This window comes from Perognathus longimembris, chromosome 28, assembly GCF_023159225.1.
Source record: "Perognathus longimembris pacificus isolate PPM17 chromosome 28, ASM2315922v1, whole genome shotgun sequence".
Lineage (NCBI taxonomy): Eukaryota > Metazoa > Chordata > Mammalia > Rodentia > Heteromyidae > Perognathus > Perognathus longimembris.
This window is the reverse complement of record NC_063188.1, coordinates 71,020,586-71,092,674: the sequence shown is the minus strand read 5'-3', so window position 1 is coordinate 71,092,674 and position 72,089 is coordinate 71,020,586. Positions and strand designations below refer to the sequence as shown.

The 72,089-nt window shown below is 43.4% G+C and overlaps 1 protein-coding gene and 1 pseudogene across 2 annotated transcripts; one reads left to right on the top strand and one right to left on the bottom strand.

Annotated features, from left to right (window-relative positions):
- The first annotated feature begins 39,180 nt into the window (after positions 1–39,180).
- On the top strand, positions 39,181–41,404 carry LOC125342939 (N-myc proto-oncogene protein-like). Its single transcript, XM_048335284.1, has one exon. It carries the CDS (start codon positions 39,476–39,478, stop codon positions 40,895–40,897), a length of 1,422 nt encoding a protein of 473 aa, XP_048191241.1. The 5' UTR covers positions 39,181–39,475; the 3' UTR covers positions 40,898–41,404.
- Positions 41,405–59,159: 17,755 nt separating this feature from the next.
- LOC125342941 lies at positions 59,160–60,061 on the bottom strand (annotated as a pseudogene). The gene has a single exon (XR_007209280.1). The product of XR_007209280.1 is annotated as a Y-box-binding protein 1-like (transcript).
- Between the last annotated feature and the right edge of the window lie 12,028 nt (positions 60,062–72,089).

Here is a 72,089-nt window from a genome sequence, read left to right as displayed (position 1 = left end):
GAATGCCATCCTTGATTGCTGCCTCTCCACCACAATCTCCAAGCCTAGCCAAGTCTATGCACCATGACTTTCTGAGTAAGATCATTACATTTATCCCCTGCCGGCATAGTCCACTCTGTAGTCCCATCACTCCCATCTCTGGTTTCTTATAACCAATGTTAAGACATACAGCTGCTCTTCCAGCCAGCAATCATAACACCTTCGCACACAGTCGCTATTGTACAGGATGGAATCGCGCCATCTGCTGGTCAGAACATGTTATCCCACCTGAATTCTGTAGACACTACCTGCTGCTGTTCAGATAGTGTCCAGCCTTGCAGACCAGGCACGTGAGGCACTGCCTGCTCCAGATTCCTCCGCTATAGCAGAACCCTCCTCCTGTTGCACTCCAGACTCAATTTCTAGTCATTCTAATCCTCTGCCTATCAGGTGGCCCTTTCAACCCTCTCCCACCCCCCACTTCTCCAGCCTCAGATTGTGTTGCTTTTGTTTATTAGCATGTCCTTCCTCCTGCCTGGTTCCTATGAAAACTCCCAGCTTTCAAGCCAGGTAATGCAATGTCCATTTTATGTATGTCATGGCTGAATGGAAAAGCTTACCCAAAGGTTTCCATATTTTGCTGTATAGCTTCTGATGGAGAATCATTACAAATTCCCCAAATGGAAAAATTGGAATTTAGAGACTGAGCAAGGTTTTCTTAGAAAGGCTTACTTTCAGATTGACTCCAAAAAGGCAACTATGGAAGGTGACAAACTACTTTGCTTGCCTATAGAAACTATTTCATTGTACATATATTGCAAAGCATCATGTTATATACCTTACCTATATAAATATAAAAAGAATCATGACATCTACATAAAAATAAGGCACATGTGTTAAAGATTTTAAGGAATAGAATAATACTTGCATATAATATAGATATTCCCTTGTTTTATTTGGAGCCTTTGTTGCATTTGATTTGGAGTTTGGAATTGTGACCACAGGTTTTGTATCATGATGGGATCTGGGTTGAGGACCTACCTCACAGGGAAAGGGAAACAGCTAAAACATGTCACTTTGTGGTCCTGAAAAAATAAATTAAATTAACAGTATTTGAAATGCCTAAGTTCATGGGCTCCATTTTGATGAAATAAATATTCACTGTAAGGTGACTATAAGTTATAGTCTGAGATTTCTGTAATGACAATGTACTAACTGAGCTTCCCTCCCTTTGCAGGAGAGCTGATGTGCTTGCTGGTCCTTGTAATCATCCAGGAGGCCAACAACAGCTGTATTCTCAGTCAGGAACCCTCTAAGGGATTCTTCAGTGCTTTTAGTACAGTCCCTGCATTACCCTCAGTTGCCCGCAGACTCTGGAAGGTAATAGACAGATTCTTACATTTCTGGAGTGAGGTCAGATCCACAGATTGTTCTGCCTGTTATAGGGCAAACTGTGGAGATGAGACTCATTTACTATGGCCCATTCTATCTATCACTTTCTTAGATAATGTACCTTTTTTGGTTGTAGCCCAGATCTCTACAGACCCTGGCATCTTGCCATCCACACTGGTGTGTTGCTCCCCTTCGAGGCTCTTTCTGGAGCCTGGCTACTGTGGACCTGCTGTGTTGTTCACATGTGCAGTTTATATAACCAAAGACCCAAAGAAGTAAATATCCAAACCCTCATCTACGGACCAAGAAGCAAATTGAAAGAAGTTTGGTAGGTCTCTGATGCAGAAAAGGACACCCTGGTTTAACTCAGTCGGAAGCAACAGGCTCCATAGCAAGGAGCTCAGAGGAAGGAAGGTGAGTTTGTACAAAGCTCGTCTGTCATCCAGAAGGGAGCTTTCTCAGCTTAGATTGACAAGGTACTCTTGTCAAGATCTGTCTTTCAGACAGATATCGATAACTTTGTGGGTTTGGGACAAGAGAAAAAGAAGCATGGGGTGGCTTGGCACACAAAGGGTTATAAGATGGCCATTCCTGCTCTGTTCAAATCCATTTGAAACACAGGTGCCAGGAAGGAACTCACCTCCACCTGCCATCTTCCCCTAATGTGTGCAGTTTATAGAATAACAAAGACGGTCATGGACTTGTCTTGTCACTGGGCTGTGTAGCCCAGAAAGGAAACAAGTTGTTCTGTATCTCTTTGAATCTTTGTCACATGGTGCAGAATGTGTTGTGCCAGTCCTCAGAACATGATAAGAGGCAAGTGTGGGTGTCCTAGAAATGAGGTATCATTCTGGGGCAGTTTGCTATTCCTTTGCCCACAATATACATTTCTGTTATTTGATCTGTGTGCTTTGCTCCTATGGTTCAGCTGATAGAGTCTTAGACCTATCGGGTCCTTGGACACAGGTGGCATTTGGCTGCAGCCCTTTTTTCCCTGGCCCTGAACTCAGCAGTTAGAAGCTATATGTGTTGGCCAGACAGTTGTAACTCATGCCTGTAATCTTTTTTTTTTTTTTTTTGGCCAGTTCTGGGGCTTGGACTCAGGGCCTGAGCACTGTCCCTGGCTTCTTCTTGCTCAAGGCTAGCACTCTGCCACTTGAGCCACAGCGCCACTTCTGGCCATTTTCTGTATATGTGGTGCTGGGGAATCGAACCTAGGGCCTCTTGTATATGAGGCAAGCACTCTTGCCACTAGGCCATATCCCCAGCCCCATGCCTGTAATCTTAACTACTCTAAAGAAAGAAACAGGAAGAAACTGGATTTGAGGCTAGCCCAGGCAAAACATTCTCAAGACCACATTGCCACAGAAAAGCCTGGAATTAGTGTTGCATATCTGTCATCCCAACTACAATAGGAAACTTCAGTAAGAAGATTGTGCTCACCAGGGTGCTAGTGGCTCATGCCTATAATGCTAGCAACTCAGATGGCGAGATCTGAAGACTGCAATCCCAATCCAGCCTGGGCAGGAAAGTCCACAAGACTCCTATCTTCAATAAATTACTCAGAAAAAGCTGGAAGTGACGCTATGGCTCAAGTGGTAGAGTGCTAGCCTTGAGCAAAAGAAGCTCACAGACAGCGACCAGGCCTTGAGTTCAAGCCCCAGGACCAGCAAAAAGGAGGAGGGGGAGGAAGAAGAGGAGGAAGAAGAGGAGATGATTGAGTTCTAGGCCTGTAGGGGAAAAAAGTGAGACTCTATCTCAAAAATCACTAGAGCATAATAAAACCTTCTAAATGCTACTTGAAAAGGAAGGAATGATAATACAGTGGAGAGGATTTGTTTCAAGTGCTGCACTGTGTCCATGTTTGAAATACCAAAATGAGACGAGTGGGTACTAATTCAAAAATAAATTAGTAATACTAAAATAACAAGAACAAAAAGAATTGGAGATGTGGCTGAAGCAGCAGAATGTGTGCCTAGCCAGAATCTAGACCTGAGTTCAAACCCCAGTCTCATCCTCTCCCACCCCTCCAAAGATGTTTGTGATTGAGGAAAATGGCTAGATGCAGTGCTATGAAACCTCCTCAGATAAAGGCTAAAATAACCTTTAAAATGAAGTTAGACCCTGATGTGGTCGCATCAGGGCCCCTGGAAGCAGGTTATAAAATAGAATATAGAAAGCTATGGTACATATGGGCCTGGGTTCCTTTCTGGCTGTCACTGAGCCTTTAGAGGAAGACCACCATATCCTAAAAGATGGGCACATCCCATCTATCCCTGTGTCGCTTGTCAATAAGCGCTCCACAGTTGTAGCCAAGGAAGAACCTGTGACTTTCCAAGCAGTGGCAGGATTCTGACCCCAGAGGAGGCTCTGAGAGTAGCTGGGGAGAAAGGCATAGGTGAGGAAGCCCAACTCATGGGAATGCATGTGGACAAGTTCTCAGAAAGTCCCCTCAGGACAGCTACTCAATATGTGGTCTATAGTCGTTCAACCAGAACATCTGGACACTTTGTGTCTGACCTGGTGATGTGACAGTATCTCATTCTGGAGGTAAAACACCAAGTGGCTCAAGCCTGTCAAGCCCTGGGACACAGAACAAAGAAAAGACCTCACTCTTGGACCCAGAGATTTTTTTTTATTATGTCTATTTTGTTGCTAATATTGTCATTTTGGATTATAACAAAATTTGTTATGTGGTGGTGGTAGTGGTGCTAGTGGTATGTGTGTGTATGCCAGTCTTGTGGCTTGAACTCTGGGCCTGGACAGAATCCCTGTCCCTGAGCTGTTGTGCTCAAAGCTAGCACTCTACCACTTGAGCCATGGCTCCAATTCTGGCAGGTTTTGGTAGTTAATTGGAGGTAAGAGTCTCACTGACTTTCCTGCCCAGGCTGGCTTTGAACCACGATCCTCAGATCTCAGCCCCTGAGTAGCTAGGATTATAAGAGTGAGCCACCAGCACCTAACAAGACTATGATTTTCTAGTCATAGTGTTTGCTCATGTTCACCAGGCTTTGGGAAGTAGTCTAAAAATATTCATGTAAGTTGTTCAGCAATATAGAGGAAAAACACTTAGAAGTCTAATGCAAGTTAATGACCTTCCTAAATATGAAAAGATTGGTTGAATTCCAAAATGATATAACTACTAGTCATCAATCTGGAAAACACACATATAAAATAGACTTTAAGGAAGGGACTGGTGGCTCATGCCTGTAATACTAGCTACTTAGGAGGCTGAGATCTGAGGACTGCAGTTTGTTTGGTTTGTTTTTTGCCAGTCCTGGGGCTTGAAATCAGGGCCTGAGCACTATCCCTGGCTCCTTTTCACTCAAGGCTACCACTCTACTACTTGAGCCACAGTGCCACTTCTGGCTGGTGCTGAGGAATCGAACCCAGGGCTTCTTATATACGGGGCAAGCACTTTACAACTAGGCCATATTCCCAGCCCTGAGGACTGCAGTTTGAAGCCAATCAGGGCAGGAAAGCCCATGAAACTCATCTCCAGTTTTCTCCCCAAAAATGCTGGAGGCAGAACTGTAGCTCAAGAGGTAGAGCTTTAGCCTTGAGCAAAACAAGCTTAAGGACAACTCTTGGACCCTGAGTTTTAGCCTAGGATCAGCACACACACAAATAAAGTAGAAACTAGGCTCCTTTCAAATTTCATTGTTTAGTCATTCCAGGTTTCATTTGGTAAGGAAAAACTATTCTGTAAGAGCCAGAGATTCAATTTGACTGAATCTAAATACAGGTACTCATGGTTTCCATGCAGAAAAAAGCACCAAAGAAGTCTATTCACTTCTGTGTTTAGTAAAAAATGAAATTTCAATTCAGATGCGCAAATGTAATTCAAGAAGATATATTAAGGCAAATCTGCAAATATAGATATAGCTATAGATCTCTCTCTCTATATATATGTATATATATAGCCAGGTGCCAGTGGCTCATACCTGTCATCCTAACTATTCAGGAGGCTGAGATCTGAGGATCACAGTTTGAAGCCAGCTAGGACAGGAACATCCATTTAACCACTGAAAAGCCAAAAGTGGAGCTGTAGCTCAAGTGATAGAATGCTAGCCTTGATCAAGAAAGCTCAGGGACATGGGCTGGGGATATAGCCTAGCGGCAAGAGTGCCTGCCTCGGATACACGAGGCCCTAGGTTCGATTCCCCAGCACCACATATACAGAAAACGGCCAGAAACGGCGCTGTGGCTCAAGTGGCAGAGTGCTAGCCTTGAGCGGGAAGAAGCCAGGGACAGTGCTCAGGCCCTGAGTCCAAGGCCCAGGACAGGCAAAAAAAAAAAAAAAAAGAAAGAAATCTCAGGGACAGTGTCTAGGCCATGAGTTCAAGCCCTAGGACTGGCACATATACAAACAAACAAAAAACCCACAATATATTTATTTCTATCCAATGGAGTTAGCGAATGCAATAATCACCATTGAAAATGATGTTATACTATGTTATTTGAATATACTATTTAAGAGGAAGAATGAGTTTAGCTGTTAAGGGATTTGTTCAGAAGTCTACAAAACATGTTAGAGCTACTACCAGAATCTTGTACTGTCTATGACTGTTTCTTACAAACTGGTATTTTTAATGCATAAAGTATATTTGTTAAAATCTGGAATTAGCCGGGCACCGGTGGCTCATGCCTGTAATCCTAGCTACTCAAGAGGCTGAGATCTGTGGATTGTGGCTCAAAGTCAGACTGGGAAGAAAAGTCCCTGTGAGACTCCTATCTCCTATTAACCACTCAAAAACAGAAGTGGTACTGTGGCTCTAGTGGTAGAGCGCTAGCCTTAAGCACAAAGAGGCTCAGGGACAGCGACCGAGTTCAAGCCACACAAAAAGAAAGACAGAAAGTAGTTGAGAACATCCTACCTGCTGGGCAACTGAGAATTTCCACCTTTAAATGAGTAGCATCACTTGAGGCAAACTCTAACCACAAATCTCATACCGGGCTCATGCTTTACATTCAGATGGGAATGCCTAAGTCCCTTAAGGAGTGAGGAGTGTGATCCAAATCTACAACTCCTCTACTTTTACTGTTCAAGGCCTGGGTGATTGGTTTCTTCCCTTGGGAAGCCTGAGGATTTGGGCATGTAGGAGTTCCTAGAGACCCTAGAGGAATAAAGATGTATTTGCAGCTGGCATAGGAATACAAAGCCTTCATTCCCAGTTCAGTGCAGAGGAAGCAGGCAGAAATGCACAGAAGCCTGTTTCTCCATGGAAGAGCGATTGCTGCACATTTCCCTGGCTATTGCCTAAGGATAGGGCTAGGAAATAGCTTGCATCTTGGGTTTGTGGGCAGGTAATCAGTAGAACTTTAACAGTGTAAGTGGGCATATGGTCTTTCCCACCAACTCCACCTGCACTAACCTGGGTCACCACAAAGGGCATGTTTTCTGTCATGTGGAAGTCACATCTCAATTGTAAATATATACAAAAACATACACAGAGCCATATGCATATGAATGCAAACAAACTATGAAGTACGATATTGGCAGTGGTGTATTCCAATGGTGTAACTCCTTTGAAAAATTAACTTACCAATTAACCAAATGGAGGCCAAGAAGCTGAAACATTTTGTCATGGTCAATGAGGTTAAGGGGAGTAAAGACAAATGGATGGGGCTCACCTTAAGTAATACAGAAGTTTCTTGCTTAGCTCTTGACTTTAGTCACTGTTGAGTAATTGTTGCTGCTGATTTTTTTCGAACATATCTGGAATGTGTAATTTGGTGCAGATTTGCAAGCCAAGGAACTACATTTGCCAAGACAAGATTTTCAATTTATCACCTATTCCTTGTGGTAGAAAATGAACCTGGCAATTCAAAGAGAAATTAAGTCCAGAAATATGTGGGAAGAAAACACAGCAATACGTTTTGGAATTACGATCTCTCCTTTGTAGTAAAGAATACTTTTGAGCCAGGTGCTGGTGGCTCATACCTGTAATCCTAGCTACTCAGGAGGCTGAGATCTGAAGATCATAGATCAAAGCCAGCTCAGGTAGAAAAGTCCATAAGACTCTTATCTTCAATTAACCACCAGAAAACCGGAAGTGGCACTGTGGCTCAAAGAGGAAGAGCACTAGCCTTGAGCAAAAGGAGCCCAGGGACAGTACCCAAACAGGCCCCGAGTCCAAGCCTCATGATCAACAAAAAATATATTTTTGACAAGTACATTGGCAATTATCAGTTTTATTATTATTGGCTAGTAGTATAGTTAGAATTTAGGGCTTTGTGCTCGCTAGGCATGTTCTTGAGTATTGAGCCAGCCTTCCAGCCCTTCTTTACCCTGATGATTTTACTGTAGGGTTTCAAATTTTGTCAGGATTGGAACTTAGTCCACTTTCTGTGCACACATATGTATGAATTCAGGGGCTAGGCTCTGTACCTTAGCTTTGAACTCAGGGCCTAGGCTATCCCTTAGATTTATGTACTAAAGGCTGGTGATCTATAGCTTTGGCCACAGCTCCACTTCCAGTTCTCTGATAACTAAGTGTCCCAGGGACTATTCTGATCGCTGGCTCCATCATGCCAATCTATTTTTTGAGAAGGGGTCTTGAAAACTGGTATTGCCTTGGATGGCCTGGAACTATGAACATCTTTCCAATCTCATCCTCCTAACTATTATTTTTAATACGTTTCCAGAAGTAGATTTATTGATAAGTAAGAACAATTTTACCTTACTTAATGTGGATCAGTATCAATACTAACATTCCAAAAGAGGTCTTGGTTTTCTATGCCCACACCAGAATTCATTAATGCTTACTATAGTTATGTTATTATACTTCTCAGTATAAAGATATTGACACCCTTCTATTCCTGTCTCATACATTTTCAGGACTTTTTCTGGCCTGGAGATGTCAAATCCTGCTTTAGAAAGCCAACTGGCTCAACAGCATTGAGGATGTAGCTGGCCCTGAGAGAAAAAAATACTGACCTGTGCTGATAGTGTGCTTCTTTGGTAAATGCTTTCCTAGTCTCTTTCAGAACCTAGTGGAACCAGCCAGTGGATTGCCAGCCGAAACAAAATGCAAGACTAAAAAGAAAGATCACCCTCTCTGAATCTGTCAAAGGTAAAAGTCTTTAAAGTGGTACCTTGAAGTTTACCCCTCTCACAGTTGCTGGGGAGCAATCAAAATGAGGGAAATGGTCAGAACTTGAACAAATAATGTTGAGTGAGACAAGCCTAGAACACAGAAAACAAAGGGGCATGATCTCCCTGATATATGACTGTTAACAAAAGGAGACGGAGAGACAGTAGAGACCAAGTCTGTGAATACTGTATATGTTCTTGATACATTGTATATTGCATATATGTCTACCTGACCTAGACAAGGGATAGAAAAACAGGTCGTAAGATATCACAAGAAATGTACACACTGCCCTACTATGTAACTGCACCCTCTTTGCACAACACCTTGTAAAAAAATTTATGTTCAACTAATAAAAAAAAAAAGTCTTTAAAGTGGTACCTTGAAGTTTACCCCTCTCACAGTTGCTGGGGAGCAATCAAAATGAGGCTTGCTCTTACTGTGATGTCCTATTAGATACCACTTTAATTTTTATAATGTTTTTTAAATTTTTAATGCATTTCTTTATTGTCAAAGTGATGTACAGAGGGGGTTAAAGTTTCATACATAAGGCAGTGCGTACATTTCTTATCCAACTCCTCCCTCATTCCCCCCCCTTCTGCCCTCCCTAAAGAAGGTTTTTATCTGTCGCTTCTTGGGCTTGAACTATTTTGCCATGACACCCTTGGCCTGAGGCTGTGATAATCTTTAACTGCTACCAGAGGCAACCAATTACTTTAAGGGATTGCTGAGAGCTCCCTGCTTCCCTAGTTTTCTTGGCGTCCTCAACCTTAATGAGGTTGATTTGGTGCAAGCCCAGAGATGGCTTGGTGCTTGCATAAGGCCTTGGCAGCTTCATGAATTCCATATGCCGAGCCCTCATGGATGAGGGAGGGCTTCAGCACCTGTTGTAATGCATTATTAATGTCCATCACTGTAGCAGCAATGCCCTCCTCACTGTGGTAGTGGATGTATGTTGAAGCCTAATCTTGAGTTCTCCTAGGCTTCTTTCTCCACAGAACTTGAGGATAGTGTGAAAAAAACTAAAATTGCTGTATACATTATAACACTTCAAGATAAACCTACATGGGCCTCCAGATAAACCAAACAAGGATTCTTGCATATGTTGGTGCAAAAGTCACTGCTCTGACAATAATATTGCATAAACCAGGATTCAAGCAGCCTAAATAGCTGCTGAGTTAGAAATGAAATGGCTCCACCATTCCAAGGAATGTATCCTTCAGGGTCCCCAGTGTCTATAGTTCAGCAAAGAGAAATAATCCTGTTTCTAAGTAATCATTTTAATAATGCCAAATCTCCAGAGGGGGGGGAAAAACGAATATGGCGCGTGTGTGTGTGTGAATTGTCACACATTCTACACTTGTAGAAGGTGACATTTCAAATTGCAGGGAGGTTAAAGGCTGAAAACCCAGAGAAGAGGTGCTCTTGTAGCTCAATCTAAAAGGCTGTCTGCAGGCAGAATTTCATTTTCCTTTGTAAAGCACCTGCCTAGCAAGTGAGATCTTGTCGGTTCAAGCCCCTGTACTGAAGAGCGTAGAGAATAAAATTGTGACCATTATGCCCCTAACAGCTATTTTGCTTCTGTACCTTTGCTTGCTAACTCATGGGGAAGTGGAAAAATACCAGCAGTCTTCCTATAGCTACTCTGTAACCACACGCCCCCCCAACCCCCACCCCTCTGTGAACTCTGTACTACCCGAATCTGGGCACTGTCTGGCGCCGGGACATGATTAATTGTCCTTGCCCCGAGCCCACTCAAGGTTGGACATAACTAAGTGTCAGCTCTCAGACCCCGGCCTGGACCTGGGCACAGGAGGTAGGAACCAGCTGGCTCCAGGAATGTGACCACTCCTGGAGGCCCACCCCCAGGGTTAAGGCCATCTGACCCATGCTTCGGCGGGAAGACCCAGGCCAATCCTGAGGCGACCAGTAAACTAGGGCAAATGTCAACCAATCATGTACTTGTAACCAGGGGTCTTCCTCATCTTCCCTGTACTTGTCTATAAAAGCTGTGCTGGAATTGTGCTTGGGGCCTCTCAGCGTCACTGACAACGAGTGCGCAGGGGGGACCGGGTTCGAACTCGCAATAAAACGACCCTTGCGGTTTGGCTTTGACTCTGGACTCTGATGGTTGTCTTTGGAGGCCTTAAAATCTGGGCATTACAGTACCACTAGATTTTTTTAATTATTTGAATACATTTATATCACATTGTTGTACATTAGAACTGTAGGTTTAATTGTTCTATGTAATTCCTGCTTAGTCCACGTTGACCTACATTTCCCATTTCTGCAGTCTCTGCTCATAGTAGACACTATTCTATCCAGCCCGATTTTAAAGGACTACGAAATATTCCTCTGGGGCTGGGAATGTGGCTCAGTAGTAGAGTGCTTGCTTGCCTAGCATGCATGAAGCCCTGGGTTCCATTCCTCATCACCACATAAACAGAAAAGGCCAGAAGTGGCGCTGTGGCTCAAGTGGCAGAGTGCTAGCCTTGAACATAAAGAAGCCAGGGACAGTGCCCAGGCCCTGAGTTCAAGCCCCAGGACTGGCAAAAACAAGCAAAAAAAAAAAAGAAGTGTGTGTGTGTGTGTGTGTGTGTGTGTGTACCACAACTTCTTTATGAACTCATCTGTTGAGGGATATTTCATTCTCTGTGGCCCAGCAGGTCCCACAATTTTAGAGTCCTGTCAAGTGCTACCCCTAGGAGCCATGCCCCCTGTCTAGAAGTTGTAAAAGCTGAGGTACTGGATATGTGCACATTATCTACAGGACACTTTGACGATCCAGGTTGTTCTTTTTTTTAAATATCCGGAATATAGCTTTATTTCAGTTTATTATACAGCATTAGATTTGATAGAATAAATTATTTTGCTATCATCTGTAATACCATATTCTTTTTTTTTTTTTTTTTTTGGCCAGTCCTGGGCCTTGGACTCAGGGCCTGAGCACTGTCCCTGGCTTCTTCCCGCTCAAGGCTAGCACTCTGCCACTTGAGCCACAGCGCCGCTTCTGGCCGTTTTCTGTATATGTGGTGCTGGGGAATCGAACCTAGGGTCTCGTGTATCCGAGGCAGGCACTCTTGCCACTAGGCTATATCCCCAGCCCATACCATATTCTTTATATAATATATATATATATATATATATATTCCTTTTGTGTTTTCTTGTATTATCTTTAAGTGGCTTACCAAGGGGTTTCAATTCAACATGTCAGTTTATGAGCACAATATATCTTGGTCAATTTTATCCCTTTATTTCTAGCTCCCCTGACTGCATCTGTTACAACTTTACACATCCCCACAAGTTACCTGGCCTCCATTATGCTATGCAACTTTCATTTGTTATCTTGACCAGAAAAGGGATGAAGTCCAATCTATCAATAAATTAATAAATTGTAAAAAGAAAAATTAGGTCTGACTGGTTCTTAAATTTTTTCCAGCTATTATGTAATCTATTTTGTTGTGTTTTAAGCAAAAGCAAACAAACACAATCTGTACATACACGCAGAAAGAATTTAGACATTCAGAAATCAAGGTATTTAATGTTAAAATTCCCAAAATTAATGCTATGATCCTAATAGCATACTTTCAGGCTTATTTTTTTTAATAACTGATCACTGTCTACCAAAGCCTTCCGAAATCCAATTATCTAGTCTTATCTTCAAATTAGCTACTAGAAAACCAGAAGTGACCCTGTGGCTCAAAGTGGTAGAGCACTAGTCTTCAGCAAAAGACCGCTGATGAGAGAGAGAGAGAGAGAGAGAGAGAGAGAGAGAGAGAAAATCATGTGAAAACAAAACTTCCACATGCAACCATATAATTTGGTTGAGTACATTATAATTTTGGATAAAACAAAACTAAACAAAACCAAATTCAGTTCTGTAAGTTTGGATGATCATTAGACTAATGACACTTTTTTTCGGGGGGGGGGGGGTTCTGAGGATTGAACCCAGGGTGCCATGCTTGCTAGACAAGTACTATTATCACCCAGAATGGCATTTTTGGTGCCAATAACAGCTTGAGCTCAGCACATTGCACTCTTGCTCATCTTTTTTACTCACTGCTGGTGCTCTACTACTTAAGCCATGCCTCCAGTCCAGCTTTTTGTGCCAGTTAGCTAGAGATAAGTCCTGAGGACTTTTCTGTCTGGGCTAATTTCCAACTTCAATCTTCAAAGTCTCAGCGTACTGATTAGCTAGGATTACAGGCATGAGCCACTGGTACCTGGATATGACATACTTTTAATCATTACAATTATCAATAAATCAATAAATCAATCACCAATTGATTATGCCAGAAGTACACACTTCAAAGCATACACAATTTATGGAAAAAGCCATACTTAATTAAGGACATATTTTCTCATACTTAAAAATTCTCACAACTATCTGTAACACAGTTTAGAACCTTAATCAAAAGTAAAATATATCCTAGATTTCATAGTTTTCAGAAGTACAAACTAATTTGCAGAAAAACCCCCAGGCTGTCTTGGGCACATTATTTTTTGTTTTAGACAAAATTCCTATGAATATAAAGTAGTTATCGCTTTTTTCTAGTCTTGGGACTTGAACTTAGGGCCTAGGCACTGTCCCTGAGCTTCTTTTGCTCAAGGCTAGCACTCTACCACCTGAGCCACAACACCACCTCTGGCTCTTTCTATTTATGTGGTACTAAGGAATCAAACCAGAACTTCGTGCACGCTAGGCAAGCACTCTACCACTAAGCCACATTCCCAGCCCTGGAAGTAGTTATCTTGAAGTAGTTACACAAAGAAGTTTGAAATTAGCATATCGGTTTCTGAGTACAAAGCATCTTAATCAATGTTACCTTTTTTTTTGAGGGGGGGCGGGGGAGGTCCTGGAGCTTGAACTCTGGGCCTGGGTGCTGTCCCTGAGCTTTTGTGCTCAAGGAGAGCACTCTACCACTTGAGCCACAGCTCCACTTCTAGTTTTTTTGTGGTTAATTGGAGATAAGAGTCTCACACACTTTTCTGTCCAGCCTGGCTTTGAACCAGGACCTTCAGATCTCATCCTCCAGGGTAGCTAGGATTCAAGCCCTGAGCCAACAGCGCTTGGCAATGTAATCCTTTTTAATCATCCTTTCTCCCCACACCCCTATTAACTCCACCCATACCCAGAAATTACCTAGCTGCTATCCTGTAAGGGACTCACATTTAGCAACATTCATTTGGTACTTGGGCAAGAAAAAGTGTTGCGCCTTTGAAAATTAATGTTTGAGACTTTTTTTGAGACTGGAAGATGAGAGAGGACATAAAACAAGCGACAAGCAGGAGCCAAAGAAACACCAGATTATACACATTGGCAGACATTTGTCTTTGTTTTGTTTTGTGTTCAAACTCATGCTTGTCAATGGCAAGTGATTCAAACTGGACAGGTGAAAGCACCACCACACACAGCCTAGACCTGCCCACCTTGGGCTACTGCCCACAACAGCCATTAACTCTTATGGAGTCCCACCCTTGAAGTCACAGCAGAAGGCAGCAGGAAGTCCGTGTGTTACATCAAGAGGACTAGGCCATGGCCTAAGAATGGAGGATTTGGGGACAGTATGTGGTGGAGCAGTACATGCACTCTCTGCCAGTCTACCTCACAGATTGCCAGGACATGAAGTCAGAAGAGGAAACTCAGCACCTCCACCCCTACCCTCACCCCCAGGAGAGAGGCTCCAATGGCAGTGGTTCAGCTAAGAGGGCTCGGAGGCCTGCAGTTGTGATCACAGGGTGATGCTTCAGCAAGTCAGTGAGTGTGACACAGGAGAAGCAAGTCCACAGGTTGAGGTGACCTGGAGGAGCAAGTTCAGGGGACTGGAGCAAATCGCTAGAGGTAGAGTTGGGGTGAGGCAGCAAGCAGGTGTTTTACATCTCCAATCCCATGCTTGGGTTGACAGGCAATAGCAGACTTGGAAGAAAAGTTCAGGAGGCACCAAGGAAGTACACCAAGTGATTTCAGGGCACAGAAGCCCCAGACTCAGAACCTGCCAACCAACCGTAGCCCAAAAGCAGGTGCAGATTTCCAGTGTGGTTTGGCCATTTAGTTCTTGTTGCTGTGGATCCAAGGACGACACTGTGGAAGGCTTTCTTTTTGAGACTGGTTTTCGGGGGCTTTTTGCAAATACAGATGGCCATGTCCCAGTTCTGAGGGGAAAAAAAATGGCAGCATTACGCAGCACATATGATCAGCTCTGCAAGCCCACTTCCATTTGTTTTTTTGTTTGATTTTGTTTTTTTTTTTTTTTTTTTTGGCCAGTCCTGGGCCTTGGTCTCAGGGCCCGAGCACCGTCCCTGGCTTCTTCCCGCTCAAGGCTAGCACTCTGCCACTTGAGCCACAGCGCCGCTTCTGGCCGTTTTCTGTATATGTGGTGCTGGGGAATCGAACCTAGGGCCTCGTGTATCCGAGGCAGGCACTCTTGCCACGAGGCTATATCCCCAGCCCTTGATTTTGTTTTTAAGTGTACTGTCAAACCTCTGCCCAAGTCTGGGGATCTCTTTCTACCCAGAGGCCTCCTAAAAGTTCTCTTGCTAAATTCAGTTTGTTTTCTTGCAAACGACATGCTTTTATTCTTCTTTAAGACTGAGTAATAATCTCCCACATCTTTCAAGCATCTATGCTTCTCCAAACCCTATCTCATGACTACTTCATCAAACTCAGTATCATGTCTTAAAAGTCTGTACTTAATGTATACCATATATAAAATATGGTCAATGATACCATTGCCAATTATATGTTGCTTGAAGTTTTAGGAAGCAAGTAAGACTCTATTGTGTTACTTTTGGTGACCATAACTTCTCGAAGCAAAAGCCATTACAAACCTCATTTCATACCTATGTAACCTGTGGTAACCAAGGAGCAGCAAGTTGCCTGGTCTCAGGGCTTCTGGAAAAGGGCTTTCCTCCTCCTGAGAAACAATGATGTGATTGACACTCTAGAAAACTTCTTAAGCCAGGTGCTGATTGCACATGCTTGTAATCCTAGCTACTCCAGAAGCTGAGATCTGAGGATCACAGTTCAAAGCCAGCCCAGGCAGGAAGTCCAACAGACTCTCATATCCAATTAACCACCAGAAACCCAGAAGTGGAGCTGTGGCTTAAGTGGTAGAGTGCTAGCCTTGAACAAAAGGAGCTCAGGGACAGTGCCCAGGCCTCCTGAGTTCAATTCCCATGGCTGACAAAAAAATAAAATAAAAATTTAAAAAGAAGAAAAAAAAAACTTTCTAAAATAGTCAGTGTAGGTATCCATCAAAATACATTGAGGACAGGGGAAAAGGCATATGTTTATATAGTAGCATCAGGATACTAGGACAGAGTGTTTGAGACTTCCTGGGATAATCATCTGGAAGAAATGAGACGCTAGTTCATTTATTTAGGAAACACACATTGTTAATACAAGGTGAGATCCTGGCTTGTGTCTTTGCATTGTGTGTACAATGCAAAACCACTATAGCTCACGTCCTTAGAAACATCAAGATACTCTTCCTATCTGCATATGTGGTGATTAATCACAGTTTTTCTAGTTGACTTTACAACTTTTTGACTTATTTCTGAGACACAAATATTGGATGAACAGAAAGTTTACCTGACATATTTTCTTCTTTCTTTTTCTTTTCTTTCTATTTGTTGGACATAGGTTTGAACTCAGGGCCTGGGCACTGTCCTTGAGCTCTTTTCCTCAAGGCTAGAGCTCTACTATTCCGAGCCATAGTTCCACTTCCTGTTTTCTGGTGGTTAATTGGAGATAAGACTCTCAAGGATCTGCCTTCCCAGGCTTGCTTTGGATCCTGGTTCTCAGATCTCAACCTCCTAGGATTACAGGTGTGAGCCACCAGCACCTGGCTTAGCTGACATATTTTCTGTTTTTGTTGCCAGTCCTGGGGCTTGAACTCAGGGCCTGAGCACTGTCCCTGGCTTCTTTTCGCTCAAGGCTAGCACTTTACCTCTTGAGCCACCACACCACTTCTGGCTTTTTCTATATATGTGGTGCTTGGGGAATCAAACCCAGGGCTTCACGTATACGAGGCAAGGACTTTACCACTAGGCCATATTCCCAGCCCCTGACATATTTTCTGTATCAATTCATATGTAATACATACTGAAGAGTAACAATCCTCAGAGAACTCCCAGTCTGAGAGCAACCTATCACTCTGAATGTGACAACATGAATGAATGAAGGCTGGACCCATGGGAGGACTATAACACTGAGGCCACACACAACCCTGGTGATCAGGAAGAGCTTCTTCCTGAGCATGGTATGACATATTTTATAGCTTCTCTAACATACTTAGAGCTATCTTGATGTCAGATAATTTCCATATTTTGGGATATTTGCATACACATATATATCTATACATAGATACACATAAGTACATATAGATATATGTCATGAGTTACATTGGGAAGAGACCCCCAAATATAAGCACAGAATTAATTTGTTTCATATATACATTATGCCATAGCCTAGAAGTGATTCTACATTTTATAAAGGTATCTCCATTTATATGTGTATATGTGTACACACATGTGCATGAGCACACTCAAGTGTGAACCCAGGGTCACAGGCCTATTACAATCACCTGGTAGCACTCAGCTATTACCTCATCCTTACCTACATCCAAAAGAGGAGATGGGCTGTGGAATTTTTCACCAATGATGTCATGGTGGTGCTCAAAGAATTTTAGGTGTTGAACAACTTGGATTTTAGAGTTTCAGATTGGAGATGTTCAAGTGGTCTTATTATCCCTACATACAGTTGAGGAAATTGAGTATCAGAGATGGTCAACTGCTTACTGAATATACAAAGTTAATTCGCTTAAAAATTTTTATTATAAAGGTGACGTACAGAGAGGTTACAGTTACATAAATCAGGTAATGAGTACATTTCTTTTTCAACAGTGTCACCCCCTCCCTCATTTTCTCCCAGTTTTTTCCCTCCAGACTCCCTTCCTCACAAGTTATATAGTTCATTTCCAACATAGTGTCTAGTGCGTTTCACTGCTGAATTGGTTCACCCTTTGTCCCACCGTTTCTGTGATTCCCCGTTCCCACCCAAATCAGATTAATTTATATACAAGACAAAGGGTACAGAAATCAAAAACAGAAACAAAGGGGAAAAAACAGGAAAAAGAACCCCAACCAGTACAATAAAAAAGCTTGTTTCCATTTCTTGGGATTCATTTCTACAGGCATCATTTTATATGATCATATGAACATAATCCTCACCTAAGAATATCCTCCTTTGGTCTCACTGTGTGGATGTTCGGAGTCCTATTTAATTTATCACGTCCAAGTGCAATTTTTGTCTTTTACTATCGATTGGACAAAGTTCTTAACTGACCACTTCTCATCTAGGTCTCTTAAAATACAAAGGTCTTGAGTTGGGCACCAGTGGCGCAGGCCTATAAACCTAGCTTTAGGATCACGGTTCAAAGCCAGTCTGGGCAGGAAAGTCTGTTGAGACTCTTAGCTCCAATAAACTAAAAAAAGCTGGAAGTGGAGCCATGGCACAAGTGGTAGAGCACTAATTTTGACCAAAAAGAAGCTCTAGGACAGTGCCCAGGCCCTAACTTCAAACCCCAGGACCAGCCCCTGCCCCCAAAGTCTTTACACTATTCACTCTATGAGTCTCTCCTCTCACTGTTTCAATGGCATTGACCACCTTATGCTCCCCAGTGGTTCTCTTTACTTTTAAACTCTTACCATCTGATAAATAGTGTACAAACATCCTGTTTGAACATGACTATGACTTTCAGAAACTAAACATTCCTTGCAATGCACGACTGGTTGCCCAACATAGACCTGAAGCCCAAATTCATGAATTTATTTCCTATCTAAGTGTTTACTAAAGAAAGAAAATGAACCACTGAGGGTCAGTTTTAACTTAGCTATTTCACATAGCCCAAAGTATAATTTTCAATTTGACCAATGGCTAACTGAAAAAAAGAGCACATTTTATCTACAAAAATCATTCACAAAACATGTTCTTGGATTTTCTTTTTTTTTTTTTTTTTTGCCTGTCCTGGGGCTTGAACTCAGGGTCTAAGTACTGTCCCTGAGTCTCTTTGTGCTCAAGGCTAATGCTCTACCATTTGAGCCACAGCAACACTTCTGTCTCTTTCTGAGTAATTTATCAGAAATGAGACTTCCCTGCCTTAGTTGGCTTCAAACTGCAATCCTCAGATCTTAGTGTCTCCTGAGTAGCTAGGATTACAGGCCTGAGCCAGCAGTGGCTGGTTAAATTCTGCTTCTTAAAATATGGAAATTCCTTTTGTAGACTTTCTTTCTGTTGTGGGTATTGATAGGGTGGACCAGGTAAGGCCATTCATTTGTCTTCTGGGGTCAAAACTAATGAAGCAACCCTAACACACACAGGTCAACACACAAATAAGTATTGACCTATATAGGGGTTTGTCAGTCTAGAGAATCTGTATGGGGAATTCAGTGAAATTGGCAGAGAATTCAGTGAAAATCGGTGAGTAATCTAAAACCAAGTTTCTGATTTTACAGAGATCTGCAGGATCTGCTGGACTCTGACAAACAGGACAACCGCTGATGCCTCCTCCTCTGAGTACCCGATGCTGCAGCTTGCAGCTTGCATAGTTATTTGACTAAATAATTGCATGCTATCATCACAGAGCCTACTAAAAGCATATTTATTTTTAAGTCACATCCTGACCCCTCTGCCTCTCACAGGTCCCAGGAAGAGTTTCTCTGGTGTTCCCATTAAGGAAATGCCTTCCTTGAAAATACTTTACTGATATTTGTCTCCTATTAATTGGGTGGGAAATGAGGGTGGGGAGGGAGGTAAGATAAAGAAAATAGGTTATTTATGAACCTGTGGAGTAGGGATTTGAGCCCAATGATATCTCAGGTGCTGAAGTTTCCAGTTCTTTCTTTTTTTTAAAAATTGTCAGCCCTGGGGCTTGAATTCCGGTTCTGGGCGCTGAGCTCTTTTGCTCAAGGCTAGTACACTACCACTTTAAGCCACAACACCACTTCTGGCTTTTCTTTTCTGTTTGGTCCGAGAGTAGGACTCAAACCCAGTATCTGACACGTTTCCTCATTAGGTAGCACTATAACCACTGAGCTATGCCTTCAACCCCAGTAACATTGCATTGCCGCCTCTGAGGTTCAAACTCAGGACCTTCTGCTTATGAGACTGATATGTTACCTACTGTACTAAGAAGGCAACTTCTGTTTCATTTCTGTACTTAAAAACAGCATTTCCAGCTGGGCACTGGTAGCTCACACCTGTAATCCTAGCTACTCAGGAGGCTAAGATCTGAGGACTATAGTTCGAAGCCAGCCTGAGCAGGAAAGTCAGTGAGACTCTTATCTCTGATAAACTACCCCCCAAAAAAGCTAGAAGTTGCACTGTAGCTCAAGAGCTAGAGTGCTAACCTTGGGCACAAAGAAGCTCAGGGACAGTGCCCAAGCCCTAAGTTTAAGCCCCAGGACTGGCACACACATACACACACACGCACACACACACACACACACACACACACGAAAGAGAAATATGCCACATACAGACTGTCCCACTACAGAGTTGGGGCATCTGAGAAAAATGCAAGTCCTCTCAGAAAGTGCCCTTCACAGTAGGGCAGAATTCCAGTTCCAAAGGTGTACATTGCCTGCTCTAGGGAAGAAGATCCCTCAAAGTCTCACATCTTCTCCTCTCATTTGGCCTATTCTAAGGACTTTAACACTCACTTCCCTCTCTGGCAACCCACTCACTCACACCACTCTCATTGTCTATCTCTTACTACTTCTGCATATCACTCCAGTTGTGTTTAGGTCTGTCTGTCCCTCTGTTTCTCTGTGGCACCCACAAAATCTGGGTCTCTATCTCACACACACTTTTTTTTTTGCCAGTCATAGGGCTTGAACTCTGGTGCTGTCCCAGGGCTCTTTTTGCTCAAGTCTAGTGCTCTACCACTTGAGCCACAGCACCACTTCCTGCTTTTTCTGTGATTAATTGGAGAGAAGAGTCTCCTGGACTTTCCTGCTAGGGCTAGCTTCAAACCACCATCCTCAGATCTTAGCCTCCTGAGTAGCTAGGATTACAGGCGTGAGCCCAGATTCACACACATTCTTGATCTGGAACAGGTCTAGCTGTTTGGTCTCAAGGGGTGCAGCCTCCTCTGCTCAATTCCTGCAAACATAGCACTGTGGTGGGGACCCACGGGTTAGGATCACCAAGGGGAGGGGACCTCCAGAGAGGCTAGAGAGGCTGCCCTGGGAGGGTGAGTTCTGCAGGCCTCTCCTCCATCACGTGGGCCAGATATTTTACAGGAGAAGACCCTAGGTTTGCTGTCACTGCTGCCATGGAAGCCAGAGCCCAAGCAGAGCCGGTTTCTATACTAAGATGACAGGGCAGGTTTTGGCTCCACAGAGAGCTAGTCTCCGCCACTGTCTAGGCGCATTCCAATACCACAGCCTGGTGCAACCTCTCCAGTACTTGTGGCTACTCGGCCTGAAAAGAAATTCTACGCAGCAATGGTGACTTCACTGGTGGGACCCCTGGGAACTGACTAGGGATCACCAGAGGTCACTTGATTTGGTTTGGGCTGGTTCGTTCTGGCTTAAAATGTGCTCCAAAGACAGGTGCCTGCTTTTTTTAACAATGCATTTACATTTTGGGTTTGGTTTTGGTTTTGCACGGGCTTAAGATGCCCACCAGGACAAACAAAGAAAAAGAAGTTATGTGTATACATGCTGGGACCAAAACAGAGCCCCTAGATTTGGAGATCAGGGTCTCAGGGGAGCTGCCTTAGACTTTCAGTTTCATAAGGAGAAGGGGGTGGGAACTGTCATGGGTGGGCAGGTTTACAGAGAGGGGGATGTTTTGTAATCAGAACTCTGCAGAGCAGAGCTCAGAGAATGTTTATCTCTGCCCTGGGGTAGTTGAAAAGCAACTTCTCATTGAAAGAGCTGTCCTTGAAAAGGATAAAGCAGGAGTAGGAGGGCCTATCTTTCTCCAGTGTTCTGGGAATAACAATGAAGAATAGACCATTAGTAAACCTCTGACTGCTGTGGGGGAGGGTGGTTTCTGGTGGTCAGCCATTCCTTAGAACACAAAAGAGCCCCAGGATTTCTTTTCCACCATTTGTTTCAGAAAGACAGGTGAAATTTACCATTGTCTACAAGGCGGGAAGAAGCAGAACTTTTTATTTTTAATTTTCTTTCATTTCTGCCCAAGCCTATACTTAGGTTTAGAGAGACATTTTATGTTTACCCTGAATATAATTAACCTGGCAAAATAAACAATTATCCCAGAATAGCATGGACATCCTCATTTTACCATTGAGGTGACTTCTGTGCCAAAGATGGAGAGAGAAACCTGCATCTCTCACAAGCCAGGCAGTTACTCTACCACTGAGCTGCATTAACTGAGAGCTGGTGCTACAGGACTTGACTTGCAGGTGAGAGAGACGTTGGTTTTTATCTCCAGCAACACCAAAAGAAAAGAAAAATAATTGTGTCTACTGTCCTTTTTTTGTTTTTTGGTCAGTTATGGGACTGGAACTCAGGGCCTAGGCAGGGTCCCTCTTTTACTCAAGGCTAGTGCTTTGAGCCACTGCACCACTTCCAGTTTTTGAATGGTTAATTAGAGTCTCATGGGGACTTTTTGCCCCGGCTGGCTTTCAACCAAGATCTTCAGATCTCAGCCTCCTGAGTAGGATTACAGTGCCTGGCTTTCTTTTTTAATTTATTTTTTAATTAATTAAGTTATTTATTGCTCAAGGCTAGCACTCTACCACTTGAGCCACAGCTTCACTTCTGACTTTTTGGTAGTTAATTGATGGTACGAGTCTTGTGGACATTCCTGCCCAGGACTGGTGTTGAACTGAGAGCCTCAGATCTCAGCCTCCTGAATAGCTAGGATTATAGGCATGCACTGCTGATGCTTGCCTGTACTTTTTAGGGAAATATGGTAATTGAGCTATGGAAAGGTTAGGTAAATTCCACAAAGTTACACACACTGTAAGTAATAGATTTTTTTATTCAAATCCAAGTGTCATGGCTTCATTGTCTCCTTCCTGGGAAAGCACGTACTGCCACTTCCCACATCCACACATTTGGCTGTGTCCTCTCCAAACTACAAACATTCTGATTTAACTTACAGGGCTATTAGTCACATTGCACTCACCATGACTTCACAAAGAACATGGGGGCCCCTGGAGAAAGAAATGGACTATAGAAGGGAGTTTTGAGGGTATGAAGAGAGGAGAGTTTGTTCACTGAGATACAGACTGATGTCTTCTAATACTATACAAAAGAGATAATCAACACTAATTATGTTTTATTTATTTATAGCCAGGATTTTGCTATGTAGATCATATTGGCCTTGTTCTCCTCATACTCCTGCCTTTGCCTCTCCCTTATTCTGTTATTTATTCATTTCACCTTTGAAATACCATAGTACGTAGTGAAAATACCCATAGAGCAGATATCTAAAACCTAACAGATAGATGAGTAAAAGGAGACATTCCACTTTATCTGGGATGCCACTTCACACTGATGAGTGAAAAGAGATCATCTGAGACTAAACAAATGAAACATGTTAGTTGTCATTTCCTAAATATTATTATTATTGTTATTATTATTCTACAAGTGATTGGCATCTGAAGTACTGATGGCTCAGGTCAGCTCTCCGAAGTCAGTGGCTGAGTCCCACATTAGCCAGTGTTTCATATTTACTTCCTGAACTGAAGCCATCACACTGCCCTCACACTTGCTCAATAGGAGTGTTGAGTAGCTTTAGGCCTGCCAATGGGGCCTGTGGTTCTGTGGCTACTGCGCAGACGATGTCACATGAGATAAGGACAGGAGGGCAGATTAACATGTGAATCAGACAGCCTCATCAGGTTGTGGTTGTATTTCTTTGATCAGACTCTACTGATCACTTACTGGTTTTTCCCTACTCCTTCCTCCTGTGGGCTCTGCAGCCCCACACAGACTTCCCTGTAGCCTCTGAGACAGTCAGTCATTTTTCTCTGTCTATTTGTTCGAGTGGAAGCTCCTCCGCCTGACCCTGGTCTTCTGGACCTTGAATGTCCTTGCTGCCATTCAGCTCCCTCTCTCTCCACTGACTGCCCTGGCATTCTTGCAATGTCAGCAATGTCAGCGTGGCTGGACGTGAGATTCTTTTTCCTAGCTGTTGCCTCTGTCTGGAAAGCCACCTTGGCTTATGTTTATGTCAGAATGTCACCTCCAAGTAGCCCCTGTTGCTCACTTTCCTATTCTAACCTGCAGGAGGTCACCTAGTTCTTTCTAGTATTTCCTATGCCATTTCCATAACCTAAGTAGCTTCTTGCACGTTCACACTCTCACTCTCTCACCACACATCACAGTGCCATTCCCCTTCTGGCCTTTCGGCATGTCATTTGCCAAATTCTATGTTGAGGGTTTACCATCTGCCCCTTCCCCATCCAGATCTACATCCATAAAGGGATTTCTTCTTATTTGCTCACTGATGTATCTCTACACCTGGAACAGTGAGTGGCTCAGAGAAGACACCAGTAAGCTTTTGTGACACCACCTTCTGTGCATTGAAGCTGTGTCACTGTTACACAGCAGCTGCATCTAACTTTGGCAGGACAGCTGCCTGGCAGATGGGTCATCTAAGACATAAGGCCACCTAGCATTATTTCGAAACCCCACATTTAGTTTCAGCAGATATAAACTGATTCAATGTTTTGGCTTTACTTTGGAGTCTCGAGTTATTTCTTTTTCTTGGTCTTTTTGCAAGGATTTATTTCAATATAAAAAATAAAATATGAAACACTGGAAAGAAAGAAACATTTCCTGCTCCCCATGCAAGAAATGGGAGCTAAAGTTTCAACTCACTGCTTTTGGTGTGTGCCAGTACAAGGACTTGAACTCAGAGCCTAAGCACTGTCCCTTAGCTTTTTTGTTCAAGGTTAGCTAGCATTCTACCACTTGAGCCACAGCTCCTCGTCTTGCTTTTTGGTGGCTAATGGGAGATCAGAATCTGATAGACTGTCTTTGATCTGCGATCCTCAGATCTCAGCCTCCTAAGTAGGTAGGATTATAGGCATTTGACACCAATGCCTGGCCAAGTTATTCTTCATGTGTTAAGCTGAAAACAAATTGTGACAATTTCTGAAACATCAGGAGAGCAATGTGATTGATGAATGTGATTAAGCCACTGTGCTTAGATGGCCTGTATGCAGCTTCCTTATCATATCCTCATTGCTCAACCCTTTTCTGTTTCAGAAGAGAGAATTTCCACCTACCCCCCGTGTTTGGCTGACCCACCCCATGTATATTCATTGCCCATTGTGTGACACTCATCTCAGGATGTTTTCAAGGCCAGGTACTTAGCATAGGCTCCACACACAAACATTTGAATGGACATCATGAAATCTGGGCACCATTAGTTCATACCCGTAATCCTAGCTACTCAAAAGATTGAGATCTGAGGATGGTGAGTCAAATCCAGCCTAGGCAAAAAAGTCTGCAAGTCCCTTATCTCCAATTAACCACTACAAAGCTGGAAGTAGAGCTGTGGCTGAAGTGGTAGCATGCCAACCTTGAGCAAAATAGCTAAGAGACAGAGCCCAGTCCCTGAGTTCAAGCCTCAGTACTGCCACACACACAAAAGCACATTAAAATAACTCTTTTAGAAAGTCCTCCTCTGTGTTACGGAATTTGAAAAAAGGAAAAGTTAGAACTCTGCTGTCACCCTCCAAATGGGTTAAGGATCCCTTTCTTCTGCCTCAAAGGTGAAAAAAATTCCCTACTTCCTATCCCCAGCAGGAAGTTGAATTTCTGCAAGGTTCCCTGTCACCAAGAAGGACATTTCCACAGCATAAGGTTGACAAGGTGTGCTTGTCTGGCAGCTTTGCCTTGGGGACAGGTGAAAAATAGCATGGGGTTGCTTGGCATTAGACAAGGTGTTATAACATGGCAATTCCTGCTTCCTTCAAATCCACTAGAAACAGGTTCCAGGAAGAAGCTTACCTTTACCTTCGATCTGGCCCCAATTTGTGAGGTTTATGGAATAGCAAGAGCACTCATGAACCTGTCCTGTCATTGGACTGTCCTTGTCCACAAAGGAAACAGATTGTTCTCTCTCTCTCTCTGCCTCTTTGTTGCATGATGCAGAATGTATTGTACTGGTTCTCAGAACATGATAGGGAACAAGTGTGGGTGTCTTCGAGAGTGAGGTAACATTGAGGGGCAGTTTGTTGTTTCTTTGGCTCAACCCACCTTTCTGTTTGCTGCTTTGTACACTTGGCTCTGTTGGTTGAACTGACACAGTCTTGGCCTATTGTGTCCCCTGGGCACAGGTGACATTTGACTATAGCCCCTTCTGTTATCCAACCCTGAGTGACTCGTGCTTTCAGGAAATGTGTGTAATGGCCAGACACTGGTGACATGTTCCTGTAGTACTAGCCATGCCAGAGGTGGAGATTGGAAGAAAACGTTTTTGTTTTTCTTTTGCTGGTGATGGAGCTTGAACTCAGGGCCTCGGCTCTATCCCTGAACTTTTTTTTATGTATATAGAAATTTATTTTGTAATGGTTCTGGAGGCTAGGGTGCCACTTCCAGTTAATTGAAGATAAAAGTCTCACAGACTTTCCTGCCTGGGATGACTTTGATTCACGATCCTAAGATCTCAGCCTACTGAGTAACTAAGATTGATTATAGGTGTGAGCCATCAGTGCCTGATCAGAAATCTTTTAAATTTAGTAGTTGAATTATATTTACTAATGATTCAGAACGTTCCATTATTTAGTAATAGATGGATTTTTTTAGCTAGTTGTAGGGCTTGAACTCTAGGCCTTAGAATTGTCCCTGAGCTTTTTTGCTTAAAGCTAGCAGCATTCTACCTCTTTGATCCATAGCGCTGCTTCTTGTTTTCTGATGGTTAACTGGAGGTAAGAGCTTCATGGACATTCCTGTCCAGGTTGGCTTCAAATCATAATCCTTAGATTTCAGCCTTCTGAGTACCCATGATTAGAGGCATGAATCACTGATGCCCAGCTCTAATGGTCTTTTTTACTTTGGATTCTATCAACTGATATGTAAAGGCAGAGTTGACAGTTCTATTCTGTGGTCATTCATGAAGGTTGACCTGGGCAGGGCATGGAGTGTGCTTCCTTACTGCAGTATCAGCAGCCACAGAAAGTACAAACTAGCTTATTCCTGGTTTTATTTGAGGAATGAAAACCTATTGTGTAGAGCATGAGAATTCAGAATTTGAAAGAATCTCAGAGCAGACATTTATGACCTCTGTACAGAGAGCATTGAGCAATATGTTTCTTTCTGCATTTATTAAAAAGAAAATCTGTGATTCAAGTAAATATATTATGACAAACAAATCTGCAAAACAGAGTATCTTTTTGTTTGGATAGGCTCTACTTTAATTTTGCTCTTCCTGACTAAACAGTACCTTTACGTTACATTCAATGCAATAATTAGCATTGAAATGATTTTACATTATTTTATCTGAATATGCTATTTAAAATAACAGGAAACAGGGTGCTATTAGGTCACGCTTGTATTTCTAGCTCTTCAGAAGGCCGAGATCTGAGGCTTGCAGTTCAAAACCAGCCTGGGCAGGAAAGTCTTTGAGATATTTATCTCAAATTAGCTACCAAAATGCTGGAAGTGGAGCTGGGAATATGGCTTAGTGGTAGAATGTTTGCCTAGCATGCATGAAGCCCTGGGCTTGATTCCTCAGTGCCACATAAACAGAAAGAGCCAGGAGAAGCACTGTGGCTCAAGTGGTAGAGTGCTAGCCTTAAGCACAGAGAGGCTCAGGGACAAGTACCCAGACCCTGAGTTCAAGCCCTAGGACTGGCAAAAGCAAACAGACAAACAAAACAAAATGCTGGAAGTAGAACTGTGGCTTAAGTGGTAGAGTGCTAGCTTTGAGCATAAAAAGCTCAAGGACAGCATCTAGGTCCTGAGTTCAAGCCCCATGATTAGCACCAAACAAAGAAAGAAAGAATGGGAGAGAGAGAGATAGCATGGATTTGATAGATTAGAAATTTATCTAGATTTCTACAAAGTATGCTAGAGCTACTGTCTCAACCTATTTTCTACAAACTGGTATTTCCAATGCCTAGATTATTTATTTTAACAATCAGAAATTATCAAGAGATCTGAAATATGTTAGCTTTTGTTAGAAGGCATAATCAAAATTAAGAAAATGCTTTCATATTTTTGTTTCTATAGAGCTTCAATCCAATTGGTTTGTTTGTTTTATTATGGTATAACGAAACCATGTTTAGTTATGAAAGATTTTTTCAGGTATTCACCTTTGTCTTCTGGTAGAAAATTAACCTGGTAATTCAAAGAGAAATTCAGCTCAGACATGTGGGAGAAAAGTAGAGTAACAGATTCCAGAAAAGCTAGCTCTCCCTTACAGTAAAGAACATTTTTGGAGAAATACATTAACAATTCAATTATTATTATTATTGGCAAGTAATGTGGTTTGTACTTGCTAGGTACAGTCTGGCTATTGTGCCAACTCTCTACCTCTTCTTTACCCTGGTTATGTTAATGTAGGGTTTTGAGTTTTGCCAGGTTTGGACTGGACCTGGACCTTAGTCCTTCAATCTTATACTTCCTATCATAGCTGGGATAACTCGTACACTATGCTCAATAGTTTGAGAAGTGGTCTGGAAAACTAGTTTTGTCCTAGATGTCCTGCAACATTGATCTTCCTGATCTCAGCCTCCTAATTGTATTATTATTATTATTATTTTTTTTTTTTTTTGGCCAGTCCTGGGCCTTGGACTCAGGGCCTGAGCACTGTCCCTGGCTTCTTCCCGCTCAAGGCTAGCACTCTGCCACTTGAGCCACAGCGCCGCTTCTGGCCGTTTTCTGTATATGTGGTGCTGGGGAATCGAACCTAGGGCCTCGTGTATCCGAGGCAGGCACTCTTGCCACTAGGCTATATCCCCAGCCCCTGATTGTATTATTTTTAATATATTTTCAGAAGTAGATTTACTCTATTAACAAGTGTAGCCTGAGAATATGGCCTAGTGGTAGAGTGCTTGCCTAGCATGCACAAAGCCCTGAGTTCAATTCCTCAACACCACATAAACAGAAAAGGCCAGAAGTGGTGCTGAGGATCAGGAGGTAAAGTGCTAGCCTTGAGCAAAAGAGCCAGAGCCAGGGACAGTGTTCAGGCCCTGAGTGTAAGGCCCAAGACTGGCAACAACAACAACAACAAAAAACCACGCAACAAGTATAAGGCCAGGCGCCAGTGGCTCATACCTCTAATCCTAGCTACTTAAGGAGGCTGAGATCTGAGGGTTGAGGTTCGAAGGTAGCCGGGGGAGAAAAGTTCCCATGAGACTCCAATTAACCTCTTAAAACCTGAAGTGGCATGGTGGCTCAAAGTGGTAGAGCAGTGGCCTTGAGCAAAAAGCTCTAGGGACAGTGCCCAGGTCCTGAGTTTAAGTCCCATGACTGACAAAACAAAAACAAACAAACAAAAGCAAGTATGAACATTTTAACCTACCTTATGATGAATGTCAGGCTGGATAATATTCTTCTTGTATTGATACTGACATACCAGAAGTAGTCTTGGTTTTCCACACCCAAACAAGATATATATTTTTTCCTTAATTTATTTTGTCAGAAAAGAAAGTATAGCTGGCCTCGACAGAAATAAATATGCCCTGTAAGGATGTTACAGAAAAATAAAACCAAGCATAAGTAGGAATAAGCCGTGTTTATTTAGCTGGTAGGCCCCCAGCGGTGGAGTCACACAAAGCATTTATAGGGTGACCTTAGGAGGGTTGGGGTACCAGGACTGTGCTGGTTGCTGAAGAACTCAAACTAAAAGTGGTGCTCTTGGCCAGAGGCCTACCCCAGTAGAACCATAGATGATGGCTGGTATGCAAGAATTTTACAGCAATTGCATTGATTACAATTTGCTTACAGAGGAGGAAGAAAATGATTAATCTGCACCCCTGGCAGCTTGTGTTGTTAGTTACCATTTAGGGACTTTCCAACCAGAAGTCAATCTCTCTCTCCCCCTCCCTTTCTCCCTTCCTCTCTCTCTCCTTCTCCCTCTTCCTGTCCCTCTCCCTCTATCTCTCTCTCCCTTTCTCCTCCTCTCTCCCCCACCTCCGCAGTGTACCAGGCAGGGGGCTTGTCTCATTTCCGGTTTCTGTGTCTAGTGCCTGTCTAGTTCCTGAGCACTGGAAGTATGGCTCATGGTAGAGTGCCTGCCTAGCATGTGTTGAAATCTGGTTCCATTCTCAGCACACACACACACACACACACACACACACACACACACACACACACACACCCCAAAGAAAGAACAAGCTGAGTGTATATAAGTCAAATCATGTAGTATTTTGTCTGTATGTTTTTACTTCACTTACTATAAAGTTGACCAGATTCATCCACGTAGTCCAAAATGACAAGATCTATATTTTCAGAGGACTAAAAAATATTCCATTTGTGTGTGTATGTGTATGCCAAATTTCTTTATTGACTCATCTGTCAAGGGCTATTTCACTTACTGTGGCCCAAGAGGTCCTGTGACTGCAAAATCCTGTCAACTACTAGAGCTAGAAGCCAGTCTGTTGGTTAGAAATTGCAAACACAAACTGCATAGGAAAGAGTTGGAGACATTGTTTTTTAATATTGTGAGTATAGGTTCATTTGACTTTATTATGTACCATTTGATTCAACAAAGTGTATCATTTTGCAATAATGTCTAACACTATATTTCTTACATATGTGATTCCTATTTTTATTTTTATTGTTATTGTAAGGGTGATGTACAGAAGAATTACAGTTATATAAGTCAGGTAATGAGTATGTTTTTTGGACAACGTCACCCTCATTATTTTAGTTGTACAAAAGGGCTTCAATTCAACGTGTCATTTTTTCTGAACACAATAATCTTGATCAATGTCATCTCTATCTGCTTCCAACTATTCCAACACCACGATTCCATGAAGTGGTTTCTGTTGCAGTTTCTGCTAGATGGGCAAATGAAAAATGGCATACACTGAGCAGACATTTTTCTTTACCTCTTGTTTCTTTTAAAATTTGTGTTAATAAGTGACAGGTGAACCAAACTGAAAAACTGAAGGAAAACCAAATTCAGCAAAACTTGCCCAAATAGAGATCCTTGACCATCCCTGCCATCAACCCTTACTGAGTCCTGTCCTTGAAACCATAGCAAAACCAGCTGGAAATCCCTATCACATCAGGAGGACTAGGCCATGGCCTAAGATTGGAGAATGGACCCATAAAGTCCTTTGTCTCCCTAGGATTGTAGGAAGGGAAACTTATGAGATGGTTCTCCAAACAGGAGAAGTTATAATGGCAGCAATTCAGCCAAGAGGGCTCGGAAGTTTCCAGTTGTGATCATAGGGTGATGCCTTAGATGAAGGCAGTGAGTTTGACCCAGGAGGCTGAGCATGTCCAAAGGACAGGAACAATGGGAGAGGATCTGTGCTAGTCAGGCAGCAAGTATTGTTCAATCCCTACCCTAGGTCTACAGGCAATAAGCAGGCTTGGAAGAAAATCATGGGAGGCAACCAGAAAGGATACTGGCAGTGATCTCAGGTTTCTGATTCCCAACCCCAAACCTACCAACCCTAGCCAAGAACCATTTACAAATTTCTAAAGTGGTTCCCATGCTTAGTTCCTATGGCTGTGATTCTGATAGACTATGGAAGGCTTCTTTCCTAAACTTCTGGTCCTTTCAGAGGTATTTGAGGTGTTTTGTGTTTCTCTCCTTCACAAGTATCACCATCACAGTGAGAAAAGCACCTTTTCTATCAAAGCAGATTGTCTCCTTTCTGTCAATCTTGTAAGTAATATTTTTCTGAAAAGTTCCTGCTTTGATCTGGTGGCTTGGCCCTTGATTGCATTTTAGTTACATCCCTTTCCTGCTGCACTTTATTTATTTATTTATTTATTTATTTATTTATTTATTTATTTCCTGCTGCACTTTATTTATTTATTTATTTATTTATTTATTTATTGCCAGTCTTGGGGCTTGAACTCAGGGCCTGAGCACTGTCCCTGGATTTTTTTGCTCAAGGCTAGGACTCTACCACTTGAGCCACAGTGCTACTTCTGGCCGTTTTTCTGTATATGTGGTGCTGTGCTGGGGAATTGAACCCAGGGCTTCATGTGTATGAGGCAAGCACTCTTGCCAGTAGGCCATATCCCCAGCCCCCCTGCTGACCTTTAATTAAGACATCCTGTTAGTAAATCCTTGAGTTTCTGTTACATCCTGTTAAGATACTTCTTTTGTAGATTTTGAACCTGAGCTAAGCCCATCTGAACAGAGGGGCAAGGCATGCTAGGTTAGGTATCAAAAGAGAGCAGCCTGTGTCCTTTTTGTACTTGATTGCTGGCAGCCTTCTGCAGAAGTAAACTTTGCTTTGTTCAGCTCCTTTCAAGTTGGTGTCCTTATTCCTACATGACACCCCAAATATCCCTAGCCGTTTCTAACACCACCCTTCATCTTTAGGCTCAGGAAAGAAGGTAATGAAATAGCATGAAATTTCTACCACTGAGACTGGCTCCCTGACCTTTCTGGTCGTTAGATGGCAGCATTGAGCCATCCAGCCAACCTGTAAAAGCAGCTCATTCAAGGTGGAATACGACCTGATGAAGATGAGGAAGGGGTCTTCAATTCATGTCTTAGTATTGCTAGACACAGTAAATCAAGGTTTTTTTAAAAAAAATTTATAATTTACATAAAATAATCATAATTCACTTTGGACGACTGTTGATTTAGGATAGATTAGGGGAAAAGGCAAGGTAAACAGGAATTCAGAATCATATTTAATGAGGAGTTCTATTAGAAACAAAAGCATTGTCTTCTTTATTTTGACTCTGACTATCCTTCATCAGCAGCAGTATTAGTACAAGTAAAAGGGAAAGAACAAGAGCATCTTTCTCCATCTGACCTTGCCTGCTGGCCTAAAATAATTAGTGTGCTCTGAAAACTGAACAAGGACATTATAAAGAAAGCATATGGGGTTGGAGGTGTGGTTCAGGTGGTAGAGCGCCAGCCAATGAGCAAAGAGTCAGGTACTGAGTTGAAGTCCCAGTCTCTGACCGTAATACAAAGAGAAAGAAGAAGAATGGGGTTGGAGGCATGGCTCAGTTGGTAGAGTGCTAGCCAATGAGCAGAAGTGTCAGGTACCGAGTTCAAGTCCTAATCTCAGAACCTTAAAAGAAAGTTAGAGAGAGAGGAAGGAAGGAAGGAAGGAAAGAAGGAAGGAAGGAAGAAGCCAGGTGCTGGTGGCTCATGCCTGTAATCCTAGCTACTCAGGATGCTGAAATCTGAGGCTGAGATCTGAGGATTGCAGTTTAAAACCAGCCTGGGCAGTTAAGTCCATAAGACTCTTATCTCTAACTAATCACTAGAAAACCAGAAGTGGTGGTGTAGTTCAAAGTGGTAGAGAGCTCGCCTTGAGAGAAAATCTTCAGGGACGACACTCAGGCCCTGAGTTCAAGCCCCACAACTAATGAAAGAAAAAGAAAGGCAGGCAGGCAGGCAGGCAGGCAAGCAAGCAAGCATGCATTATCCTGCGAAAGCAAATACTGGGGGAAATGACTCCTCCTGGCACAAAGTATTTTTCTCAACGGTGGACATTTTGTCTTGAAAACTGTATGTCCAAATGCATCTTCTAAACATAATGCCCAAAGCTTAAGGAGCAGTTCAGTCTTAACAAGCCTGAGACCAAGTAATAAGAGTATAACACTGAGTGACTAAATATATCAGCTGTGAGAAAAATAAACACTCATCCTAGAATAACTTTAAGTCAAACTCTGCCTTTTATCATATATACCCCCGATGGCAAAGAACTCAGTGTATCTCCCTTTGAGCATCCATGTTCTGTTAGAGTATGATTAGTAAGGTTTCTAAACCTTTTCTCTTCCTAGGCAGAGAACTGTAAGGTTGTATTGACAAAGACAGTGGGATATAAACTGTTTTTTTTTTATATTTTCCCTTTGGAATATAGACCATTATTCATGTAAATAGTGAGCTGTGTATATAGCTTCCATTATCAGTATTTCCTTTTATCTGACTCGCAGTTTAGTAATGAAAATACAGTATGGAAAAGAAAGCTAAGAAGGAGGTTCAGATAAGCAAATTGCTTTGAAAAATTAAGCTAGTAGTTAGGCACCAATGGTTCATGCCTGTACTGCTGGCTACTCAGGAAGCCTAGAGTTCAAGGCTCAGTACAAATTGTTACACTGGCTCCTATATATTTCATTGATGTGGAGGTTCTTTTAAATAAGTAACTGGATTGGGAAATCAGGGGCTTATCAATGTCTCTCAATCTCTGTCAATCCAGTCATTCCTCAATAGCTATATGGGCAGTTGGCATCAGAGGCTTGTAAGCACTGTTGCCTACCTCGCACTGCTTGGTGGTTGAGGTCACTTCCGTATTGCTGCCTTGTTAAATGCAGCTCTCACACTTGCCTCTTACAAAGCAGCACACAGTGGAGGTGGTGGTCCCTTGGTAGAGCAGAGCAATGCAAGGCCTGAGGCACCATCCAGCCCAACAAAGATCCACAGGATGCTCACAGAACAAGAGACCACACCACCTCTGCCCCTCTAAATGATGCTATGTGCAAATCAGATATTGAGGTGGAGCTTTTAGCAACAAAATTTTCCATTTCATCAGGTATTTTGTGACAATCCTAGTGGGCCCATATCACACACAAACGTTTTCTGGGAGAACAGTGAATCCCCAAGGAAAAGGACAAAATTGGTTTCTCAGGTGTGTTTCATTGCACCTTTATAACAGGATTTATTTACTATTGAAGATTCTCTGCCAATAGAACTTAGTATTTTCCAAACTGGTTTACATCTAATGAGGCTTCTTTTCTTTTTTAACCACAAACAGCATTTTAAAGAAATAAAATAAAAATAAATTAGGAAATAGATTGCATATAGAGAGTACAACTTAGCTATATGAACACATATTTATTTACTAAACTGTATATATATGTATATGTACATACAAACAATCTGTAATTTTTAAAAGTCCAAGGTCAATATTTACAAGGTAATTAGGCAAAACATTAGGAAGAAATTTCTTTTGAACTATCATGGAAGTTGATGGATTAAGACTTGCTCACAATAAGTCCCTCCCACCCTGTACTGAATCTTGACTTTCTCCTTTGGCATTTTTGCTCAAGTGTGGTGCTCTACCACCTGAGCCACACCTTTACTTCCAGCTTTTTAATTTTTTTTCTTTTTTATCAGTCTTGGGGTTTGAACTCAGGGCCTGTGTGCTGTACGTGAACTCTTTTTGCTAAGGCTGGCACTCTACCACTTGGAGCCACAGCTCCACTTCTGGTTTTGGAATGGTTAATTGGAGATAGGAGTCTCGCAGTGACTTTTCTGCGTAGGCTGTTTTTGAACCTCGCTGTTCAGATCTCATCCTCATGAGTAGCTAGGATACAAGCATGAGCCACCAGTATCCAGGCACGTCCAGCCTTTTGAAGGTTTATTGGAGATAATATTGATAGGGACTTTCTGGCTAGGCTGACTTTGAACCCAGATACCCAGATCTCAGCTTCCTGAGTAGTTACGCTTATAGGTCTGAGCTGTGTGCACCTGGCAACAAGTTTCTTGTTATCTGTTGATCTGTACATAATTCACATAGTAGTTCCCAGTGAACAGTGAGTTGGTCAGCTCATGTAGGTATGTGGCCTTCAGTAAATAGAAATTGTGATTAGAGGCAGGGCTTTGTGGAACTCTTATAAATATTGACATTTCCTATTGTGTATTTCTGCAGTGTGAGTATACTCTTCACGTTTGGTGATATCTTAATGCCCAGTTTAGTTTTGGTCACCATTATTATTGTTGTTGTTATATATATATGTATCTGTACACACAACACATACATATGTATGTTGTTATTGTTGGGCATGGGGTTTGAACTCAGGGCTTGGATGCTGTCCCTGAGCTTTTATGTTCAAGTTTAGTGTTTTACCACTTTGAGCCACAGCCCTACTTCAGGTTTGGGGGTGGTTAATTGGAGATGTGTCTCATGGACTGGCTTCAAATCAGGATACTCAGATCTCAGCCTCCTGAGTAGCTAGGATTATAGGCATGAACCACCAGTGCCCAGCTTATTATTATTAATATATTTTAAATTTTTTTTAGTTTAACAGTTGCCTTAAAGCAGTTGCCTTATAACAAAGGAGTTTATGAATACAGTGCTTTGTGATCAATCTCACCCTTTTTAACATTCTTACCCATCCACCCACTCCACTCCTTCACTCACTTTTCTTAATTTTTAGGTTATGTATTGAATTTTTTGACATTTAACAAAGCAATTTATGTATACAATCTGTGTCATTCCTTCAATATCTTCGCCTGTTCAATCTACCCCTTCCATTATTTTTCTCAGTTCTGTGGCATAAACAATGCATTCTTCTCATTTTCCCTGCTCATTCTTCTACTCCTCTCTGCTTGCCCACATCCTTGCAAGTACCCATACCATTATTGAGATTTCTTTTGATGCTTCTTACAACTGTCACTCAGTTACAAGCAATCTATATGGTACTTTGTGCTTATACATTTTTACACCTATCCAAACAATACATTCTAGGATATTTGCTCTTACCTACTTCCCTTTACATACTTGGGGGAGTTCAATGCAGTAAATGCTGGGATTCAATATTGGCTCTTACTAGGTGATAATCTACTGAATTTCTTTTTTTCTCACAATTTCCCTTCTCTTTTATTTTCTTCAAGCTCTTTTAACACTAGTCTCCATATGAACTAATTACACAATACCCAATTAACAACAATGAGTGACCTTAGGATTGAGGTCAACTCTCCCTTGCATAGCAAAAGAGCCATTTCCATCTGAATTTTTAGTTGATTGTTCCATCCTGGGCTCTATTTTTTAGGATGAAAGCACAATCTTCATCCATTCTTCTTCTTGATAGATTATTAGATTTCCACTTTTCCTATGTCATTATTTTTTATGGTAGTGGGGCTTGAACTCTGTGCCTGGGCACTGTCCCTGGGCTAGGACTCTATCACTTTGAGCCACAGCATCACTTTCTGTTATCTGGTGGTCAATTGGAGATAAAAGTCTCACAGACTTTCCTGCCTGGGCTAGTGTTGAATTGTGCTCCTCAGCTCTCAGCCTCCTGAGTAGCTAGGATTGCAGGTGTGAGCCACCAGTACATGGCTCCTACATCATCGTTGCTAGAGGCATTTAATTGTTCCTGGCTTTAGGTTCATCAAGAACTCCTCCTTGGACCCTGATGGCATCTATGTATACCTGAAGGTCAAATCTCTAATCCTATGGTTTCACACGATCTGTCATGTCCCCATAAAGCTACATAAATGGTTGGGCGCAGATTGCTGATGCCTGTAATCTTAGCTACTCAGGAGGTTTCCGGTTTGAAGTCAGTGTGGGCAGAAAAGTCCATGAGATGCTTATCTTCAATAAACTACTCAGAAAAAGGCAGAAGTAGCACTATGGCTCTACCCTTGAGCAAAAGAAAATCACAGACAGCGTCCAGGCCCTGAGTTTAAGCCCCAGGACCAGCAAAACAAACAAAAACAAAAAAAAAACCCTATGTAAATGTGTTCAACAACCAAGACGCAGAATCAAAGTTTCTGAAATACTGAGATTTTAAACCAATTACCTTGAGAATTACAAATAGCAACAAAAAATGAAAACTGAGGTAAATAAACAATATATCTTACTTTTTAATATCACTAAGCATGATCATATATTTTTTTTTAAAAGATTCTACTCAGAAGCTTAAAAACCACTGCTGAGAAGCATTCAAGCAGCTGAGATAACTGGAGGGACAGGACATATTGTTCTTAGAAGACTGGGCAGTGAATATTATGTTGGTTCCTCTCAAATAATGTATTGATTCAATGCACAAATCAGAATCCCACTAGCCTTCAACTGAAACCACTTTGCACAACTACTTAAAGGTAATTTTTTGTTGTTGTTGGACATGGGGCTTGACCTCAGGGACTGGGTTCTGTCCCTGAGCTCTTTTTTGCTCAAGGCTAGCGCTGTACCACTTTGAGCCACCACTCCATTTCTGAGTTCAAGCCCTGTGACTGACCAAAACAAACAAACAAACAAAAAAACAACAACAAAAAACCAACCAATGAGCTTATTTAAAAACATATAGAAAGTAAAGGGAGCCAAATAGTCTAACAATTTCAAAAAGGTAAAATGTTTTGGATTACTCACACTACTTGATTTTTTTGTTCTTTTTTAAAAGTTGTCATTATTAAGGTGATGTACAGAGAGGATACCATTTTTGCAGTCAGATAATATGAGCACATTTCTTTTTTTTTTTCTTTCATTTTTTCCCCATCTTGGGGCTTGAGCTCAGAGCCTGAGCACTATCCCTGAACTTTTTTTGCTCAAAGTTAGAGCTCTACCACTTGAACCACTGTCCCACTTCCAGTTTTCTGGTGGTTAATTGGAGATAAAAACCTCGGGATTTTCCTGCACAGGCTGTCTTTGAACCATCCTCAGATCTCAGTCTCCAGAGTAGTTTAAGATCACAGGTGTGAGCCACCAGCACCTGCCATGAGCACATTTTCTTTTTGTGCAATGTTACCCCTTTCTTCACTCACCCAGTTTTTCCCTCTCATTCCCACCCACAAGTTGTATAGTTCATTTGCTACATGGTGTCTACTGAGTTCCCTATGCGCTATATTTGTTCACCCTTTGTTCCGCCATTTCTATGCCTTCCTTAGCCCCCTCAAAGACGGATAAACCAAGACAAAAATAAAGAAAACAACCCCACCCCAAAAACCCCAAGAAACAAACAAGCAAAAAAAAAAAGGGCAAAACAGACACCATCTTCACCAACAACCGTGGGTGTATGGGGGGGGGAACCTAGTTTCCATTTCCTGGAATTCATTTTGATAAATATTATTTTATATGATCAGAGGCATTGCACCGTTGCGTTCCAGCCCTAAGAGAATCCCCCTTTGGTCTCACTGTGTGTGAATACCTAGAGTTATGTACAATTTATAGTCCCGATGTATTTTTGCTCTAGCTTCTCCACATGAGAAAACGTGGCGTTTATCTCTCTTGGCTTGGCTTACCTCACTCAGCATGATTTGTTCTAGGTCCTTCCATTTCCCTGCAAATGATATAATATTCTTTCTAATAGCTCTGTAAAATTCTACTGTGCACAGATACCACTTTTTTTTCATCCACTTAGCTAATGTAGGGTATCTGAGCTGTTTCCATAACTTGGCTGTTGTGAATAGTGTTGTGAACATTGATGCGCAAGTCTCAGGATATCCTAGCTTGTAATCTTCTGGGTAGATGCCCAGGAGTGGTATGGCTGGGTAATAAGGACACACTACCCGATTTTAAGGCTTATTTTTACCACCATGGCCATCAGGAGAGCCTAGTACTGACAGAAGTGAGGGAATGAGAATTTAATCATAAATTCATACATTTTGAGTTTCCCATAAAGGTGCAAGGTGATTCCGTGGGAAATGATGGTGCTTGAACAATTAATTGCACAAGGACGGACAAATGAACAAACTCTTATTTTATTCTATGCATAAAAATATTTTTTCTTTCTTTTTTGTTATGATGAACTCGAACTCCGTACTTGACGCTTTGCTCATTGGCTCGCGCTCTGGAGCCACGCCTCCAGCCCCTCCTCTCTCCTTTTCTTTTATCGTGTTGGGCCGCGGGCTTTTATTCTTGGCTCGGGAGCTATCCTGGAGTTTTTGTGCTCTGGGAGTAGCGCTCCACTAGTTGAGCCACAGCTTCATTTCCAGCTCTTTAGTGGTTAATTGGAGATAAGAAACTCACCATTCTAGCCACAGCTCCACTTCCGGCGTTTCCTGGTTAATTGGAGAAAAAAAAGTCTCCTGGACTTTCCAGCCCTGGCTGGTTTGGAACCGGATTTTCACTTCTCCGCCTCCTGAGTAGCCAGGATTTTAGGCGTGAGTCTCGGGGGCTCCTGGCTTTCCCCAAAAGTCTTTTAAAATGCATCCTAGAAGTAAATGTCAGAGAGTCGCCGGCCGGGGGCGAGCCGATGCGGAGGTGCACTCCGTGCCCACCATGCCGGGAATATTCTGCAAGAACCCGGACCTGGAATTTGACTCTCTGCAGCCCTGCTTCTATCCGGATGAAGACAACCTCTACTTTGGGGCCCCGGGCTCGACTCCCCTGGGAGAGGACATTTGGAAGAAGTTTGAGCTGCTGCCCACGCCTCCGAGATCGCCCAGGCGCCCCGTCCTGGAGCCCAGCCCGGTGTTCTCGCACTGGACCAACGAGATGATGCTGGCGGAGGCCGATGTGTGGGACTACGCAGCCGAAGAAAATGCGTTCAGACTGGGGGTACTGGCCACTCTCACCCCCAACCCCGTCATCCTCCAGGACTGTATGTGGAGCGGCTTCTCGGCCCGCGAGAAGCTGGAGCGCGCGCTGAGCGAGAAACTGCAACATAATCGCGGGAACCCGAATGCCGGCCCCGCCACCCCGGCCTTGGGATCGGACTGCACCAGTTCTCTGGGCTGGGCGCCGGACGGGGCGGCTGGAGCTAGCTGTGCCGGGGCCGCTTTGCCCACCAACATCGCCCACTCTGCCGCCAAAAGCGCGGACCCCGCTGTGGCCTCTCCATTCTCGGGAACCCAGCGCAAGCCGGCTCTGACGCCCGTGCCCGCCGCTCGGCGCAAGGCTCCCAAGGCCAGCTCTACAGCATTCCCGGCCGCCCGGACCACTGCCGGTGTGTTCGCCCCTTCGAGCTCAGGGGGCCGCCCAGCTAGAGGTTGGGGCCACAAGGCCCTCAACACCTCTGGAGAGGATATTCCAAAGGGCTCAGATGATGGAGATGATGAGGCAGAAATCGACGTGGTGGTGATCACCAAGCAGAAGCGTTCCTCCAACAACAACAACAACAAGGCTGAGATCACCACCTTGAGCCCCAAGAACGCAGCCCTGGGCCCGGAGTCGGTGCAGTCCAGTGAGCTGATCCTGAAGGGCTGCTCCCCGATCCATCAGCTGCACAACTACGCGGCACCGCCGCCCGAAGGGGAAATCGAGGATGTGCCCTCTCCGAAAAAGATGAAGAACGAGGTATCCGCTCGGTCGCTCAAGAGCCTTAGTCCCGCAAAGGCTAAGAGCTGGAGCCCACGACCTTCGGACTCCGAAGACGAGCGTCGCCGCAACCACAACATTCTGGAGCGCAAACGTCGCAGTGACCTGCGGTCCAGCTTCCTCAAGCTGAGGGATCACATTCCCGAGCTGGCGGAGAAAGAGAGGGCCGCCAAGGTGCTCATCTTGAAGAAGGCCTCCGAATATATGCAGGAGCTTGAGGCCGAGGAGCAGAAGCTTCTTCAGGAAAAGGAGAGGCTGGAGGCCACAAAGCAGCAGTTGCTAAAAGAATTAAACACTTTAACTGGCTAAGCCTTTCCCAAATGGACAGTCACTGTAGTTTTGCACGTTTGTTGCTTTTTTCTTAAGTTCTACGTTGACTTTAAGAATATTAGTTCACTTTCCAATCGATTCTTCCTGTTTGGATCTGGACATGGGGCAGGACATATGTGGCATTCTGCCAGGATCTTGGAGAGGCTTGGTGGTGACGGTGACCCTTTGCAGCTTCCTCCATCTCAACTTCGGACATGGACAGCCCATGGACATGTGTGACAGTTGGGAGCCTCTGGGGCTGTGGAAGGCACCGTGTTGGTTTCCAAGTTTTCAAACACCTGCCATTCCTTCCTTTTCAATGGTGCTCAAGTTCCAGCAGATACTGCTGACCACTTGATGCCTCTGGGAGACAGTTTTGTACATACGGTTGACATACCCACCTTTTCTATCATCCTGTGTAATTAGAGGTAGCTTTTGCGGCCAGTATTAAAGTGGAAGTTCACACGTAAGTACTATAATGTCTCAAGGTTTGAGGAGCATGCTTGTATACACATATAGAGTTAATCTGTTATGTACTATACTACTTTTTACACTGCCTGTATACTTTAGTATAATGCTGATAGAACTAGATTTGATACTTACATTTTCATATGAAAATAGGTTGTGAAACTTCTTAGTAGATGTTACTATCACTTTTGGAACTAAAAAAGTTTTGTAAAGAAGTTTACTACATATATATGCCCTTTTTTACCTAGCCTGTTTTCTCACTGTTAATGTATTTGTTAAACTTGATGAATAGAACTAGGTATATGCAAAGTTCTGTGTATAATTTCTCCAAAACTATGTATTTAGTGCTATATCTTATAGCACCTTGTTTATCTTACAGCATTCATGTTTATGATAATAAATAGCAGTTCAATGATTTAAAAAAGTAAATGTAAGAGCTAAGGTTATAAAACTAAAAGTTATAAGTCTTTTGGAAGATAACTCAGGGGACTCTGCCCAGGAAGGCTCGACACCCTTTATTTTACTTCATTTTATTTTATTTAATTTTATTTGTGCCAATCTTGGAGCTAGAACTCAGGGCCTGGGCACTGTTCCTGATCTTTTGCATTCAAGGTTAGTGCTCTACCAGTTGAGCCACAGCTCCACTCCTGGCTTTTTGGATAGTTAATTGTAAATAAGAGTCTCACAGTCTTTCCTACAGGGGCTGGCTTTGAACTGAAATTCTTAGATCTCACTTTCCTGGGTAGCTAAGTGGCCGGCTCTATCTTCTTTATATTGAGACCAGTGAACTCTCCTGAGGGCCACACTCACCACTGGCTACCTCTTGGTTTAGAAGACCCAGTCAACTCCTGTCTTCGTTTCTGGAGAAGAGACTGATGCTTAAGAGGAGGGAGGGGCTGGGGGGAGTTATAAAGGGTTTTCATGTTCAAATTCCCTCTTTTTCTGTTGGGCTCATTGCTCTAACAGTGCCTGTCTGCTCTCAACATGGACCAAATGACCCATGGGCTAGGCTTGGTGTCATACACTTGTGACTCCAGCTGCTTGGGAAGTAGAGGTAGAAGAATGACAAGTTTGAGGCTATCCTGGCCAAAATTAGTGATTCTCCAATTCAAAAAATAAAAAAAGTCTAGAGGAGTTCCTCAAATGGTTGAGTGCATACTTTGTACACATGAGACCTTGGGTCTCCACTATCACAAATACAGATGCCCCATATTGGAATGAATATTCTTTTTCTTTTTTTTTTGCCCGTCCTGAGCCTTGGACTCAGGGCCTGAGCACTGTCCCTGGCTTCCTTTTGCTCAAGGCTAGCACTCAGCCACTTGAACCACAGCGCCACTTCTGGCCGATTTCTATATATGTGGTGTTGGGGAATCGAACCCAGGGCTTCATGTATATGAGGTAAGCACTCTTGCCACTATTCCCAGCCTGGAATGAGTATTCTTGAAAGGTTCATATTGTAAATGGTTATTTGCCGGTATGGCACTATTTTGAGATTTTGGAAGTTAAGAGGTTGGGGGGCGTTGGCAGGTACTTTCTACCTGTTATTTCCCACTGAAAAGTCCAGGATGATGAGGCACTATAAATTTCTCTCCTTAATTGCCTCAGCTTATACTGATGTGTAGCTGAGTAATACAGACAATTTGACACCAAAGACTGGGAAAGGCACTGTTGTCACTATGTATGTGGAAGTATGGAGGAGACCTTGGAGTTGATCATTGGGAAGAAGTTGGTGGACTTTGGAGAGGCAGGCTGAAGAAAGCCTAAAGTGTTTATGTGGAGCTTAGTGAGTGATTTTGATGGGATCTCAGAGGATACTCATGTTGATAAAGTGTGGGTAGGAAAGGTCATGCTGAGGAGGTTGCAAGTTCTCATGGAGACTACATTTGAGAACTGGACCAGCGATAACTATTTTGGGATGGCCTTGTGGGTATTGAAAGGTCATGCTGATGAGTTTGCAAGTTCACATGAAGACTTCATTTGATAAATGGACCTTAGGTAACTATTTTTTGGGGTGTCTTAAAAGCTTTTAGCTACATAGTGGCTAGGCTCTAAGTCTTTGGGAGGCTGAGTTTAAAAGTGATGGACTAGTTAGTTTACTTGCTAGAGCAGATTTCAAGGAAGGAAAAGAATTCAGGATGCAGAATGTATATTGCTGGTAGCTTTTCATCACGTTTACAGTAAGAATTAAGAGGAAAAAAGGAAAAGAGTTAAGGGATTTTGAAAATTTGCAACTTGGCCGGGAAAAGTGAACATGGACGTATGTAAAGACTGCCAAAGAAGAAGCAGCTATCAAAATTAGCTTTGCTTAAAAAAATATAAATCAAAGACATGTGCTTTGTATCAGAATAATAGGAAAGATTCCATTAGGGCCTCTCAAAAATCTAAATATCACCGTATCCATCAGACTCAAAAGTGCAGTAATACAGATTTATTCCAATGATGTTCCAGAGCAGAATCATTTCAGAAATGAGACAGTTGCCCTTCTCAGCGTTCATTTCTCTATGTGCAGCTGTCAGCAGACAGTGATGTGGACCTATGTAACTCTGGTTCTGTCAGCAGACATTAGTGCTATCCAAGTGAGGCTGGTTTTACAGAAATATACAAGAATTATGGACTCAGGGACGCTTCCACTGAGATGTTAAAGCAAACTTGGGGATTCCAGGCAGTGTACTTCAGGATTAGAGTCCCTGCAAGCAGTCTCTAGTGGAGCAATGTGTAGTGACACCATGGGAGTGAGGATGTGATGGAGACCAAAGGAAGGCAGTGATGCCAGCAACACATAGTACTTACAAGGGGAAGCTGGAGACAACAGCAGACAGCTCAAGACAGTGGTCATGTGGGATGTGACCAGCAATCCATAGAGTCATGGATTTCCAAGCCCTTGGGAACCTAGATTTGTCTACAGGATGATGGCTGTGGAGTGGGTAGGGTTTAATGTTTTTCCTGGGGGCTTTAGTCATGGTTTGGGCCAGTCATTTGTTTCTATTTCCCTCTTCTTCATCAAATTGGGAATGGATGCCATGTCACTGTCATGATTCTAAGAAATGTGATGTTCTTTTATTTATTTACAGTGGCTCACAGCTGAGCTTGCTTTAAATCTATAAGCTCAGATAACAATTTTCCTAACAGGTTACTTGGGCATCTGATGGGTCTTCCTGTGTTTTTTTTTTTTTTTTTTGCTGTGTGTGTGTGTGTGTGTGTGTGTGTGTGTGTGTGTGTGTGTGTGTGTATGGGTTGTGGGGCTTGAACTCAGGACCTGGGCACTGGGCCACAGTGCCACTTTCCTTTCTGGTAGTTAATTGGAGATAAAGAATCTCATGGACTTTGCTGCCCAAGCTGGCTTTGAACTGCGGTCCTCAGATCTCAGCCTCCCAAGTAGTTAGGATTACAAGAATGAGCCACCAGCACAGAGCTGATAGTTCTTCCTGAATAAAAGGAAAGTCACTTTGACTGCCCTGGCAGCACTGGCATGAAGAAGGCCTTACTCTGGCCCATAGCCAGAATGGCAAATGGAGGTGTTTATAAGGCATGGGCAGCTGACAGATGGGCTGAGGGTTGAGGACAGACAAACCCAGAACCTCTGTGGGATTAAGATGCAGCTCAAGGTAAGAAAGAGAAGGGAGAAATGGTGAGAAAGTCCCTTGCAAAGAACTGCTCAGGGTTTATGTGAACAAAAGTTCCCAAAGCCTCAGTTTTCTCATCTGGTAGCTAGTGATAGAAGTACAGTTTCCATTAGTTGAGTTGCTGTGCGAAAACATGGTTCATGTCAAATGGCCAGCCAAACACTAGTACAGAATCAGAATGCAGTAAATGCTTGCAGTAGATTTAGGCATATTTTCATATGTCAGGGTCCTCAAGAGGAACAAACCAATAGTGTTCATGTAAGTGTGTGTGGGAAGAGTAAGGGTTATTATTAGGAATTGGTTAGTATTATGAAGGCTGAGAGATCCTGCCAGTACCAGTGTTATAATTTAGTCTGAATCCAAAATCTTCGAAACCAGGCAAGTACATTTTTTTGCCAGTCCTGGGGCCTGAACTCTGGGCCTGGGTGCTGTCCTTGAGCTTCTTTTGATCAAGGCTAGCACTCTACCACTTGAGCCACAGCTCCACTTCTGGCTTTAATGAGAGTCTCATAGACTTTCCTGCTGGTCTGGCTTCAAATCTGGATCCTCAGATCTCAGTCTCCCGTGTAGCTAGGTGTGAGCCACTGGTGTCAGGTGCCTGGCTGACAAGTTAATCTTATAAGTCACAGAGTGTGTGAGTGGGAACCCTGAAGAAAGATCAGCACAGGGAGGCCCAGCCAGCTTCAGCAGCTTGCCCAGTAGGTGACACAGTGGCAGTTCTGTCTTGGACTCTCTGTGCTGTCCCTGTGAATCCCCTAATCAGTGTCAAGCTGTGGGACAAGGGACATGGTGATGATGAAGGGCTGACAGTAAGTCTGCTGGCTGAGAGTGGGCATGTGTTATAGGCAGAAAAATGGTCCCCAAGCAGGTCCACATCTCAATTCCCATACATTTTTGTTGCTTTTTCTGTCAGTTGTGGGTCTTGAACTCAAGGCCTGGGTGCTGTCTCTGAGCTCTTTTGCTGAAAGCTAGTGCTCTACCACTTTGGGCCATGGTGCCACTTCTGGTGGCTAATGCCTGTAATCCTAGCTATTCAGGAGGCTGAGATCTGAGGATCATGGTTTGAAGCCAGCCCAGGCAGAAAAGTTCCTGTGAGACTCATAGGTCCAATGAACTACCCAGAAAAGCTGGAAGTGGTGCTGTGGGTCAGCGGTAAAACACTAGCCTTGAGCACAGAGAGGTTCAGGGACAGAGCTGAGGCCATGAGTTCAAGCCCTAGGACCGGCAAAAACAAAAACAAGAGTCTTCCAGGCTACTGAGAGCCCTATGGAGGAGTCCCAGTTATCTTCCTCCTGCTTCTCAAGTTTTGACTTATGATATCACATTTGCCTGGGACTGTATAAAAAAACAATATATTTTTAGGGGATACTGGAGTTAAACTCAGAACCTTAAATTTACAAGGCAGGTGCTCTACTACTTGAGCCACGTGGCCATCCTATAAAAACACATTTCAGTGCTGATTAATAAATAGTACTTTCATGTAACAATCACTAAGTCCAGGGCCATATTTATGGCTTAAATTTGCAGACTACCTTCCTATAGAATGGAGTGTGTGTGTGTGTGTGTGTGTGTGTGTGTGTGTGTGTTGCTCATGCTGCTCCTGGGGTTTGAACTCGATGCCTATATGTTGTCCTTGAGTTTTTTGCTCAAGGTTAGCAGCTTTGCCAGTTGAGCCACAGCTCCACTTCTACCCTTTTGAATGTAAATTGGAGAATTAGAAATGCCATAATCAACATGGCTCCTGTGATTTCATTTCTAGTGCCTATAGTTCGCACTGACTGATGTGATAATTGGTGTGGATGGCTTCTTTCCTCTAGCTGAGAGGGTAAGCCCTGCCTCCTGGTGCAGCAGCAGGACACTCTGTCATATGAGCAGAAGAGGAGGCCTCAGCCACTTTGCTGAGTTTAAGGTCCTTCATCTGTAACACGGAGCTATTTTCATGTCGCTCACAGGTTGTGGGAAAAATAGAAAAAGAGGAAAAAGGGATACCTTTCAATGAGAGCTGTATATTAAAACCTGATGAGTTTCCATAATACAAGCATTCTTGACATGCAGGAAGAGCACACCAAGACTTTCCCTACCTCAGAACTCTTGTTTTTATGTCTGGAATGCTATTCTATCACATGACTTCATGTCCTGAACTCCTCCAGGCCTCTGAGCAGACACCAGATGTTCATGGCTTTCCCTGAACACCCTGAACAAAATAGCATCTTTCCATTTACCCCTATGACACTGGTTGTATTTTCTTTTTCTTTTTTTCATGACCCTAGCTGTATTTTCTCTTGTTCTTTCCCTTCCTCCCTCCCTCCCTCCCTCCCTCCCTCCCTCCCTCCCTCCCTCCCTCCCTCCTCCCTCTCTATTTCTCTGTCTTTCCCTTCCTTCCTTCCTTCCTTCCTTTTTCTTTCTCTTACTTTCTCCTTCCTTTTCCTCCTTCCTTGCTTCTTTTCCTTTCTTGCCTTTCTTTCTTGCTCTATGTTGACACTCCTGTGTGTCTGAGTCAGTTCCTTCCTTCCTTCCTTCCTCCCTCCCTCCCTCCTTTCCTTCCTTCCTTCCTTCCTTCCTTCCTTCCTTCCTTCCTTCCTTCCTTCCTTCCTTCCTTCCTTCCTTCCTTCCTTCCTCCCTCCCTCCCTCCCTCCCTTCCTTCCTTCCTTTCCTTCTTTCTCTTTTTTTCTTTCTCTGTTGGATGAAATTCTCCTGACTGACCTTCCTGAGTAGCTGGGACAATTGATGTATTCCATCATGCCCAGCTTCTGCCTTATTGATGATCAATGTGGCACTGACCATCCTCTCATATGATATATTTCATAGATTTAGTTCAATAGAACTACAGAGCAGTACTTAGAAAGTTGTTGCTGAAGAGTAGCTGGGAGCCAGATCATTTTAACCCATCAGTGAGGGCCTCCTCCAAGGAGAGCCTTGGAGTAATTTCATTTTGGATACTAATTGTCTTGAGAAGACAAAGAATCTCTAGGTTTTGAAAAGATACCTGTTAGCTTTCAAAGTGATCATGTAATGAATAATTATGTGCATCATTTAGGTCTGAGGAAAGATGGACTCTGACATTCAAGGGAGGTTGGGAGGCTCAATCTTATTCTCTAAATAAACAATCATGGATGAAATATCCATAAATGGCCTCAAAGGAGTCCTTGTTCCTTAGGGGAGAATGAAATGACCTTAACTGCAAGGAAGACTGAAAGACACACACACACACACTCACACACACACACACACACACACACACACACACCAAGGTTCAAAGGAAACTGCTATGGTCAGATCATGGACAATCACATCTTCCCCATTTCTCTCTGCATCACTGGACACTGATCAGATTGTCAGGTCAGGTCCAAGCCACAATCCTTCCAGAATTATCTTGAATTTTGAACATGATATGATTTCTCATGTTGGACACAGATTTCCTGAACAACAAGTAAGAAAACTTGCTGGTTTCGATATGAATAATGGTTTTGAGAGGTTTGTGTTTAAAGGCCTAGCTCTGTGGGATTAAAGTTGGCTTGAGAAAAGGCCATAATTGTCCCTCTTGTCCATATCACTGCTCTTTATCAATGTGATCCATTTTGATCTGCTCATCTAATCTTTGGACAGGCTTCTCAATGGCACACTCAGCTTGCACCCCCTGAACTTAACTGCAGACCTCAGTGCCCAGGAGACTGAACAACGGGTACTGGAGCTTCTTCTCGGGATGTTCTGTTGCCCTCCGAAGTCTCCACTCTCAGGATCATGCCCTGGGCATCAGCGAAGAACACAACCACGCATAATGTCCTTTCTTTATCACTCTGTTCCATCACCAGGTGTGCTGCTTTCTGCCCTTCCAGCTCCCTCACAAAGGTCTCCAAATCTATAGCCTACAGCCTCCTAGAGGCCCCTATTGCACTGGCTGTACCCACCAGGATCCCATACTGGCCAACAGGCTGTTTTTAATTACCTAGCTTACCTAGAGCTATGAACTGTCCCTTGGAAAGACACTTCTCTCTTTCCTCTCTCATGATTTTAATTGGCAGTGCTGCCTCCTTCACACCTGAACCTCTCTTGTTCATTTACAATGGCTTTTCACAAGCAGATGCCAACTCCTCTCCTTATATTCATCAATCCTTCGCAGAGAAAGCAGAAGCAAGAAGACACAAATTCTCACAACTTGCTCACTGCCCTGGGTGGATGCTTGTAAGGCAGCCATGTCTCTTGAGAAACAGGATGCCACTTGAGAACCAGGCCCTCCTCCAGGATTCTATACCTTCCAAGCTTCTCAAAGAGTAGGGTATTGCAGTTCAGATATTTTTCTGTGAAAACATGTCTATTTCTTCTGGATCTTTTAGTTACCTAGGACTTTACCAATTCTCATACCTTGAAAGAATTGGAAAGTTTAGGTGCAAAAAAATTCTACTTTATTAAAAAAAAGAAATTAAGAAGGTAGTTTATTGTGAGCCAAGTATCAGTGGCTATCATCTGTGAACACAGATTGCCCACCACTGAGAAAGGCTCTGAACAAAAAGACTTTTTAAAATTTTATTTATTAAGTCAATCATGAGGCTTGAATTCAGAGCCTGGGCACTGACCCTGAGCTTTTGTGCTCAAGGCTAGTGCTTAGCCCTCTACCACTTTGAGCCATAGTTTTGGTGGTTAATTGGACATAAGAATCTCATGGACTATCCTGCCTGGGCTGGATTCCAATTGCAATCCTCAGACCTCAGCCTCCTTAGTAGCTAAGATTATAGATGTGAGCCATCAGTGCCCAGCCAAAAAGACTTTTGTAATGATGTGTGTGTGGGGTGTGTGTGTCTTAGAGCTTGAACTCAGGGCCTGAGCACTGTCCCTGAGCAATTTTGTTCAAGGTTAACTCTACTACTTGAGCCACAACTCCACTTCTGGCTTTTGTGGTGATTAATTGAAGAGTCATATTTTTCTGCCTAGCCACCTGAGTAGCTAGGATTACAGGTGTGAGCTCCTGGCACACAGTTGTAACAACTTTTATAAGCAGAGAGTACAAGTAATCATAAATCAGCTTATTCAATGACTATATGGGTAGAGCATGGCATTAGGAAAGTTATGCTAGAGTGGGAAAATGTGAGTATTAAGAAAAAAGGCTGGTGAAGACAGAAGCCTGTTCCTTTTCAAGCTGAGGATGGTGAACTCTGTGTGTGTGTGTGTGTGTGTGTGTGTGTGTGTGTGTGCGCGTGTGTGTGTGTGCACTAGTCCCTGGGATTTAAACTCAGGGCTCAAGCTTACTGCTCTACTTACTACTTGAGCCACAACTCCACTGATGGCTTTTGGGTAGTTAGTTGGAAATCCCACCACCCTCTGGCTTCAGGTTGTCAGGGACTCTCTGTCTTTGTCTCTGTCTCTTTCTGTCTCTCTGTCTCTCCCTCCCTCCCTCTGTCTCATATGCTGTCTCCCATTCTTTTCTCTCTGTCTTTCCTAGGCTCTCTCACACACATTCATGCTCCAGAGCAGGTCAGGCCATGTGGTTAATTGCATGCTGCTTGCTCTTCAAAAGTCCTAGAAACAACGTGGCTCTGAGAACTCAAGGGTTAAGACAAAGGAGAGGAACTGACCTCCTGGGGGCTAGAGGGGCCCCACACTAGGGAAGGCGGGGTCTGGAACCTCATCCGCATCACCAGGAATGGACATCTTACAGAGGCTGCCCTAGGTTTGAGGCCGCTGCTGCAGTGGTTGTCAGAAGGAATGCCACAGCCATTTTCTGTGTCACAAATGGTCAGTACATGGCTTGAGAGATTCTGGGCAGCAGCCGTGGGAACCAGAAAGGAGTCATGAGATGGCTGCTGCTAAAAGATAGGCTGGCTGGTTCTGGTTTAGAGTTAGCAAGGGAGGATATGTGCCTACTTTTTAAAATTTTATTTGTGGCTTTTTTTTTTTGGTCTGGGCAGATAAAGCCGACCCTGAAGGTCAAATCAAGAAATTGCATGCATTCAGGCTGTAGCCAAGGTAAGAGCACTCCATGTGTGGAGACCAGGGTCTCCGTGGAGCTGGTTTGGCCTTTCAGGAGACATGGGGCCTGCCACGAGTAGGCAGGTTTACACAGAAAGGGTTGTTTTGTAATCAGAGAAACTCTGTCAGCGGAGTGTTTATCTCTGTTCCCTAGTATTTGAAAAGAAACTTCTCATGGACATGAGCTGTCCTTGGAACGGAAAAGCACAAGGAGTAGGAAGGCCTATCTTTCTCCAGTGTTCTGGGAGTAACAACGAAGCGAAGGGTAGATAGACAAGCTTCGATCTCACTGCTATGGGGGAGGTTGGTTCCTGGTGGTCAGCCATTAAAAGATCACAAAAGCCTTTGGGAAAATTTTTTTTTAGCACACCTTATTTTGGGAGAGACAGGTGAAATTTATTCTGCTGGTAGAATACTATGGTAAAACTTTTTTACCCCAGGAAATGATTACATTGGCATAATGAATAGATAGCTCAGAATGTCATCATCATCCTCATTTTACAACTGAGGTGATTTTTCTTCCATGCAGATTACTGCGGCAGATTACTCATGGTATGGATGCTATCCCATTCGCTTTTTCAGCTCAAGGCTGGAGCTCTACCACTTTAGCCATAGTTCTGGCCTTCTGCTATTCTACTGGAGATGAGAGTCTTCCCTATCTGGCTTTGAACAGACATCTCAGATCTCAGCCTCCTGAGTAGCTAGGATTACAGGCATGAGCCCAGCTCAGTTGAAGTGACTTCTGTTTGTGATAGGAATGGTGATGGGACCTTGGGTGTCTCAAAAGCTTGCTTGGTGCTGTACCACTGAGCCACATTCTCAGCCTCTAGCAAATTCACTGACAGCTCAGGACTTGGCCCATGGTAGAGGACTTGACTGGCAGGTGAGAAAATTTGATTTTCTACAAAGTCAAAACAATTAAAAAGCAAAGGGTAATGTAGCTGAGACACAGAGGGGTTAAGTAACTTGTCCAAATTCACACCGAGTAAGTGGTGGATTGTTGATGTAAATCCTGGTGTGTATGGTTTCATTGTGTCCCTCCTAGGTAACCATACATTGCCACTTTCCAGATTCACACATCTTGCGCACATCTTGCACATCTAAACTACAGATTTCCTGATCAACTGACAGCCCTGCAGTCACATTGAATTCACTATGATTTATAGAAGAAGAGAGTGACACAAATCATAGGGCTCCTAGACCTACCCTACCCTACCCTCTGGAGAAAGAAAGGGGTATAGTACAGAAGGGAGTTTAGAGGGTATGAAGGGAAGGGTCAGTGTGTTTCTGTGAGAAGACTGGCTGTCTGTACTGATAATCTAGTGCTTATCAACACTGATCATTCTTGGTTTATTTACTTTTTTCTTTTTAAGATCTTGCTAAATAGCTTAGAAGTCACTATATAGGCTACATTAGCCTCATACTCCTGATCTTCTTGCTTTCATCTACCCTTATTTAGGTGTTTATTTATTTCACTGTTGGCAGTGCCATGGTGTGCCATGTGGATATGTCAAACCAAACAGCTAAGTAGAATTGTTTCTATTTATTTTTGTGCGGGTCCTAGGGCTTGAATTCAGTGCCTGGGCACTGTGCCTGAGCTTATTTGCTCAATGCTAGCATTCTACCACTTGGTCTTCAGCTGTACGTCTAGCTTTATTGGTAGTTAATTGGAAATTAGAATCTCATTGACATTCATGCACAGGCTGACTTCGAACCATGATCCTCAGATCTTAGTCTCCTGAGTAGCTAGGATTACAGGCATGAGCCATCAGCACCTGGTGAGTCATTTCTATTTTACCTGATGATAATATAGAAAGGGAGAACATTCTTTGAGATTATATTTTTACTGGATGGAGAGACATCATAAATTCCTCAAATGGTCTATTTGGAATTAGAACCTGACAGCAAGGTTTTCTGGGAAAGACTTACTTGCAAATGGAATCCAAAAGGTCTCTAAAGAAGTTGGTGTGTTACTTAGCTTGACTGCAGTAATCATTTCATGGTGCACATATTGCAAAGCATCATATTATATATGTTAACCATATAAAATAAAAACAAGTATAATAATGATACCTACAACATAATGCATATTTGTAAAATATTTTAAGTAACAGAAAATTGTCATATATGCTAGATCTCTCCTTGCTTCATATGGACCTTTTGCTGTGTTTGACTTGGAGTCTGGAATTGTGGCTACAGGTTTTGTACTATGTTTGGAGTCAGGCTGCATTCCTATTTCACAGAGAAGGGGAACACCTGAAAGTTTTTGGTAGTTAATTGGAGATAGTCACTTTGTGGCATCTTTAAATAAGTAAATCAAATGAACAGGACTCAGCTACCTTTGTGTGTGGATTCAGTTTTGTGGGGGGTTTTGCCAGTCCTTGGGCTTGAACTCAGGGTCTGAACACTGTTCCTGGCTTCTTTTTGCCCAAGGTTATAGTACTCTACCACTTGAGCCACAGAGTCACTTCGGGCTTTATCTGTATATGTGGTGCTGAGGAATCGAACCAGATGCATGCTAGGCAAGCACTCTACCACTAGGCCACATTCCCAGCCCCCTGGACCCAGTTTTTTTTTTTTTTCTGGCCAGTCCTGGGCCTTGGACTCAGGGCCTGAGCACTGTCCCTGGCTTCTTCCCGCTCAAGGCTAGCACTCTGCCACTTGAGCCACAGCGCCACTTCTGGCCGTTTTCCGTATATGTGGTGCTGGGGAATCGAACCTAGGGCCTCGTGTATCCGAGGCAGGCACTCTTGCCACTAGGCTATATCCCCAGCCCCCCTGGACCCAGTTTTGATGAGAGAATTTTCCACTGTAAGATGAATGTAAGTTAAAATCTGAGCTCTCTACTTTGACAGTGTACTAACTGAGCTGCCTTCCCTTTGATGTATTTACTGGTCTTTGGGGTCCTCTGGGAGGCCAAGATCAGTTGTCTTTCCATCCAGGGGGATGCATTCATCCAGGATTCTGCAGTGCTTTTATGCAGCCTCTGAGTTGTCCTCAGGATTGGCTATAGACCCTGGGATGTAACTACAGCCATTTTTACACTGTTTAGGGGGAGAGGACAAACCAACAGCTGTTTCTGCCTGATACAGAGAAACTGTGAGGATGAGTCTCATTCACGATGGCCTATTCTATTTCCCTCTCAGCACGGTGCCCTTACTCTGCCTATACAATAGGCTATATTCCCATGGGCCTGGCACCTTGCAGTCCACACTGATGTGACCCTCCTCTCCTATGTGGCCTGGTGTGAATGGCTCTTCCCGGAGGCTGGCTACTGAATACTCGCTGTGTTGTTTACATGTACAGTTTATATTTCCAAAGGCCGGGAGAAGTGAGTATCCAAACCCTCATCTACAGACAAGGTGGCAAATTGAAAAAAGTTACTGATACAGAAAAAAGAGTGGGCCTGGGAATCACACCATAGTTCTGTTTGACTCCAAAGCTAGGCCTCTTTACAGTCAAAATGACACCCTTTTCTGTTGTTACCTTGCTGAGGTACAGCCATTGTGCCCAATGGGATGTTCTTTCATCATCATTGTCACACTTGTCAATCTATAGAACACAGGTGCCTGTTAGGGCAAAGCCACTATGAAAAGTTACAGTACACTCTGTTCTTCCTGCTATCCCTTCCCCCATGATCACTACCAGTGCTGACAAAGCTTTCCTAAAGTCCCTTTTTGGGAAAGGCTGGCCTCAGAACTAACAGCTGACCAGAACTTTTATCTTGTAGGGGAGGCACTGGCATATCAGAGGTATTTCCTCCATTCCCACACCATGCCTCAATTACTTTTTATCAATATCTTTGTCAGATAAGAACTTAGAGGAAAGCTGGGTCCCAGTGGCTAGGCCTGTAATCCTAGCTACCCAGGAGGCTGAGCTCTGAGGATCGAGGTTTGGAGCCAGGCCCATCAGGAAGGTCCTGAGACTTTTTTTGGTCAATAATGGGGCTTTAATTCAGGGCCTGGGAGCTGTCCCTGAGCTTTTTGCTAGGCGAGTGCTCTATCATTTGAACCAAAGTGCCACTTCTGGTTTTCTGGTGGTTAATTGGAGATAAGACTCTCAGACTTTCCTGCCCAGGCTGTCTTTGAACTGTGTTCTTCAGATCTCAGCCTCCTGAGTAGCTAGGATTACAGGTGTGAGCCACCAGTGCCTGGCTCTGAGACTCTTATCTCCACTAAACTACAAAAAAAAAGTTCTAGGTGGAGCTGTGGCCCAAGTGGCAGAGCGCTAGCCTTGAGCATAAAAGCTCAGGGCCAATGTCCAGGCCCAGAGTTCAAGCCCCAGAAATGGCAAAACAACAACAACAGAAACCTAGAGGCAAACAGATCCAGAGAATGTGTTTGTAGTGCCTTCAGCATAGCTGCAGAGTTGGGAAGACCCTGAATATTGAGGGGGGGTCACAAGACTGACACTACCTATCTACATCTCTGTTCTTCAGCTGGCTTCACTATGATCTGTAAAATCAAAGTGCCTTCCTCATAAACCTCTCCTCACCTATCGCATTAGTCCTGAGCCAGTCCTCCCCTGCTCCCTTCAGGCTAGGAGTTTGAGGTGTCCTTCATCATGCTCCTGGGGGACTGGGGCTTTTAATTTCAAAGACTTTCTCCTCATACCACCCCCAAGACGAAACCCTGTCTGCAAGACCACTGGCTGCAGATCATTCCTGTATACCCAGTCTTGTATCTAGACAGGTGCTGTCTAGCTAGCTGGTGCTTAGATTTTATTTCTTTGGTGATTAAAAGTCCCTTACTCTAGGCACTTGGTCTGTCCTGAGTAGTTGCTATTTCTGTAGTAGGAAGGGTTCTGGAGAAGGTGTAAGGAAAAGGGCATCTTTGTCATCAGATTGCCTTCAGTTGGAGTACAAGAGAAGGATCATATCTTTCACTCCCCAATTCTCAAGCTCCTCATAAGTGAGGCTATAAATTTCTCTAGTTCATGTTGATCAGTCTCAATTGTTCCATTAGGCCCAGATCCCACTTCCTGGTGGACCTGCACTGGTCAGTTACCAACCTTTGCCCTGTGCCCTGTGTGCAGTGCACACAGTAGGTCCCTCCAACCTCTATTCAATAGGAGGACTGTTGAGTGGATTTAAGCACCTAGGCACTGAGTTCAAGTCCCAGGACAGGAAAAAAAAGAAAAGAAAAGAATGAGAGGAAAGAAGGAAAGAATGAAGGAAGGAAAGGTGGGCATGGCGATGTGTACCTGTAATTACAGTTATAATATGAAGTTTAAATAGGGGTATCATACTCCTAGCCTGCTTGGGCAAAAAAGGAAAACCATATCTCAAAAGTAACCAGAGCATGAAACCCACCAAATGCTGCTTGAAAAGATGGGATGTGGGAAAAGAGAGATGGGAATACAGTGGAAATGTTAATTACTTAGTTTATGTGTGAAAATATCATAATGAACCCTCCTCATATTATCAGTGTATGTTCATTCAAAGATGAATAATAAATAAAATAACAAGACCAAAAAGGGCTTGAGGTGTGGCTGTGGCAGTAGTATACCTGCTTAGCCAAAATGAAGCCTTGAGTTTAAACCCCAGTTCTACCCTCCTCTCCTGTCCAAAGATGTTTGTGAAGAGATTGGATGGAATACCGTGAAACCTCCTCAGATAAAGGCCAGGTTGAGCTTTGGAAAGATGCTCCCAAGAGCGAAACCCTCATGTGGTCCCAACAGGTCCCTGGGAGACAAGCTATGAGATGTAGGTGTGGAGAGCCACAGTGCAGATTAGATTCCTTTCTGGCTGTCATTGAGGCCTAAGAGGAAGGAGATCACCATGTCCCCAGAAGATGATGAGCACATCCCATCTATTCCTGAGCAATGGGTCCCAGTGCCTTTAGACAATAAAACCTCAACAACTAGGGATGAAAGAGAATCTGTGACTTTCTAAGCAGTGGCCATATCCTGACTCCAGAGGAGGCTCTGAGGTGAGGCAAGGTCAAGGGTAGAGGCAGAGAAGCTGGGCAGGTGTGGACAACTTCTCAGAAAGTTACCTCAGCTGGGCCCAGGTGGCTCATGCCTGTAATCTTTGCTACTCAGGAGGCAGAGAACTGAGTTCAAAACCAGCTTTGGCAAGAAAGTCTATAAGACTCTTACTCCCATTTGACCACCAAAAAGCTGGTGGTGAGGCTGAAGTCATAGAGAACCTTGAGCAAAAAAGCTAATACACAGTGCCTGAGTCCTGAGTTCAAGCCTCAGTACTGTACAAACTTGTAACAGCTGTATGACAGCTTGTCAGCATGTTATATACAGTCATCAAGCTAGACCATTGGGATGTGTCATAAACTCCTTGTGTTTGACCTTGGTGATGTGCTAATATCGCATTCTGGAGGTGAAACACCAAATAGGTCAAGTCTTTGGAGCCCTGAAACACAGAACAGAGACAGAGCAGACCTCTCTCTAGATGCAGATCCTCCATCCACTCAACAACATCACACTTTAAAATACCCTCAGGGGCCTCCCACTGGAGGTCAGAAACTCTAGATAGCTCAGCAACATATAGAACCCAGATAGCAACCCAAGGGAGCCCAGCTATGAGGGTCTCAAACCAGAGACACATGCTGCTGAACGATTCGCAGAACTGAATCACCCCCAGAAAGCCCAGTGAGTAGAAAGAGACACAGTATCAGCCCAGGGGGGTGAAATTCTAAAATAGGCCTGTGTCCATTTTAGTGATCTCTTAACCTACAGTATAATCAGATGGCTCATAGACCAAGACTTCACTCTGAGTTCCCAGAAGCCACAAAATTACAGAGTCTATAACCCTAGGACAGAGATATGAAATGGCTGACTGCACAGGGACAAGGAACAGGGAGTTCTCATGCAAGCAACATCTGAGTGACCACAGGTCCCCCGCGGCCCAGATTTGCAATCCAGTCACAGTCAACCCCTCACAATGCCAGCAGCCTCAGTAACTAGAACACAAAACGTGTAACCAGGTCAGTGTCCAGATATCAGGAAGGTTAAACATAATCGCTATGTTTTGGATAACTTCTATGATCTCACAGGATAGAATACTGAGACCCAAGAGGCCCAGAGGTCTATCCTGTACATCAAACCTCAGTTGACCTCAAACCCTAATTCTTTTCCTTTTTTCTTTTTACTCAAAGGCATTTAACCATTTGTGGAACATTCTTCAGATACTTTTCATTTTTACAGAGATGTGACCAAGCAAATCTTTTTCTCAGCACTTGAGGCAGTCACCAATGGCCTAGGTTTTTCTTCAAGAACCTTGAAAATAAGCCAGGCACCAGTGGCTCACACCTGTAATCCTAGTTACCCAGGAAGCTGAGATCTGAGGATCTTCATTCAAAGCCAGCCCAGGCAGGAAAGTACCACTAAAAAAACTAAAAGAAGGGCTGTGTCTCACATTGGTAGAGTGCTAGCCTTGAGCCATAAAGCACAGGAACAGCACCCAGGTTCTGACTTTAAAACCAACCCATACGAATTACACCCCCCCCCCACACAAAATCTCAGAAATCTAAAGCTGGCAGAACCACTGGAAACTACCTGTCCATATGCTACTTTACATTAGGAAAACCTTAATCCTAGGTAGAAGGGACTAGCTCATAGTCCTTAGGGAATTTGTGGTAGAGAATCCAAGTCCCTTTTGAGCAGACTAAGATGCTTTGCACTTCATCACACCATCTCTGGTGAACCCATGGTTTCAAAGAATGCCTTAAGAAGAAAAATCCTTGGAGACTTGTCAATTCAGAAGACATAATTTGTCAGAAATGTCCACCTTTCTGCCTCCTAGGGAAACTTGTTAGGAAGTTCATTAAGTAAATTATTACTTTTTTATTTAAGACCTTTATTAACATGTGCTTGCAGTTTGTTGACTTTTTTGAAAAAATCAAGTTGTAAACTTTTATTACAAATTAAAAATGAAGTTCTTAAAAATTTCAACTTGACCAGATATGAAACAATTTAAAAATCTTTAAAGGTGTATTGAGAAAAACCATGCTTTAAAAAAAAACACAACACGTTTGCCATTACCAAAAAGAGACTGCTTTAGATAAAAATAATAAACCCCCATGCTGCATAGATAATGCAGATAGTTCTAGTTATCTGGTCAGTGGGCAAAAGGCAAGCACTTAAGGTCTTCAGCTCCAATCTTTTGTTTATTTCTTATTGCTGGAATTTCATATTCTTGTCTTCTTGTTGGATGACTAAACCAGATGATGGTTAAGATGGTAAACTGGCATTTACTCAGCCCCACCCTGCTCAGCCTCGGGAGCAGAGGAATTCTTGGCTGCTGTTGTCTCTTTGCCATCTTGAGGTTTAGGGTTCCCGAGCATCTGCGTCGGTAATTGAAGTTGTGGTACCGAGGTTGAGGTGGCTGCTGACCTTGGGTCTCATCTCCTTGATTTTCCTTATCTAGAGTCAGGCTGTTTTTGGTGAGGAAGGCCTCTGCGGAATCGTGGTCTATAGCCCTGATAGATAGTCCACCTCACTGGTGGAGCTTGTTCTCCGGCACCTGGTTGTCAGCCCCCTCCATCACTTCTCCCTGCACTGGAGGGTTGGAATACTGTAGTGGGCGCCCATAGGGTCTCCGCATGTATCGTCTGCGATAGGGCCGGCGTCGTTGGGCTTGGCCTTTCGGGAGCACTCTCTGGTCCCTCATTCTTTTCCCCCTCTCACTGTTCTGGTAATTCTGCTGGTAATTGTGTGGAGGATCCCTATTACGTGGATAATGGTTACAGTCTGCTGCATATTTACTGCCTCAAACTGGAACGCCACCAGGACTTGTAACATTTGCTGCCTCTGCACCCTTTTCTCCTTCAACAACATCCAACTCCACAGTCTCTCCATCTCCTACACTGCGAAGGTACTTCCTGGGCTTATTCTTCTTTATGGCAGTCTGCTGTACAAAAATACATCTTCCTTGGTGTCATTCCCGTTGATGAAACCGTATCCGTTCCTTACATTGAAACATTTTACTGTTCCTAAAACCTTCGTTGCGATGATCTTTTTGTCCCCGCCGGCAGGCGCCGCCGATGCCCAGGCTGCCGCTCCCGGTGCCGTTGCCGTTGGTGCGGGTCTCAGTGTCAGCAGCGCTGAGGGCGGGGGCGGCGGGCTGCTGCTGGGTCTCGGTCTCACTGCTCATAGTTGCGGTGATGGTGATGGTGACTGCGGCCAGCTGCCGCAGTTGCGGCTCCTCCCGGGGTGTGATGGTAAACTAGGCCCGGGGCGCTGCTCAGGGCTCTCTGCGGTCTGCTCTCCGCTCCCGCCCCCAATCGAACTCCATTAAGTAAATTATTAAGTGCAGGTACGGTGTTAGAAACTGGGCATTCAGAGACCTTTGAGGAGCACACAGAAACTGGGCATTCAGAGACCTTTGAGGAGCACACAGTTCAGTGGAGGAAAAAAATGTAGAAGAGACAATGAAATTGCAGTGTGATGGTTGTTGTGAGGTAATAACCTGGCGCTGTATGTAGAGATTCTGAACTTGCATGGAGGACAGGCACCCTATTCCATCCAGAGGAGACAAGGTAAGAGAAGGCTTTTGGAGTGATTGATGTCTAAATTGGCATCCTGAAAGTTCAAACAGTAATTCTTTTTCTTTTTGTCATTTGTGGGGCTTGCTCAAGGCTTGAGGTCTAGCACTTTGAACCACAGCGACACTTCTGGTTTTCTGATGATTGATTAGAGATAAGAATCTCATGACTTTCCTGCCCAGGCTGGCTTTGAACTCTGATCCTCAGATCTCTGCCTTCTGAGTAGCTAGGATTACTGGTGTGAGGCACCAGCGCCTGGCTCAAACAGTAATCCTTAAACTGCATACAATGGAAACTGTGCAGGTAGTGTGTATTCTATACACAGTCCCTCAATCAAACCAGGTACTTCACACCAGGAAAAATGCACCTAAGCAGCCCAGAACTCTCACCCTAGACATTAGTCTTCCGTGGTTTGAAGACCTCACACCCCACATGCAGACCCAAGCTGTGATAAAGACCTACAAATGGGCCAGAGGCATCATATGCTACATGCAGGCCACAAAACAAGCCACACATGCTATCTTGCTGTTCAGATATCTACAGAGTCATCCCATGTGGGATCCATACTAGATTGAGCCACCGTGAAGTATCACCAGTGTCCTGATTTAAGGACACAGACAGAATGAAAGAGATGGGGGATGGAGAGAATGAGGATAGGGAGACTAGAGGTCTCTGCTGAGCTATCATCCAACTCAGGACCGTCGTCCAGGCACCCTGAGGATCCTTCTCTTCCAGGGCAGAGAAGCCCCAGGTTCTGCCATCAAGGGCTGTTTCCAGGCAGTATCTTGCTGCACTAGGCCTGGTACACAATTCAGACAGGAGGATCTGGTCCTGACGCACTGTGGCGCCCTCTAGTTCTCAAGGTAAGGATGCCTTCAAGGTTTGGAGGGTTCATGCTGTTCTTAAGTCGCAATCGCACTGCCCACCAGACTGGGCTGTTCTAGTACTACAGATCCGCTCGCTGCCTGCATGTGAAGAGCTGAGTGGACCAGGCTGGTCCCTGACCACAATTTGAGCATGGGTTACACATGGGCACCACCATTCCTTGTTTTTTGTAAATGGACTGTCCTTCAATTATGCAATATGATCAGCATTTATTCCTATTTCTTGTTGAGATTTTTCCATGTTTGTCAGTGGTGTGTCAGCTAATGGACACCTGTTTTTATTTCCTCTTTAGGAAGAGAAATGTGTTTAGTTTAGTAGTTGGATTACTTTTCTTATTTTTATTGTTATTGTAATGGTGATACACAGAGGAGTACAGTTACCTAAGTCAGGTAATGCCTTTTATTAATCATTGATACCTCTCTTTACTAATAAGTACCTATGTTGACTTTTTTTTCTTATATTCATTCTGCAGATAATACTATTTGTTAGATAACAAAATTTGCTGTGTGTTTTAATACATATTTATGTGATTTTCCAATTTTAATGTTTAATCATGTTTTACAGGCCTATAGAAATAGGCTGAAGATAAGTTTTTATGGAAATCGCTCAGCAATGGGAAATCACTGAGCAGACTAATACAACATTATGTTCTTTTAAAAAAAAACTATTTTTATTGTCATGGTCTTCTTAAATATGCAAAGATTAGTTAAATTTGAAAATTCTTTTTTTGCTGTTTGTTTGTTGGTTGGTGGTGGGGCTTGACCTCTGGGCCTGGGCACTGTCCCTGAGCTCTTCATCTCAAGGCTAGCAGTCTACCACTTTAGTCACAGTGCCACTTCTGGTTTTCTGGTGGTTAATTGGAGATAAGAGTCTCACGGTCTTTCCCTCCTCAGATGGCTTTGAACTGTGACCCCCGGATTGCAGCCTTCTGATTTGCTAGGATTACAGGTGTGAGCCACCAGCACCTGGCTTTAAATCTGGAAACTCTTATAACTATTAATCATCCATTTGGAAAATACATGTATAACGCATACTTTAGCTGGGTACTGGTGGCTCAAACCTGTAATACTAAGCTACTCAGGAGGCTCAGATCTGAGGATCATGTTTTGAAGCCAGAACAGGCAGGAAAGTTGGTGAACCTCTTGTCTCTAATTAATCACAGAAAATACCAGAAGTGACACTGTGGCTCCAGTGGTAGAGTGCTAGCCTTGAGCAAAAGGGGATAGCACCCAGGCCCACAGTTCGAGCCCCAGGAATGGTAAAAAGGAAAAACAAAAACAAAACATACTTTAAGTGACTACTATTCATCTAAAAAGATCTTATGAGCTAGATGCCAGTGGCTCACGCCTATAATCCTAGCTACTCAAGAGGCTGAGATCTGAGGATTGTGGTTTGAAGCTAGCCTGGGCAGGAAAGTCCAAAAGATATCTCCATTTAACCACTGAAAAACTAGAAGTGGCACTCTGGCTTAAAGTGGAAGAATGCTAACCTTGAGCAAAAGAGCTCAGGGACAGCACCTAGGCCCTGAGTTCAAGCCCCATGGCTGACAAAAAACCCAAACAGACCTCATGGTATTTTTGCTTCTGATTCTGTAAACGGATATCTAATGCAGGAACTTATAGGATGTAACATGTTATGGCTGGGGTTGATTCTGTGGTGTAGTGCTTAGACTGTTGTGTTATAGTTGCTCTGAAGGCTGACCTGGGCAGGAAGTATGTATAACCTAGGTATTTTAGTCACACTCAGCTGAGCATCACTTACCTGTGTGTTCACTATTACTTCAGCAGCCACAAAAAGTAGAAACTAGCCTGTCCTTCCATATTTTATCAGCTACTCCAGGTTTCATTTGGTGAAGGAAAAACTATTCTGTAAGAACCAGAGAATTCAGAATTTGACAGAACCTAAGAAAGATACCATTCAAATGTTCAAAAGTGATTCAAATAGATATATTATGACAAATTTTGAAAAGAAGAATATCTCTACATTTTATGTAAAGACCATTGACTGTAATAGCCAGCACTGAAAATGATTTTATATTGTCTTGTTAGAAAATACAACTTCAAATCAGAGGTAGAATGGGCTTAGAATTTACAAGATTTGTCCATAATTCCACATTAGTTGAGCTACTACTGGAATGTATTTTGCTATCTCATACTGTTCTTTATGAACTTCCATTTCCAATGTATAAAGTATTTATTTGTTTGTTTATTGCCAGTCCTGGGGCTTGAGCTCAGGGCCTGAGCACTGTCCCTGGCTTCTTTTTGCTTACGGCTAGCACTCTACAACTTGAGACATAGCACCACTTCTAGCTTTCTCTGTTTATGTGGTGCTGAGGAATCGAACCCAGGGCTTCATGCATGCTAGGCAAGCACTCTACTGCTAAGCCACATTCACAGCCCCATAAAGTATTTATTGAAATCAGAAATTATCAGAAACTTTTAGCTCTTGGTAGAAGACAGGCTCAGAATTAAGAACATGCTCTCATGTTTTTGGTTTCTATACAGCTTTGACATAGTTTGCTTTGGGGTTTTATAATCTGTTTTGTTGGCAATGCTGGGGTTTGAACTCAGGGCATCCAACTGGCTAGGCAGGCAAGGCACTCTACCACTTCAATCGCACTCCCTAAAATATTCTTTATTTTTCAGGTATAAAATCAGTTTTAAAGAATGTCCAGGCCAGGCTTAACCATATCCTGCCTATGTGCAGGACATATACATGCCACATGTCCAGCTTTTTTTGTGTGAGATGAGGTCTTGCTAACTTTGTATACAAACTAGCCTTGAACCACAATACTCCCAATATCTGCCTGCTGGGTAGCTGGGGTTATAGGTAATAGTCACTCTGCACAACTATAATTTGTTCCTTAAGTGACATTGTGTAATTCAAGAAATAAGACATTTGCACTCTGATTTGTCTTTCAAAGAATTTATGTATGTGAACTCTGTTATTAATGTAGCCATGATGTTATCCCTCTGTCTTTAACGATATAATATTGTAGAAAATGAATGCATATTGCTTTCGCATTACTGATGGATAACAGACCTGCTTTTGGTACTTGGAGTGGGTTCTAACCTGGGCAGAAAGTGGCCATTGACATCAAGACCACCTCCTGTTGACCTCAGGTCTTTGATGGAGATCATTCCTGAGAATCAGCTCCAAGGTAAGCCATTTAAAAGGTTCTTGAGTGGCCTCAGAACATTAGAGGAATCAGAAGGTCCTAGCTTTTTCTCTTGCATGGCTGCACCCTACTAACACCCACAAAGGTATCAGTTCCCTCTGAGAGAAATACAGAAAGTAGTTGAGAGAGACCTATACATGCCTGGAAGCAAGGAACTTCCACTTTAAATGTGAGGAATAACCTGAGGCACACTCTAGCCATAAATCCTATCTTGGGCTTAGTGCTTTACAATCAGGAGGGAAAGTCTGTACTCCAGATTCTCGGGAAGAAGTGAAGGGGTTGGCCCACACATACAGCTCCTCCCCATTTTTCTGTTCAGAACCTAATTGATTGGTTTCCTAGCTCTGGAAGGAGGATTTGGGCATGTGGGAGTTCCCTGAGATCTTAGAGAAATACAGCCATGTTTGAAGCTGGCATGGGAGTACAAGGGTTTTCTAACTATCTAAAACAGTTCAGAGGAAGTAGGCCGAAATGCACAGTTCCATGTTTCTCTAGGGAATAATCTTTCAGCATACTTCCGTGGCTTCTGCCTGGGGATAACACTTGGAACTAGTCTGCATATGGGGTTTGTGGGCAGGTAACCAGACATTCAGGAGTGTAAATGGGCATATGGATGTTTCCTTCACCTTCCCACCAACTCCAGCTGCACTAGTGAAACTGAGTCTCTGCAAGGGCACATGTTTTCCTTTATATGTGGAAGTTGCATTTAAATTGTAAATACATACAAAAACATATACAGGGACTTTATTCATATGTACTCATACAAACTAAAAAACATCTTATAGACAGTGGTATATTCTAATGGTGTAATTCTTGAAGAATTAACTAACAAATTAACAAAATGAATACCAGGAAGCTGAAACATATTTTGTCCCAGGGACAAGGAAGTTAAGGGGAGTGGGGAGAGGAATGGATGGTGCTCTTCATAAGTGATATAAAAGTTTCTTTCTTGGTTATTGACTCTTGTCACTGTGGAGTAATTGTTGTTGCTGGTATTTCCAAATATATCTGGAATGTGTATTCAATGCACATTTGTAAACAAAAGACATGCATTTGCTAAGGCCTATGTGTTTAGTTATAAAAGATCATCAGTTTTTCACCTCTGTCTTCTGGTAGAAAATGAATCAGTAATTCAAAGCAAAATTCAGGTTACACATGTGACAGGGAAGCACAGCAATAGTTTTCATAAAGGCTAGGTCTTCTTTTTAGTAAAGAATATTTTTGGACAAATGCATTGGCAACTCAGATGATTCACTGTTTTGGTTTTTTAATTTTTATTTTTTGGGTCATAGGGTTTGAACCAGGGTTTGGGCGCTGTCCCTGGGCTCTTTTTGTTCAAAGCTAACATTCTTCCACTTTGAGCCACAGTTCCACTTCTGGTTCTCTGGTGGTTAATTGCAGACAAGTATCTCTCAGACTTTCTTGCTCAGGATGGCTTTGAACTGTGATCCTCAGATCTCAGCATCCTGAAAAACCACTGGCAGTAGGCTTTTTTTTTTTTTTAACAATTGTAGGTCTTGAACTCACGTCCCAGGCAATGTTCCTGGGCTCTTTTTGCTCAAGGCTAGCACTTTGTGCCTTTTGTTTTTGAAATATCCCTGTGGCTTTCATATGACTAGATTTTATATTTAATTAGCCAACTCTGTCAGCCTTTTCATGCATAACTTTTCTCTTTGGCCCAAATGTCAAGAGGACCTTCTAATCCAGCTGTCCTGTTATTTAATATTAATGCCAGTTCTTTGTGCTCTGTCCCTGACTCAATTCCCTAGTAGAATGCTGTGGAGACTGAAAACAAATGAGAATTCACAGCAACCCCAGAGAGTTACAAGGACCTTCAAGTAAGTAGCTGGCAAACTCGGAGAGGGTCTCCCAGTGAGTGAGGGTCTCCCCTGTGCATGAGAGGTTGGCTGAAATGACTGTCAGAACTCTGTCACACAGCACAGCTGACATGAAACACACCCAAATCCAAGAACCCAAAGGAGTCACCTCCTGGTTTACAAAGACAAATGGGCTGCCAACAATGAGGATGTAGCTGGCTCTGATGGAATCATAGTGTCCTGTGCTGGATCTGTAGCTCCTGGTAGAGTGCTTGCCTAGCATGTGCTAGAACTTGGTTCTGTCCCAGCATAAAATATAGTATAAAGAATATCCTATCAGAATCAGCCATTGCACTATCAATCTGAAACCGTCTTTTAAATGTTACCTGATTCTTACCCCTCTCACAGTTACTGTGGAATAATCATATCCTGGTCCTAGGACCAGCCTTCCCTCTGTGAAGCCCTATCAAACTACTTATTTTATGTTGAAGAGCCAGTAACATCTGCCGTGATGTGAAATTGTGCGCCATAATCCTTACGTGCTACCCAGCTGCTGCTAACTACTTTAAAGGGTTGCAGAGACCTACCTGTTTCCTAGTTTCTTGTTGTCATCAACCCAATAAGGTGGGGTTGGTGCTCAGCACAAACAGCCTCCAACAACTTCTCATGTATAGGTGTATTACAGTTGGATGCAAGCACACAAGAATGGTTAGTGCTTGCCTTAGGATTGATAGCATTGCAGATTTCACATGCTAGGCCATTGTGGATGGAGACAGGCTTCAGATCTTGTTGAATGCAGTGTTAATTTCTATCATTTTGTTAGCAATGCCTTCCTTACAATGGTGGTGGGTGCACTTGCCCAGGCCTCCATCTCCACAAGACTTAGTAGCAGTGGCAGGGAAAAAGTCTGAAATTGTAAGTGTTCAGAGTAGAGCATCAGTGCTCACACCATTGCCATCACTACTTTTGTTGGTTGATTTGCCTATGTCTGAAATATCAGCTGCCATTTGTGAGAAAACAGGCTGGAGAGTATGTGCATCCATGAGCTGCGAGAACAAACCCAGAGTTACCAGGGTAGCATGAAGAACACAATATTGCCAGTACACATTACAGCACTCCAAGTTAAACTTACATGGGCCTCCAGAAAAATAAAACACAGAGGGATTCTTGCATGTGTTGGTGGAAAAGTCACTGCTCTGGCAATTACATTGCATTAACCAGGACTCAATCAGCCTAAATAGCTGCTGAGTTAGAAATGAAATGACCATTCCTAGGAAGGCATTCCTTAGGGTCCCCATTGTCATAGTTCAGCAAAGAGAAATAATCCTGTCTCTTTTTCCTTCCTTCCTTCTTTCTCCATTTTTATCTCTCTTTGTTCCTTCCATCTTGTTCTCCCACACACCCCCTTTTTTTGTGCCAGTACTGGGACTTGAACTTAGTCCTTGGGCGCTGTCCCTGAGCTTTTTTTTCCTCAAAACTAGTGCTGTACCACTTGAGCCACAGCTCCACCTCAGGACTTTTGGTGGTTAATTGGAGATAAGAGTCTCATAGACTTTCCTTCCTGGGCTGGCTTCTAACTATGAACCTCAGGTCTCAGCCTCCTACGTAGCTAGGACTACTGGTGTGAGCCACCAAGGCCAGGCAGTAACCCTCTTTTAAATAATCGTTTTAACAGGGATGGTTCCCCAGAGAAAAATATTGGTGTGTGTGTGTGTAACAGTCTATTTATGAATTGAATACATCTTGATCAATGTCAAGCTTCCCCCACACTCTTTCTTTATTTTTGAATACATATTTTATTTTATATTTATTTTTGGCCAGTCCTGGGCCTTGGACTTAGGGCCTGAGCACTGGACCTGGCTTCTTTTTGCTCAAGGCTAGCACTCTGCCACTTTAGCCACAACGCCACTTCTAGCTGTTTTCTATATATATGGTGCTGGGGAATCGAACCCAGGGCTTCATGTATACGAGGCAAGCACTTTTGCCACTAGGCCATATTCCCAGGCCCCCCCCACTCTTTCTTGTACCCAGGTACCACCACCTCAGGAGGTGGTTTCTCTTGGAACTTTCATTTGCTAGTTCTGAAAGAAAAAAAACAGTATAGATTTTAAAAGGAAGGAAAAAAAAGCAGGAAAGAAAATTGTGCTGTTTTTTTCCGAGCACAAAGAGGAGGTAAGGCATGTTTATAAAATTATCACGAAGTAATGATGCCATCTAGAGGCCCAATAACATCCTGTTCACATGAACAGAAAACTTGAGCTATGGTTTCTGTTGCAATCTATGATTATTAATGACCAACAAATGAAATTGGACTACTTGAAAAGACCAAACAATACAACAAAACCTTCCCAAATATAGTTCTTATTATCATGCAGTCTATTAACCCTTACTGAGTCCGGTAATTCAAACCAGAGTCAAATACCAAATGCCAGTAGCCTTGCTACTCAGGAGACTGCTATCTGCTTTGAATCCAGCCTGGCAGGAAAGTATGTGAGACTTATCTCCACTATACTAACCCCCCTCACCCCGCGAAAAAAGTGGAAGTGGAGCTGTGGTTCAAGTGTAACCTTGAGCAAAGAAGCTCAAGGACAGAATGCAGGCCCTGAGTTCAAGTCCCAGGACTGGCATACCAAAAATAACTTTTTTTTTAAAGAAAGAAACTACCTGGGCATCTGTGGCTCATACCTGTAACCCTAGCTATTCAGGAGGCTGCAATCTGAGGATCATGGTGTTGTATCCTGGTCACACAGCCAGACCAGCAGCATTTTATTCTGAGTTCAAAGGAGCCTCCGAGACATTCAGTTAATCAGGCTAGAATTTTATTATGCACATGGTGTCTGCACACCACCATTCGGGGAGCAAAGTACAGCCCTGAGCTTCAGTAGGCCTGGGTTTTTATTTATTTATTTTTCCCCATGGAAAACCCCTCTTATTAATTTGATTAAACAAAAATAAAATAAGCTGCATTGGTGTCGGGACCCCTTTCACCCTCGCGCGTATCCCGCCCCGTCCCGCCAGGTGGAAAGCTGGAGTGCGGCCCAATGTGCAAACCTTGGCAGTGCGTAGTCGTGAGATGCCCTCCTCCCCTTGCACACTTAAAGAATGACACGGGAATCATGCGGGCTGTCTCGGGGTAAGCTTCTGGAACTTCCACCGGTCTTTACTCAGGGGAGGGGTTTATATAACAGTAATGGCGGCAGGAAAGGGAGGGACTAACTGCATACTAGCAATAGGCTGATAAGCTGCCCATCATAGTGATGTCACAGAACTTCCTCTATGGGTGGTCATCACATCCTATAGGACCGCCCCTTGGGCCTGGCCCGGCGCCATTTTCACACACAGGTGGCCGAGGCGGAAGGCAGGGCTGGTTTGCTACCTCTTCCGGTTCTGGACCCGGAAGGGGGTAGGAGTGAATAACAGCCAAGCAGCCCCAGGGTGGGAGAAGAGGCAGGCCTCTCGGGACTGCCCCTTAACAGTATAGCCAGAGCCCAACATCTCTCCCTTTTGTTTTTTAAAATAGCAGGGGGGCACTGTAAACATAAGGCGCATGTAGACATGAGGCAAATGTTGACATAAGATATATGTGGGGCCTCTTCCACAAAAAAGGGGGGTAAGTGAAGGGGCCACCCATTTGGCTCAGTCTGGAGAAATTGGAGTTCTCATCCCATTTTTGCGCAACTCAAGACAGTGTAGACAGCATTCCCCTCTTCTGGTGGTGAGGTAGAAGCAGGTTCAAGCTTTAGCGACTCTGGTGGTCCACAGCAGCCAAGGTGCTAGTAACTTAACACATGTGGTTAGTAAAACATTTTATCATAAGCATTGAGGCAAGGTGTCAAAAACCTCAACTCCTATTTCCCTCCAATTAGAACCCCTAAGTTTAGCAGCAGAGGAGAGACAAAAGGGAAACAACAAGGTAATAATACTCCATTCCAATTTTTGTAAGGCTGCAGGCAATATTGCCACAGCAAAACATTATGCCAGAAAAGACGTCAAGCAAAACCAAGGAAGCAAACAGGGAAGGGAAGCTGGCTGCCTCCGGTGTCATCTACCACTGATGCATGCAGGCAGGCTTCCCATATTCCCATGGAAGAACAGAAGAAATCCAGCACGGTCCTTGTTTTCCTTGAGAGAGCAAGAAGAAGACATTTCTCTAGAGCGAGTGCTCTGGGCTTAATTTCCCAATCAGGAAAGGCATATACAAGGCTCCTTCCTGCACTGTTTTGGGAATATTTAAATTTTTTGTGTAAATTTAAGATATTTAATGTAAGCATAGCTGTCCTTAACTGGTCATGGGGGCTGTTCCCCCCTTTTTGTTTTTAAAAACGACACAGGAGGGCACCAGGCTGGGAGTATGGGCGAAGGTCATTTCTTCTGGAACTACTTCCTGCTGAAAGGGGAAGAAGTAGTCAGGGGCCCCTGATTTGCCTGGTACCATCCAGTTTGGTTGGTAAAAGTCCTCATCATTACTACAAGAATGGTTATTAGGGCCAGAGGGTGTCATGGTCTCCTCTGGCCAGCTCCTGTAGCTTGGGCACATCAGGAAGTCCCTAGGCCTGGGGCCTCCAGGGTCCAGATCTGCGTTGGGCAAAGTAGTGTAGAAGGATGATGGCCTTGAACTGCACGTTCCCAGGTGGTGACCTCAGTGAGGGTTGTCATTCTGTTAAAAGAGGCTTTTGAAAAGGTCAGGCAAAAGGCTGACAAGTTCACAGGGCTAGTTAACATGAATGGCATAGGAGAACATACCCTGGGCATAAGCCAGAAAAGTTCCATTCAGAGCATGAACCCAATTGTGGCCAATTACAAGGAAAGAGGATAGCTGAAGGAAGTGTTTAGGGATAGTGGTCCAGTTTGGAGTAGCCAGTCAGAGGCTAAAATAAATATATATACATATATACAACTGGCAGGAAAAGGAAAATGGACAGGTATGGGCATTGGGTAGGTACAGCTATTCCTCCTGATCTCCCAGCTCTGATTAGTTTTGAAAGGGCGAGACAAGGCGACTCTGTTTAGGAAGTGACATCATTCTCCTCTTACTCCTCTCCATATCCCTGTTTCCTGGACTGGCTGAGTCCCAGGAGTCCAGGCACTTGTTGTGGGGATGGCATGCTTCCATTGGCATTCATGGGGTTTGAACTCAGGGCCTGAGCACTGTCCCTGAGTACTTCTGCTCGAGGCTAGTGCTCTACCACTTGAGCCACGGTGCTGCTTTCAGCATTTCTCCGGTTCTCTTGAGCCAAGCTTCCAGTCTGGCTTTTTGCTGGTTAATTGGGAGATGGAGTTTTAGAGAAATTTTCTGCCCGGGCTGGCTTCGAACTGCAATCCGAGGAGTTCTAGCCATAAAGCCCTTTTTATATCCAATTAAAGCAACAAGGAGAACAATAGGAACAGAGCCCCACCTGTAACTTGTCGAGAAATGATCAACAACTGCTTGTCAGAGTTCTGTCATAACACTTAGAGAACAGCAGACTGAATGAGGTCTATGTGCCATTAATTTAAATCATACCATTTGGTCTTACCGGCAGGCGGAAGAGAGCACAAATGAATAATAATTAGGAGGGCAAAAGGTCAGGACAATGTACAAGTCTCAACTTCAGTGGATCTGAAGTGGCTGTGTCTTCCATCCAAAATTAGCAGTCCCAGAGGAGAGATGGGTTGTATCTGGGTAAGGCTGTAGTAGGATCTCAGAGAGTCCTCTGGACAGGCTGTCACACCTCCTGCAAGATTCTACACAGACTGTTTAAAGACATTTGAAAACCC

Bases quoted from the DNA above. Each gene is read 5' to 3' on its own strand.
- LOC125342939 (XM_048335284.1), top strand. From the start codon at position 39,476: ATGCATCCTAGAAGTAAATGTCAGAGAGTCGCCGGCCGGGGGCGAGCC.